Raw genomic sequence first — 72,089 nt, forward strand, 5'->3', positions numbered from 1 at the left:
CAAACAAGCTAGTGAAATGTGGGCTAGACAAGTTAACTGTTACATGGATATGTAATTGGTTGACCGGCCGAACCCAAAGGGTGCTCAACAATGGCTCCTTTTCATCCTGGAGAGAAATGACCAGTGGGGTCCCACAGGGTTCTGTCCTGGGCCCAGTGCTATTCGACATCTTTATCAATGACTTGGAGGACAGAATTGGGGGCATACTTATCAAATTTGCAGATGACACCAAATTAGGAGGAGTAGCTAATACTCCAGAGAACAGGATCAATGTTTAGAATGACCTTAATAGATTAGAAAGCTGGGCCAAAGCTAACAAAATGAATTTCAACACAGAGAAATGTAAGGTACTGCACTTAGGGCAGAAAAATGAAATGCACAGATATAGGATAGGTGACACCTGGCTGAAGAAGACTACATGTGAAAGGGATCTGGGAGTCCAAGTAGACCATAAATGGAACATGAGTCAACAGTGCAATGCGGCAACTAACAAGGCCAATGCAATTTTAGGCTGCATCAACGGAAGTATAGTATCTAGATCAAGGGAAGTAATAGTGCCACTCTATTCCTCTTTGGTCAGGCCCCACCTGGAATATTGTGTCCAGTTCTGGGCACCACAATTTAAAAAGGATGTTGAGAAACTGGAGCATGTCCAGAGGAGGGCGACCAAAATGGTGAAGGGTCTGGAAACCATGCCCTATGAGGAACGACTTAGGGAGCTGGGGATGTTTAGCCTGGACAAGAGAAGGTTAACGGGTGATATGATAACCCTGTTTAAATACTTGAAGGGATGTCATATTGAGGAGGGAGCTAGCTTGTTTTCTGCTGTTCCAGAGACTAGGACCCGGAGCAATAGATGCAAGCTACAGGAAAAGAGATTCCACCTCAACATTAGGAGGAACTTCCTGACAGTAAGGGCTGTTCAACAGTGGAACACACTTCCTCAAAGTGTAGTGGAGTCTCCTTCCTTGGAGGTCTTTAAAGAGAGGCCGGATGGCCATCTGTCAGGGATGCTTTGATTTGGATTTCCTGCATGGCAGAATGGGGTTGGACTGGATGGCCCTTGTGGTCTCATCCAACTCTATGATTCTATCTCTTACCTGAAATTCATGGGACCAGAAGTGTGTTTTTTTTTCTTTCAGATTTTGGCATATTTGGATATACATAAGCTGTAAGACTTTTTTTTTTTTACTTTGAGTAGAGTTCTCACAATGCTGCTGCATTACAGACAATGCCGTGCTACACTATTAGAGTATTATTATTCCACTTTTATTGCTATGGCTGCCTCCTGTGGAATCCTTGGATTTGCTGTTTAAGGAAGGGCATTTATTTACCCAGAATTTATAGGAGGCAGCCATAGCAGTAAAAGTGTAGTTGAGTACTGTGTTACATTTTGTAGAAGAGGAAAGATTTCTCATGGATGCTGTCACTCCAATTTTCTGAACTGATGTTAGGATTCAATAAAAGGATGGCTGAAGTCTTCTTGAGATGTTGGATAAAAGGTAACATATAGTTAAATATATTTTCTGCTCCAGAGCACAGAACAGTGAATTTTCTCATGGTACAAATGCCAAATATATTCCTTCTGCACTCTACCCTTCACAAGATCCTCCTGCAAATCCCCCCAAAAGGAAAGAGGGCAATCAATACCACAAGAGTAAATGGATCACCTGTCCCAAGCCTAAAACCTGAGAAATGACTGGGAAGAATCTCGAGTCTCTTCTTACTGCAACTGAATACTGCCTCTACAAGATTAGTCAATTTTACCTGCTCTTTATCACTGATAATACAAGCAGTTAGAATTTATAAAACTGTAATAAGAATGTGCTAACTGATAAAAAAATGCAAACTCTAGGGTGCAACAATAATTCATTTTTGAATGTTAAGAGCTTTATTATTAAAATTATTAAGGCACTGATTTATGATACAGAACTACTTTATGATACAGAAAGGGGAGAAGATAGGCATTTCAACTGCTTATTGGTATAGATGTAGGCTTCATAAGGTCTCATTTTAATATAAAAATGTTAATTTTCTATATTTCATCATACTATTCTCAGGTACAAGACCACCCTCATATATTTTCATTTTCATGCAAGCTTACAGTTGTAAATCATCAAAAATTATGTACTGATTTTTTTATATTTTTGATATGATTTATTACATCTTTAAATGCATTAAATTACTACTATGTGGGGAGGGATCCTTAGAACAAGGAAGAAACTAGACTTTAGATTTTATGCACCAAGTATCTACAGACAGTTATCTATCCCACAGCAGGCTTTGAAATCACTAAAAATACAGTATATATATTCTACTGTACAGTCAGCCCTTCTTATACACTGATTTTTTATACATGGATTCAAGCATACATGGTTTGAAAATGTTAAAAAAAGTACTGTATAAATTTCAAATATCAAACCTTGATTTTCCATTTTTTATAAGGGACACCATTTTGCTATGTCATTATATTTAATGGGACTTGAGCATACATGGATTTTGTTATCCATTGGGGATCTTGGAACCAAACCCCAGCGTATAACAAGGGTCCACTGTATTCTCTTTTCAGGGCACAGAGTTACTAACTTACACAGATAAGTGTCAGCATAGTGTAATGGTTTGAGTGTTGGGTTACAACTCTGGAGACCAGGGTTTGATTTCCCACTTGGCCTTAAATCCCACTGGTGCCCTTGGGAAAGTTACATGCTCTCCTCTGAACAAATCTTGCCAAGAAAACCCCATTATAGGTTTGCCTTAGGGTCACCATAAACTAGAAACTACTTGAAGGTGCACAACAACAACAACAACAGAACAACATTTTGACAATACTCAAACTCAAGACATTTGTTTAAAATAACCTTACCAACAATGAAAAATATCTTACTGTACTCATCTACTGAAACAATTTCACCTTCATCTTCCAGTTCTAATGCAACTAAGCTTCATCTTGACAACATAATATGCATAATTAATAATCATGTATCCTTTAAAAATGCTAAAGAGGCAGATTCAGAACATCCTTTTAATAATTTCCTCAGCATGGAATCACTTGAAGAGCTGATTTCACAGTAATGCTACAAAAAGAATGCTACAATTAAAAAGGTATGTGGGAAGCTTCACTCACTGCAATTTCATATGCAATTTTATTCCCTACACATGCTGGGAATTTAAGATTTCAACTAATCTGTTATACAGAACCCAGCTGTAGCGAACAATTAGATGAGGCAAGGTAATTCACACTAAATCCAAAGAAAAACTGTCATATGGCAACAAACCCCTGTTCAGAAGCCTACCCCAGATATAGGACTAAAAATTAAAAGTGGAAAACCACTATTTTAATACAGTACTATAAATTACTGCATATTTAATTCAGAGATATAGCCATGTTAGTCTGGAATATCAATATGGAAAAGGATCTTGTAGCACCTTTTGGACTAACTGTGTGAAAGAAGTTGCAGCATAAGCTTTTGTAGATTTCATCTACTTCCTTAAACGCATTTTTAATTGTATCCTTTACTTAACCATGCTATGATCTACTTTGGGTCACAGTACTGGAAAAGATAAATATAAAATGAATTAATAAATTTTAGAAAGCTATAAGGCAGTGGTGGTGAGCCTATGGTACGTGTGCCAGAAGTGGCAGAGCCCTCCCTGTGGGCACATGTGCCATCACCCCAACACAGAGTTTGCCAAGAGTTTGTTACTAGAAAGCACTTACCCCTTCTACTTTCTCATCCATCCAGCCTTTAATATGAGCACATATAGTTCTGCCTGCTGGAAATTTGTATGTTCTTTGCCTTGTTTTCCTTTGCTTCATGCCTCTAAGTTTTACCCTCAGTTTATCCATGGGTCATATCAAAATCCATAATTTTGGCCCCAAAACCTGTCCTCAACTTATATATGAGGTCGACTTACAGTTGAGTATACAGTTGTCCCTCCATCTTCACTAGGGTTAGGGGAACAAGACCCCCGTGAATATGGAAAAACCACAAATAACAAAAACACAGTTTTTATCTGAGAGGACACCTCTCTAGGAATCTCTAGGTCCTCCAGTGTAACTCTGTGGTCAATGTCCAACATACACTGACCATAGAATGGCACTGGAGTAGCTACAAATTGTCTTTCGGTGCAACTTTTAGTTAAAGTTGACCACAGAGTTGCACTGGAGGACCTAGATATCCCTAGAGATAACATATTATGAAATCCGTGAATAATCAAATCCACAAATATCAAAGCCGCAAATATGGAGGGATGACTGTATACAGCAGGGGCTGGCAACATTTTTGAGCTGGGGGGCCGGGTTGCTGTCCCTCAGACGACTGGGGGGCCAAAGCCAAAAAATAAATAAGTAAATAATTTTTTTTAAAAAAAAATTAAATAAATAAATAAACCAGGACAAATGTAGGACAAAAATTTCAAGTGGAGGACACGTTTTTTAAAATATGGAGGGCATGCTAAAAAATTTGCTGATTTTTAAAAAAATGTTAATATAAATGCATGTTTTGGAGGCTTCTATAGACAATTGCCCCCCTTGCCCGCCGCTTGCTCCCCTTGCCTGCCGCTTGCCCCCCCCTTGCCCGCCTCCTCCTGATAGTCCAAAGGCTCCGGTGGCAGGACCGGGCTGGGGCCGGTCCCAAGGCCTTGCCGGGCCGCGGGCCGCAGGTTGCCTACCCCTGGTATACAGTAATTATAAAAGATGTTACGACTATGCATTCTCCTACCAATTGATAGGGGAAAGTATGCTGAACATTTTTGGAGGAAGACCAGGGATTGGGCACACTGCACTCATTATAAATTAATTCTTAGTTCTTCTTCCTACACTATCATTTTGGTCAAATAAAAATACTATACTTCATCAATTCCTACTAACACACAGCATCTCATTTCTACCTTTAATTCTCTTTTACAGCCCTGTCCTTCACTTGTTTCTCCATCATTCTCCACTGATGAATTTGCAACTTTATTTAATACTAACATTGAAACTATCCATTCTGATCTTGCGGCTTCTGAACCATCTTCATTACCAGCATATCAAATGCCTGTTTTTATGTTTTCTACTTTCCCCCCATCTTGTTAGATGAACTATCCACAATGTTGATATTTTCAAATCCTTCTACCTGCTCTCTTGAGCCTGTTTTCCTCACTTAATTACTGTTGCCCCACCCATTCTCCCTTCTCTTCTCCATATTATTAATCTGTCCTTTTCTACTGGCTTGTTTCCTTCTGAGTTTAAACATGCTACTGTTTCTCCAATTCTTCGGAAACCTTCATTTGATCCACCTTCTCTTTCTTATTATTGCCCTGTCTCACTGTTGCCTTTCCTCTTGAAAGTTTTGGAACATGATATTTATATACCGTACATTGCCTCAACTTTATTTCTCATATTTCTGTAATGGATCCTTTCCAATCTAAATTTCACCCCTTGCACTCTACTGAAACCGTTCTTACAAAGATCCCTGATGATCTCTTTCAGGCCAAGTCAAAAGGCCTACATTCAGTCCTTAATTCTTCTTGACCCCTCTGCAGCCTTTGATGCAGATGATCATGATATTTTGCTGGATTCACTTATGATCAACTAGTCTGGTCCTCAGATGGTTCACATCTTATCTCTAAGTCATTCAATATGGTAGCTGGTGCTCATGTCGCTTCTTTTTCCCCTTTTTGAATGGGATTCCACAGAGTCCTGTTCTGGGCCCTTAGTTATTTTCTCTTTACAACACTATCTTTGGTTAATCTTATCAGTTTGTATAGTTTTCAATATCATTTTCATGTTAAAGATACTCAGCTGTATTTCTCCATTCCAGAATTCTCTTCTGACATTTAACATTGTACAACATGTTTTTCAGCTATCTCAATATGGATGTTTCAATGTTGCCTAAAATTTAACACGGCAAAAACAGGACTACTCAATTTTCCTCCAAAACCTCCTTTAGAAAAAATTAGAGAAGATCCTAAAATGCAAAGATATACATTTAAGCATGAAAGTTAAAACTGTACAAGACATTATTTTCCCTATTACCATGTATATATAGTACAGTGAGGAAAGCAGATAAGACAAAAATCATTTGAGATTTGATGCTGGAGAAGAATGCAGAGGCTACCATGGACAGCCAAAATGTCAAATAAATAGGTCCTAGAACAGATCGAGCCTGAAATCTCCCTGGATGCCAAGATGATAAAGTTGAGGTTGTCATTCTTTGGTTGCATCATAAGAAGTAATGACTCACTGGAAAAGACAATAATACTAGGAAAGTTGGAGGGAAGACTGCATGTCAGATGGATAGACTCTATTCAGGAGTTTATGGGCATGCATTTACATCACCAAGTAGAGCAGTGGAGGACAGGGAGTCTTTGGCCCCATACAGACTGCCAAAATAAAGCTGCTTTATTTAGGACAGGATCATGGCTTTGGCAAGGCTTCCGTACTCTTAGGACGCATGCATCATTTAAACAGCATACCTCCAAAGTGACCTGAAGCAGCTTTATTTTGGCCTGTCTGTATGAGGCCTTAGAGATGTCTCATACACAGGGTTGCCATGAGTCAGGATTGACCCAACGGCTGTTAACAACAATAATAATGTTCAGCACCATAACCCTGTGCAGTAGTTGCTGGTCTTACGATGGGTGAGCAAAAAGCAGCAATTACTGTATATACTCATACAGAAGTCTAGAAATTTTAGTCAAAAAATTGACCCAAAAAAGCCTGAGTCGACTTATCCACGGGTCGAACTCTTATTGCAAAGGGAATCATCTCCTGCAAAAGGCAAGAGTGCAGTCCGTCTTGGAACATTGACCCATCTCCCCTGTTCTTTCATCCATCCAGCCTTTAGTGTGAGCACAAACGTTATGCTTGCTGGAATTTTTACAGTTCTTTGACATTGTTTTCCTTTGCTTCATCCTTTAGATCTTTTCTTACATATCCCTAGGTTTTACTCTCAACTTATCCACGGATCATATCAAAATCTGTAATTTTGACCCCAAAACCTGCCTTCGACTTATACATGAGGTCGACTTACAGTCGAGTATATATGCTATACCACAGTCATAGCAACACAGAAGGACTGGTGGTCAGGAGCTAGGAAACACTTTTTGTACAAATGAGGATGGCACAGGCTATACACAAGCAGTGTATTTAAAATGCAAGAAGAGGCATGAAGATTAAGTCAAACACACTATACTGTTAATTTGACAAGAGTTACAGAAAAAACATATGGGCCGATAAAACTTAACATGTGGTTTTGGCAAAACATTGCTGCCATTTTACTTATAAACCAGCATCTCTAATGGTTTTATTGGAGGTTCAACATTGCCATCCTCAGGGTTTGACTCAGAGTTCAATTCCCTTCTCAAGCATAAAACCCCACTGAGTGACTTTGGGCAAGTCACATCCTCTCAGCCTCAGAAAATGGAAATGGCAAACACCCTCTGAAGAAACTTGCTGGGAAAACCCTATGATAGGGTAGCCATATGTCAAAAATGATGTGGGAGGCACACAACAAAACAACCATCACTAATATGTATGAAATTTACTTCTAATTGGAAATGTTCAGGAGTAGAATTTAGAGAGGCTACAGTTTCATGACACGCTTTGTTCTTGCTGTTTTCGGAGAGAAGTACAAGACATTTAAGTATACACTCTCCTGTTTGACACGTACCACAGACACACCCTATGATGCATGCCACCTATGTAAGAATAATAAATAAACATTTTATTTACATCCTGCCTCTCTGTCAGAGACAACCGGGGCGGCTTACCAGTTAAAACTGTACAATTGTTGTAATTATATGGGAATGAAGTAAATCCAGGTATATAATCTTAAATCAAACATAAATGCATACCTATCCAGAGGTTTTTAGGCATGTATGATTTACTAGCTTATATTCTAGATGTGAGGAAGAAGCTGAGATAATATAAGTTAGTACCAACTTAGTACCTGGAAACCACAACTTGCTCGGCAAGTCTTTTCGCCTAATCTATCCACCAATTACATGAAGAAGAGATGCTAAGCTTTCCTAAATGAAACAAAAACTTAATGAATAAAATGACAGTCATTCAAACATTTTATTCTCTGAACTAGACAGTTTAAAGACTAATGCCAAAGCATCTCATGGAATTCAATTGATCCAAGATGCCTGAATTATTGTCAATTCATATTTATTTCCTGGCTTTTTCCCATTTCAGGACTCAATGCAGTTTACAATTAAAACAGACACAGCCAAAACAATTCCTCATACAAAAACTAAACTGTATTTAAACTATCAATAAAATTAAAAGCAATTAAAAACATACACTTTTTTTTAAAAAAGCAACAAATAGACAATACAACATTGTCTATTTTAAGGGCGAGCGGGCCCTTAAAACTGGGGTCCCTCAAGGAGCCATTCTGTCTCCCATGCTATTTAACATCTACATGAAACCGCTGGGAGAGATCATCCGGAGACATGGGGCGCGGGGTTATCAGTACGCTGATGACACCCAGATTATTTTCTCTATGTCTCCGACTGATGCAGTGACTGGGGATGGCGTCTCTCCTCTCGTGGCCTGTCTGGAGTCAGTAATGGACTGGATGAGGAAAAACCGACTCAAACTGAATCCAGAGAAAACGGAGGTACTAGTGATAGGTTCCCCCGGTCCGGGAATGGCGGTGGTTCCACCTGTCCTGAACGGGGTCACGCTCCCTGTGAAGGACTCCGTGCGCAGTCTGGGAGTGCTTCTTGATTCGCCGCTTCATCTGACTGCTCAGGTGAATGCGACGGTCAGGAGCACTTGTTACCAGCTTCGGCTGATTCGCCAGCTGCGCCCATACCTGGACCGGAGGGACCTAGAAACGGTGGTACATGCTCTGGTAACTTCGAGACTGGACTTCTGCAATGTACTCTACATGGGGCAACCCTTATACCAAACTCGGAAGCTTCAAATGGTACAGAATATGGCAGCCCGGCTGGTCACTGGTGTATCCAGGACCAGCCATATAACACCTGTACTTAAAGATCTTCACTGGCTGCCTGTTCGCTTCCGAGCTCAATATAAGGCGTTGGTTATTACCTATAAAGCCCTAAATGGCTTGGGCCCAGGATACCTAAAGGACCGCCTCTCCCCGTACAATCCGCCTCGCACCCTCAGAACGTCTGGGCAGCAATTGCTGAAGGTGCCTGGGGCCAGGCTAGCTTCTACTTCTAGAAGGGCCTTTTCTACAGCTGCCCCAGCCCTTTGGAACACGCTGCCCACCGAGCTCCGCTCATCCACTACCCTGGCCCAATTTAGGAAGGAGCTCAAGACCTTCCTATTTAAGCAGGCATTCCCCGATTAAGATCCTGTGGGCCTCCCCTCCTCTTCCGTGGCCATGAGGACGGGCGATGGGGCTTTTATTGCTGCTTTTAGTTTTATTGTATTGATGTTTTGCTGTTTTTAATCTGTATTTGTGTGCACTTGTTGCACTTTTGTAAGTCGCCCTGATCTTTCTGGAAGGGCGGGATAAAAATAAAGACTTTATTATTATTTAACATGACTCAAGGGGAAAGGACCTTGCACTGTCAGTCTTCAAAGCTGTGCCAAACCAAAAAAGCCTTCATCTGCTTGTAGAAAGACAGCAAGGAGTAAAATAAACTCCACAAAGAGAGTTCCAGAGCCTGGGAGCAACCACTGAAAAGGCCCTGTTTTGTAAATACATAGCCATGACCTCCCTATTTGAGTCTATCCATCTAGTGCAGGGTCTTCTTCTCTTCCTACTTCCCTCCACCTTCCCTATCATTATTGACTTTTCCGATTATTCATGCCTTCTCATCATGTGGCCAAAGTACAACAGCTTCAGTTTCGCCATCCAGGGAGAATTCAGGTTTAATCTTCTCAAAGGCCCATTTTGTTTGTTTGGGGTTTTTTGCTGTCCACAGTATTCTAACACACATCTCAAATGAGCTGATTTTCTTTTTGTCTGCTTTCTTCACTGTCCACCTTTAACATGGTGATTGACAATACAATCGCTTGGAAGACCCTAACTTTAGTGTTCAGTTGTACAGTATATCTTTACACTTTAGGATTTTATCTAGTTCTTTCATGGCTGCACTTCCCATTTTAATTTTAATTTTGCTTGTTGCCTATTGGTGCAGTGTTCTGAGTGTTGAATTACGACTCTGGAGAGCAGGGTTCAATTCCCAGCTCAGCCATGGAATCCCACTGGGAGACATTGGGCAAGTCACACTCTCTCAGCCTCAGAGGATGGCAATGGCAAAACCTCCTCTGAAGAAACTTGCCAAGAAAACCATATGATAGGGTTGCCTTAGGTTCACCAGGGTCCAAAACACACTGCAGAAATAATCCATTTAGAGATCACTTTAACTGTTCTGGCTCAGTGCTAGAGAATTCTGGGAACTGTAGTTTTGTGAGCCATTGAGCCTTCTCTGTCAGAGAACTCTGGTGCCAAAATGAACTACAATTCCCAGGATTCCCTAGCACTAAGCCAGGGCAGTTAAAGTGGTCTCTTGATGAATTATTTCTGCAGTGTGTTTTGGACCTGTAAGTCAGAAACTACTTGGAAAGCACACAACACACACAAGGATTGTGTATGGTGTGGTACAGAAAGAGGTCAGTTGGGGAAGAGGTATAAATTTACAGTGCTATATAAATAAAGGTTAATAATAATAATAATAATAATAATAGGTGACACTATGAGCTACTACAGCTTATAGTGCCACTGTTTATTGGTTTACTTAAATCCCACCTTTCTTCCAAAAGGGGACTGTTGGGGGGAAGCGATAAACCCAACGGGCCAAAGAGCAGGTGGAAGCAGGGAGGAGGAGAGGTGGCTCTGACCACTGAGGGGCAAAGACTGTCTATCTTCACTACGTATATGTAAATACATTTAGACTGTGCGTATGATAATGCAATTTGAAGGTATACTGTAATTTCAATTTTGCTACTTGTTTATGTCACAACTATTATTAGTGTGACATTCAGTGTTATGTGGGAACTGAGATTTATGAGTAACGTTAGTGCAAAAAAAGCACTGCTAAGGATTCTGTACAGTGAGAAATGGGAAGAGGAGATGACACCAACCCTAGGGATGCCACTGTTACCACAGTGCGCGGCACCACTGTTCATTTGATCTATATCCCACCTTTCTCCCAAAAACAGGACTGTTGAGGGGGGAGCGATATACCCAAGGGGCCAAAGGGCAGAGGCATCTCTGGGGGGTGCAGACCACACCAGGTGACATCTTAAGGGGGGTGACACCACTGCTCCTCAAACACCTGCCTTTTAGCAGAAACAGGCTGTGGCACTCAAAAAAACAGACAGACAGCTTCATTTATATACCGCTTCATACTGAACTAAGCAGTCTCAAAGCGGTTTACAACTGTAAGCTAACTGCCCCCAACAAGCTGGGTACTCATTTTAGCGACCTCCTCGGAAGGATGCAAGCCTGAGTCAAGATTGAGCCCTGGCTACCCTGTTTCCCCAGAAATAAGTCATACACATCAAATAACCCGTAGCAGGATTTCAAAGCATTTGCGCAATATAAGCCATACCCTGAAGTTAGGTCATAGCGACAGACCCAGCGCAGAACAAAAGGCGGCGCAAAGCGAGCAGAAAGATTGGGGCCAATGGTTCTAAAGGGAATGGAGTCACAATAAAGTCAGGATGGAACATTTTAATTTTAAAAAATAACATCATCCCATTATAACCAAATCTTCGCTACGTTTATATAAACACATTTAGGTTGTGTGCATGATACTCTAATTTGATGATGGTAATTTTAATTTTGCTAGTTGTTTATAATGAATTAATAAATAATAATAAATTAACAATTAAATAATTAAATAACAAATTAACAATAATAATAAAAATTAAATTAATAAATGTAAAAATAACAATAAATTGATAATAATAAAATTAATTAAATAGATAAATATAAATAATAATATGAATTAAATGAATAGATATAATAACTATTAAATTTATAAATATAAATACTTATATACATAATAATTATAAAACGGATTAAATGAATAAATATCATAATTATTAAACTGATAAATACAATGAATAATCATTATTACTATTATTATTGTTTTATTTATATCCCGCCTCTTCCCATTGGGTCGAGGCGGCTTACAACCGCAATAATAAAGCAATACAATGCAAATAATACGATATACGAATAACTATGTCATCCCAACTATTAGCATGGCACTCGGTGCTATCTGGCCATTCTCATCTACGATGTTTTGACTTCATGGTGAATTACTGTATGATGTTACATGAGAGCCAGGGGGGGGGGGGCATTCCCGAAGGCCGGCTACGCACCGTGTATTCCCGCACTTGGCTGTGGAAGTTCTGCTCGCGGATGGTCACCTCGTCCGCCTCCATCCTCTCATAACCGCCTCGCAGCCCCCGCAGGCAATGGCGGCCGACGCAACGCGGCCCCCTCCTCCGTTTCCCCTCCTCGCCGCTCCTGCTTCCGAGGCCACGAGGGGCCCGGGGGGACCATGGCCTGGGGCACTCCCGACCCTTCCGCCGCTGCAGACGGAAAGGAGCGAACAACAACAACAACCACCACCACCACCGCTTCCAGGCGCTGACGAAGGCGACTCCGCCTCCCTCCGCTTCGCTCTAGTTCTGTCAGCGCGTCTCTGGAACCAAACAAGGCCTGGCCCAGCCTCTCTGAGGTAAACTCTGAGGCCCTTCTGCGCCTGCGCCGCCAACAGAAACAAGGCGTGGCCCACTCCGATTTTGACCAATGAGAGTGAGGGGGCGTGACTTAATCACTCCGGTCTCACGCCTTTCTCCCGTCTACCTCCTTTCTCTCCACCAACCAAAACAAGGCGGGGCCCATTCATTTTGACCAATGAGCGTGAGGGGCCGGTGTCTTAATATCTCCCATGTCCCTCCCTTCTTCCTGTCATGAAACAGACTTCCTGAGGCAGCGAGTCCCTTGTGCGCCTGCGCCACTCGTCGAAAGAAGGCGGGGCGTACTCCTTTTTTGACGAATGAGCGTGACGGGGCGTGGCTTAATCACTCCCACATCTCCCTTAATCACTTAGCGTCTGAGAGAGAGAGGTTGGGCCCACCCGGCTTATGACCAATGAACGTGAGGAGGCGTGGCTTAATCACACCCCCTCTCCCTCCCTTTTGCCTGATATGAGAGGAAGTGAGGCACTTTTTGCGCCTGCGTCACCACCTGAAAAGAGGCGGGGCCCACTCCGCCTTTAGCCAATGAGAGTGAGGAGGCTCAATTTACTAACTCTCAACTCCCCCTTTCTGCGTGACGTAAGAGAAACAGCGTCTCTGAGCGAAGTGCTTTTGCGCCTGAGAGGGGGCGGGGCCTACTCACAGGAGGGCCTCTTTTGACCAATAAGAGCGAGGGGGCGCAGCTTATGCAAATAGCTCCCTTTCGCCTGCCTGAAATGAGGGGAAAGTGGGCGGTAAATAAACACTGGGGGCGGGGCCACACGAGCCTGGGGGCGTAGCTACTCAGGGGCTCGGTTTAAGAAGTGGGCGTGGTAATTGGAAAAGGGGCGGGGATATCGATGTAAAGTAGGCAAGGGGCGGGGTTTAAGGGAAAGGTTGACAGAGCAGGAGGGAGCTGGGTTCAAAAGATGCGCAGTTAAGGTCTATATGGGGGGGGTTAATTAGGCTTTAATTTTTAATGCTAATTTGATATTGTTTTAATTGGATAATTTTAACTCTTTTTTTTAATTGTTTAATGTGAAGTTTTTAGAAGACGCTTTTATTCTGTGAGCCCTTTTTTGGGAGAAAGGCGTCATAAATATCACATAGATAAATGCATTTCATTTCCTCAAGGGTCCTTCCCTGGCGGTCTCCCATCCGAGCGCCAACCAGGGCTGGCCCTGCTTAGCCTCCAAGGCGAGGCATCTGCCGCCGGTGCCTTTGGGGCTTCCTCCAGTTCGGGACTCAAAGCAGCCTCCGACAAATTAAAGCAGTTCAAAAAGGAGGCTGAGGAGCTGGAGCCAAGCGCCCAGAGGAAGCCCTTGAGGAGGAGGAGGAGGAGGAGAGACTCAGGGAAGTGCTGGATGGCCATCTGCTGCGGCGGGTGCCTTGGCTGAGAGCTCCTGCCTGGCAGGAGGGGGCTGGGCTGGATCAGGGCCCTTCAGGCCTCTGTGATTCTCAATAGTACAAACCATCAGATCCTGCTGTTTGGGTGATTCGTGTCGTCCTGAAGGAAGAAGGCTCCACATTGATCTCTGTGACAATCTGTGTGTCTAAACTCTGAAGATGCCAGAGACAGACGCTGAGGAAACTGTCAGGAATGAGTTCTTCCAAAGCCCCACAAAAACCCATTCCATTAAGTATTTATTATTATTATTATTAACCTTTATTTATGAAGCGCTGTAAATTTACACAGCGCTGTACATGCAATCTTTTTAGTTAGACGGTTCCCTGCCCTCGGGCTTACAATCTAAAAAGACATGACAGAGAAGGAGAAGGGAGTGGTGACGGGAAAGGGTAAGAGGTCCAGCAGTTCCTCTCAACCTCCGAGGCCTGGACCAAGGCAGATGGACTGAAGGGAGGGCTTGGCTTCAAAATGGAAGGTTAATCATTATCCAGGGAAAATACATACTCTCAAGTAGGATAATACATATACAGTACATAGCAATACAGGAAATGGATCGATAAACAGGCAACAAAAGAACATCAGATAGTAAGCAACAATTATGCAATGCCTGGGAAGGCTTCTCTGAACAGGATGGTTTTCAACTCCGTTTTGAAGCTGGTTAAAGAAGTGATGGCTCTTGCTTGTGGGGGAAGAAGGTTCCAGGAGTGAGGGGCAGCAAGTGAAAAGGGGCGAATCCGGGATGGGGCAGAGGAAATCCTGGGCTGAGACAGGAACCCTTGACTACCAGAACGGAGGGCCCTGGTGGGAAGGTGAAGAGAAAGAAGGTCTGATAAGTAAGGAGGGGCCAGTCCATGGAGGGCTTTGAATGTCAACAGCAGGAGCTTATACTGAATGCGGAAAGGGAGAGGGAGCCAGTGAAGGGATGCCAACACAGGAGAGATGTGGTCAGAGCGGTGTGTGGAAGTGATAATGCGTGCAGCTGAATGCTGGACAGAGATTAAAGGACGGAAGTAAGAAAGAGGGAGCCCAGCCAGGAGGACGTTACAGTTATCCCTCCGTGGGACTCTTGGGATCAAGCGCTTCTGTTTTGGTAACATTCCTATCAGTCACAATTTAGCACTTTCACAAATTTACAAAGGACGGGTTCGGATTACTATGTAAAAGTGAGGTTTTCCAGGCAGACAAACTCAGATTGCCTGAGATGTCCCTTTATTCCCTTGGTTCTGGTTTTCTTTCAAGGGCCGCAGGACCATCCAGCAAGGATTACTAATTATTGAGCCCAGAATTGGTCTGTGATCATTTTTACATTGAGTAGATAGAGGACACTGATTCCTATCTCGCTGTACATTTGTAGTATCATTATTTACTCCATAAGACTACTAAGTACTGGCATTTTTTCCTTTAGCCATCACCATGATTTTGATAGATTTCACAGTCATTGTTCAGGGTCCTTTAACATATTCTGTGAAACACTTCATTTACCCAGTAATTAAAACACAATACCTTTGCAATTAATTAATGTGCTAATGAAACTTCGCAATAACATTCTCCAGAGTTGATATTCAGAAACCAGCAGCAATTCCACACGGCAAAAACAAGGCAGTTTGACGCCAGTTTGTCATGGCTCCATCCTGTGGAATCCTGGGATTTGTAGTTCGGCAAAGTATTCGGTCTGGTTTGTCAAAGAGTGATGGTGGCTCACCAGTCGGCAAATCCACGGATTCTGTCAAACAGAGTAATGGCAGTTAAAGTGGTGTCAAACTGCTTTATTTCTGCAGTGTGGGCAGACCCTGGGACATTTTGAAAGCACTAGAGAAGTGGAACAGCAGAAGATTCAATAGGACTGTCCCTACTAAAGTGGAGCTGATGGATGGTGTGAGTTCTGGCCAATAGTCTGAATTCAACGCCAGCTGAAGTTTCCAAATGCTTCCCAAAGGGAGCCCCATAAAGCACACATTACAGTAGTGTGGGGTGGGAACAATATGGCCCATAATCCACATGCCGCCCAAAGTCCCATTTCGCAGCCACTGCAGACCCCCAAACCCTGAACAAAACCCCAAATTTAAATTTTTGATTTATACTTTCTTTCTTTCTTTTTCTTTTGCTCAAACACAGTCCCGATGACTATGTTTTATAGTACTGTTAAGTATTTGACTTTCCTGGTTAGTCTTATTGAGAGCCTATCAACAGGTTTTATCCACCATCAAAAGATGCGCTACAGTAATGAATGGAATGCAAGGCAGCAGCAGGATGGACACAATGGAGTTTATCAGACAAGGGAAACTGGAGGTATAATCCAATGGCAATCCAAGCGCAATCATGGGATTTAATGTTATTGCGTGATAGACTGCCACACGCAATTTCAGGCAACGGCAAGCTATTTTCAGGCAATGGGAAGTCAGTTCGAACGCAATTCAAATTCACGTGAATTCGCTGAACTAGCAAATTCACGTGAATGCGTTCTGGCCCCACTTTCTTTTCATTCGAAATTAAGAAATTCCTCCCGTGGGATAAACTCCAGTGATGTGTGATAACTACTGGCTTCGTGTGATAAACTCCCAAAAGGAAGCGAAGTTTGAAACTAGCCCTCACTTGAAGGAGACACTACGGAGTGCTTGGCTCGATAGTCAACAATCTGAGGTATTCACAGTTTCAGTATGGCTACCACCTCCTAGATTCACAGTTACCAACTAGAGGTAATCTCCTTACTTGAAGAGTATTAGTGCAAAATGCCCAACTGATTGCTATCCACATCCTGAGTGCATAACACTGAATAGTTGTTACTCATGTTGAAATATATACAGTGGACCCTTGGTATCTGCTGGGGTTTGGTTCCAGGACCCCTGTGGATACCAAAATGCATGGATGCTCAAGTCTCATTAAATACAGTGGTGTAGTAAAATGGTGTCTCTTATATAAAATAGCAAAAACAAGGGTTGTTTTTCAGAATTTATATTTTTAAAAATATATTTTCAAGCCATGGATGGTTTGATCCGTAGATAAAGAATCAGTGGATGCAGAGGGCCAACTGTACTAGGAGCTGTGTTTCATCATTTTCTCTAGTCTAGAGGACAAGTTGAGAACCACAGACAGATTTGCTCTCAGTCATTGCCCTAGTCTGGACAAGATTCCAGTTTATCCGTGTATCTCATGTAGTAACATGTTCATATAGATACAGGCAACATTCCAACAGATGTTGAAAATAGCCCTTGGTGAAGAAATCCATATTATTTACTGTTTACATACTTATTGTGTGCTCCAGTGGGCAGAATCACATAAGTCAGAGCACTCACCCTAAGCAGACGTAGCCCTGCTTCATATAAACCTCGGTTGATATGGAAAATGGACTAGAACCTTGAAATGTTCCTAAAGCCCACTTTCGTTTTAGAATATGTGATGGCATGTTTAAGTAGTATATCACTGTATTCGTGCACTCAGTCCTTGAAGAAGAATTATCTTCCTAATTATACATAAAGATGGCCAAATAGGAAACATCTTAAATTTATATCAAATTATAATTGAGTTATTCTCCACTATCCTAATCATGTGCATTAAATATTTTTTATGGGCCAATAATTTTAAAGTCTCAGATTTTGTGGGCAGCTGCTATAGTGGTAATTGCATTTTAAGTTGAGAAAGAGAGAGGAATCAATCTTTGGTCTTGATTCAAAAAAGGGATGTTTGTATCTGTCATTTAGGTGCCCATTACTCATTCTTCTGCTTTTGTGACATTTTTAAGGGAAGTTTCCCATTAGCACACCAAAACTACTAATTTTCATTGGGTTAATAGATAGCACATCATGGCCTATGCATTCACCTGAATATGCTGCATGATAAGATGCAACTAAAAAGCTTCACCATACTTAACACTGTACCTTCTGTCAGCACTTTATCTTTTATATCTGCATTTCTGTCTTCCCTCCATATTGTTCATACTGAATGTCAGTGGAACCAAAGTGTGATTTCTTTAAAAATGCACCCCATTTTCTTCATTTGCTGCTCTTTAGGTACAACATACTATTGTCCATCCCCATTAACTTCAACTGGGAAGTGAACTGCATAAGAACATCCTTTGGTGCAAGGGTGAGCAAATATAGGTCTGTTACAGACTGCCAAAATAAAGCTGCTTTGGGTCTCTTTGGAGGTATGCTGTTTAAATGATGCATGCACCCTAAGAATCAGGAAGCTGCACCAAAACTGCACTCCAGTGCTTAGGAATGGAGTGTGGCTTTGGCGCGACCTCCGGACTCTTAGGACCCAAGCATTTAAATAGCATACCTCCAAAGAGACCCGAAGCAGCTTTATTTTGGCAGTCTGTAACAGGCCATAGTCTTCCAAATATCGCTCAACTGCAGATCCCATTATCTTTCATCATTGCCTAAATCAGTGATGGCAAACCTATGGCATGCGTGCCAGAGGGGGCACACAAAGCCCTTTCTGTTGGCACGCCCACCATTGCTCCAGTTTGTTGTGGCTCTTCTGTCCTATTACTCTTTTGCCCTTCCATTAATTGTTCGTTAATTGTTCAAAAGCATGCCAAGTGCAAACTTTGACCTTTCAATAAAAAGCTGTTTGCATTGTGTTTTTAATATAAAAGATGTTAATGTAACTAAAACCTCAGTATTCAGGTTAAATTGCCATGCTGGCACTTTGCAATAAAGAAGCGGGTTTTGGGTTGCAGTTTGGGCACTCAGGCTCTAAAAGGTTCGCCATCACTAGCCTAAATGGTCCTAAGTCTGATGGGAGCTACAGCTTCACAACAGCTGGAGAGCCAGAATTATCCAGCAAAAAGTCAAATCTGTTTTTTCCCTGAAGTGTATCAGAAAACGTTCAATGTGGCAATGAAATTTTTATATCAGGGTAAAGGTGTTGTGAGATTATCTTCTTTGCCCATCTCATCTGTTGGCTATTAAATATGACCGCACTGTTTTTTCTAATATATACTGGTACATTATGTAACCTACAACACAATTTATATCTACTCCTAAGTAATTCCCATTATGTTCAGTGGGCCTTATCTCTAGGTATTAGACCGTAGTCTTAAAAAATAACCATGCCAACAATCCCTATGTAGGTTCAGCATATGTTAAAGACTGCAGTACTAAGCACTCAAACTAGGAAGTAAATCTTATTGAATCCAGTATTAAAAATACATAATGCATAAATATAAAAAAAATATGTATTTTGTGTAAAAATACATAGGCCCAAGCTGTTAAGTTGTAATGGGAAAATACTGAGAATAGATGTTGTATATATTAAATAGTATTGGTGAGGGTGTGCTGTTCCTCTGAATGCATAATACCATAATAGAAATATAGTAGAGGCGGAAAAGATTCTAAATTTTAAATTAATAAATAAATTAAAATAATAAATAAGATTCTGTCCACTGTAGATTTCCAGCAGAGGGAAACTATTTAACCAGATCTACTCTAAAGGCTCCAGATCCCATCTGATCATGAAAGCTAACATGGTTAGTACTTGGATAGGAGACCACCAACAAATGCCAGGTGCTGTAGGCTACATTTCAGAGGAAGGAACTGGCAAAACCACTTCAGACAGGGTGACCAGATGTCATAACTGCAAAGGAGGACAAGGCACTGTTAAATGGTTTTTGGATGTTTTGTATATGCTTTGCTGTTGTGGTGTGTCTTCAAGTCATTTCTGACTCTAAGGCGACCCTATCACAGGGTTTTCTGGGGATCATAGTGTCTGACTCATCCAAGGTCACCCAGCACCATGGCTGAGCAGAGAATCGAATCCTGATCTCCAGAAACATAGTCCAATGCTCAAATCACTACACCAAGCTGGCTGTCTTTAGAGATCTTGTTTGTTGTTGTTGACCACCTGTGAGTTGACTCATGGTGACTCTGTGGACGAGACATCTCAAAGTTGCCCTATCCTCCACTGCTCTGCTTAGGTCCTGCAAATTCATACTCATGACCACCTTAATAGAGTCCATCCATCTACCGTGCAGTCTTCCTCTCTTTCTATATCTCTCCATCTTTCCTAGCATTATTGTCTTTTCCAATGAGCTGTGCCTTCTCATGATGTGGCCAAAGTAGAACTGCCTCAGCTTAATCATCTTGGCCTAAAATGCTAAGTTCTTAATTTTGGGGGCATTGCAAAATGTGTGTGTGGATGTTTAATTGCAAAACCTGCCCCAGATTTGGAGTGAATCAGACAAGGCTAGATGGGAAGGTTACATGGAAACTTTGTTTGAAAGCATTGCAAAATGCATTGGTTTGAGGGGTTTTTTTTTTTTTTTTTTTTTTTTTTGCTGCAAAACAGTTTGCAAAAGTTTGGTATAGGTTTGGTGGGGATTCCAAATTTGGGTTTTTGTTTTGTAATTGTCATGCCACAGTTGCATCCACCTGGAGCAGCAATTGCTGGGATGGCAGCATTACTAGCAAAAAGGCCCATAACATCATTTTCTTGCTAAGTGTTTATGTTTCATGTGCACCCCATCCTGCTTAACTACCTTTACCATGTGAGTAAGTGCTTCTCCAGGGACCCGTATAATAGCAATTTCAATTCCATCTTTACATACGACTCACACAACTACATTACTCAGAACTGACTTTGACACTACACACAGAACTAAAATGTACTTTCCCCAATGGGTTTACATAATATCTTTTTGCCATTTTCTTTTTGAGAATAAGCCATGCATTTTTATTAAAGCCTCCCTGCCTTAAAAAAAATGCTTGAAATCTTAAAGGCCATAAATCAATTTAATTCTTACAATTAATAGAGGCAAGATTTATTCTTAAATCAAGGGTGCTCCTTTCTAATTAAATTCAAATGAGTTTAATACCTCTCCAAAGTGCTCAGATAATAAGTAATCCCCTTTTTTGGACTTTAACATCCTTGATCCCTGTCAATAATTAGATTGGGTGTCTTATAAAGCATAATGGTTGGCATTTTTAAAAATCTTTATATTCTTCTTCTGTCTCATTAACAAAAATGAATAGGCTCACTTTTCTGGCACAGGAAACTTGGAAAATTCAATGATGCTCAAGGACATGACAAATAAATTCTAATGTTGCTGAATTAGTCCTTCTGTCCTCCTTGGAATATTCACCAATGAGAGACGGACCTGGATTTCTGGATCTGTAATTATTTTGCAGCAGGAAAACCCAAATTGGATCATGAAAAGATGCTGCAAAATATAAATCAAAGTAATTTTCAGAATGTGTTCCAGCATTCGGAAATTCTTGGCAGGATTTTGTAAGCAGGGGGAGCTAAAGACACTTGGCTACCCCAAGCAACCTTTCCAAAGTCTCAGAGAACTTTACTCTGTGTGTGTACACATTCTATCAGGAGTGATAATTGTATAGCCCACCAAATGTTGTATCATAACTCCCAGCTGCCCTGGCCATCATATTAATTGTGAAGAATGCTGGGAGTTACAATCCTACAACAAATAGAAGGTCCAATTGGCATACCAAGGGCCCACCAGATATTTTTGGGCTATAGTCTCTTACAACTTGCAGTGCTGGCTGTGACAGTCCAAAACCTCTGGACTCCAAAGATTTCCAGAAATCCCCTGTGCACAAATTTGGTCCCCACTATCCATTACTGTACTGCAGTCACTTGACTGGTCCCAAATGCCTGCCCATCTCTCTTTTATCCTCCATCTTTATACTTGATCACTCTATTGTTTCTTGCCATTGAGCTGTCTTGTTGCATTGCTCAGTAGGCCACAACAGTGCACCTGAGAGTAGCATTTAATGTCATAAAGCTTAAACACCAAAGCAAGAAGTCACCATACCTCATTAAGTGGGATTAATGGGAAGACAAGAGACAGTATGTTGGATCCAGACTTAATACCTTTAAACATTTAACAGAGGCAAACTGGGACGTGTAGCCAAGCAAAATCAGTACATGAGCAAGAAGGCAAAAGGTACAAATGAGGAAGAAAACATAAGGTAGGAGAGGCTGCAGCAGTTTGCTTTTGTGTGAGCCTGCTGGGAAGGTCAAGGTTTTGCCCCTCTTGGCTTCCCTGCAGATTGACTGAGTTGATTAAGTTCAAACTATTATTGCACTCTGAACTCAGTTTGCATCAACTGAACTAAACCAGAGGAAAAGTGAGAAAAGCAGCAGGAAACCAGAACATTTTTAAAACAGCTGAAAAAGTGAGATGACAAGGGATTAACTGGGACTGACTCTGCTAAATGTGGACAGTTGGAGGGTATGCTCTTTGCCTTTGATTCCCATTTACATCAAGAGTACATCTAAGTAAAGTCCAGAGGTTGGAAACATTACCTTTTGGACCACTAAAACCCAGATTCCCAAATTATTATGGAATTTGTAATCTCAGAAGTAAAATTTCCAATCTCTGGTCACATTATTATTATCTTTCCCCTTTGATTTCAATGTGGTCTGAGTATAGCTAATTTAAATGTGGACCCAGCTTTACAAATTAAGCAGCAGGACTTTACTGTGAGTTTTGGGGCGGGGGGGTTACTATTTTTCTTCTAATGGCATTCGTAGTGTAAAATATTTTAAGATGTGGCCTATTGAAAGAGTTATACTTCATAGTTTTAAAATCCAACCGTGCTGGAGGTGGCAATTCACAATTTAATCACTGTGCAGAAATGATACAACATAATTTAAAACTGATGAGGTTTGTTGACACATTTGCATTCTCCACATCACAAGCCCTCTGCATTTATAGCTTCATCTGGAAGGTACAACCTCCTTCACTCAGGATACATTTGTGACTTTGGCAAAGGCAAAGGACAAGCTTGTGTGCCTCTTGTCAAATCACTCTAAAAGTAGATCTCAATTAGATTGTGAGTCATTCCAAAGCACTCAAGAAGAAGGAGAAGTAATTCACTTGTTCCTATCAGGATTAGCTCAAATGTAGGCTGGGCTGTCTCAAGTATGCCCAGAAGCAGTGGGGGGGAAGAATAGGCATGACTTTATGTAAATATTACTTTAGATTTGTATAGTTTTTTTCTCTTTTCTTATTTTGTCCATTGCTATGTGAAATATATAAATTTATATGCACCAGTTCTGTTACTTTCCTGGTGTACTACAAGGATGATCTGTAGAATCCAACTTAACCAACAGCTTTAATAGATCTGCCCTTCATCAGGTCAGAAAAATATGATCCAACTTGCAGCCACAGCAGTCAGAACTGAGGATACTCAAAATATGAGAACAATGGGTTGGGTTCAGATAATGGAGTCTATCACATGGGACGGATCCCATGCAGAAATTGAATTTAAACTGGGAAAACTCCACAAAAGTGGGTAAATTTTCAAATGATGTCAGGGGTTAACCCAAACAGAAAGTGGACAAACCCCACAAAAGCAGGTTGATTTTTACATAACATAAGGGTTAATGCGACATTAACTCAAACTGAAAGTAGACAAAACCTGCTCCTTTTTACTTTCAGAAAATCCCAAAAATAAAAAGGAGCAGGCTTTGTTGACTTTCTGTTCCAGTTAATGTCATGTTATTGCTTATTAACTCAGACATGTGAAAATCAACCCACTTTTGCGGGGGTTTTCCAGATGTTTAAATCCGGTTTCTGCACAGGATCCATCCCATGTAATAAACTCCTTAGAAAGAAGGGAGAATGATTAGAATAAATGGGGCTTAAGTCAGTTGTGACACAGGCAAGTCCAACTGATTCCAGTGGGTCTACTCCAGACATCCATAACTAATTCTGCATCCAACGTTTAAATTCCAATATCCAAATTCCTTCTTCTACTGTCTAGTCAGAATACAGCTTCTCTAATAAGATTCTTCTCACCTAGAGGAGGAAGGCTGTGACTGAAACACCACTGCCTGCAAAATTCTACAAGAGATCAGCAGTCAGAAGGTTTTTTCTTGTTTTTTGTTGTTATTTTTTGGATTTGGATGTATGGGTGGGTAAACTTTTGCCTTCCAAATGTTTTTGACAACAATACCAGTAATCTCTGGCTATGCTTCCTGGGTTTATGGGGTTTGAAATGTAAAAACTCTGGAGGATGAGAGGACCTTTGATGTAGACAGGTAATCTTATCTTCTCCCCACCACACCCCATGTAGGTCTCCTTCCCCAGCTTTCCTAGCATCAACTCTGTTTCCTCCAACATAGTGCATCTCCTGAGCAACTACAGTACAGGCTTTTTTCAGCAGAGTCCCACCTCTCTGAACCTTCCAGCAGCCAGAAAAGATGAAGAAAGGATGTTAAAATAAATACAGTCGCACCCTCGATATCACAGAATCCACAGATTCTGCAGCCACAGATTCAAAAATATTCAGAAAAAAGCTTCAAAAAGCAAAACCTTGATTTTGCCATTTTATATAAAGGATGCCATTTTACTATGCATATAATTAGACTTGAGCATCCACAGATGTTGGTATCTGTAGGGCTTCTAGAACCAACAGATACTGAGGGCCCATTATAATATAAAATGAAATAATGTAGGCTATGCCCTCACTCAACTAACTGTTGCCAAAGTCATGCAACGAAATCCATAGCATGTTTACTTGGAAGTAAGCCCCAGTGTGTTCAATGGGGCTTCCTTCAAGGTACACTTCCAGAGGACTGTGGTCTTCATATTTCTTCTGATGCATCCACAGTTAAATTGCTCAGCAGAAGGGATTGCCAGCGGATACACCTCCACGCCTGTGAGCTGTGTATTTAATGTGATGATTGTTTGATTAAGCTTTAACCTTTTAATCATCAGCTTTTTAGCTGATCTTGGTTTTGGCCACTGTAAGCCACTTTGGGGGTCTCATGCCAGCAGAAAAGCAGCCTATACATAAGATAAATAAATAAAATAATTTTAAAGTTATCCTAAATTTGTAGGTTCCAGGTTCACACCATATCACCCATCAAACATAGCAAGGAAAGTCAAAGCACAGGGCTCTAGATGTTGGACTCCAACTCCCATCATCCCACACCATTGACTATACTGTCTAGAGCTGTCGGGAGCTGTAGTACAACAAAGTCTGGAGGGCAGCATTTTGCCCACCCTATTTTACATGATCTCAGTTTAATCTGCATATCTTTATTGAGAGATGAGATTTAATGGGTGAGTCTAACCTTGCTGCCTATTATATGATTGCTGCTTTCATATTTCTCTTCAGAAAGACTTTTGAAGGGAATTGGGCATCTCCCCAAAAGAGAAATGGTTGGTCTCAACCCACAGGAAACATTTGTACTGATCTCTGAAAGAAATATGAGCATGGGTAAGGAAAATTCAGTCATTAAAATTGAAAAATGAGATTTCTATGTAAATATGTAAGCCACATTAACCAAAGCATTATGTTAATTATTTCTTTGCAACAAAGCTAGCCTACTTTGCAGAATGCACATGGGTCCTAAAATGCCGTACATAATGCCAGTGTGATGAAAATGGGCACTTTGATTCAGATATCTCCCTGTCTGAATTCTTCTGATTAAAGCCCACAGCTGTGTTTAACAGAACGATATATGCCAGGTTCTTCTTTGCTGCAAAGGAGCATCACTGTGGAGTGACTTTAAGGGGAAGAAGGATGTAAAGCTTTGGATAGAGTACTTAACCCTCCCATCCCTATGTCTCCCCGTAGTTTTTCAGCCCCAGCTATATTTAATTTCAGAGCCAGTGTGGCATTGTGGTTTGAGTGTTGGACTATGACTCTGGACATCAGAGTTCGATTCTCACTTGGGCAAGAAACTCACTGGGTTACCTTGGTCAAGTGACATGCTCTCAGCCTTAGGGGAAGGCAATGGCAAACCTCCTCTGAACAAATCTTGCAAAGAAAACCCTATGATAGGGTCGTCTTAGGGTTACCATAAGTCGAAAATTACTTGAAGGCACACAACAACAACAATAACTGTACAGTATCTCATTTCATGGAAAATCTAGATCCATATTTATGTTATAAAGATGGGCCTGGAACCATAGCAGGAGGAACAGATGAAATGAGAGGTGAGGAAAGTTAAGCACCTGCTTCCCCCCTTTCCTTCTTCAGTGAAGAAATAACTACAAGGTATATTACAATTAGCTATGATGTAAACATACAGTTTATGCATACATTATATGAAATTATTTTACTATTATTTTTGCATTCAAATTTACTGTTGATCTTATTACCACCACTAGACTGGCCTCCTCTAAGTGGCATGTATTGGTTAAGTCAACCACATGCCTCATTGTTTTCTGGATCATTACAGAATCCGATATTATCTTTGAACCTCCAAATGACCAAAGCCCCCCTGGATTGTATATCACACAAAGGTTAAAATATCATTAAACTATGAATAGAATTAAAAGCAATTTAGAAGTAGAACTATTAAGAAAGAAAAACAACAAATATAGTATGGCAGGTTATTAGGGCCCTTTCCCCATGAACAATCAATTCTCAGAGGTCAGTCAAAACAAATAAAAGTTTTCATCTGCCTAAGGAAGGATTAGAAAGCCAGTGTGGTATAGTGGACTGAGCATTGGATTATAAATCTGGAGACTGGGGTTTGAAGCTTCACTCAGCCGTGATGCTGAGCAAGGCATAGTGTACTTTCTCAGAGGAAGGTAAAGGCAACCCCCTTCTGAACAAATCTTGTCAGAAAATCCCATGATAGACCTTAAGGTCACCATAAATCAAAAATAACTTGAAGGCACACAACAATAACAAAGGAAAGATAACAGGGAGGCTGCCAGTCTACCCTCACTAGGAAGACAGTTCCAGAGCCTAGGAGCAGATCCCAAGAAGGAATCTTCTAATGTTCTCACCCATTGTACCTGTAAGGGAGATGGAATGAGGAAGATCTTAAAACACAAGCAGTCTCATATGAGAGTATATATCTGGGCCTTCAGACAATCTACTGTTCTTATACATTTTGAATTCATCCCCATTCTGCTCTTTCACATTCTGGGCACATCCAAATCAGCACCAATCATCCAGTCCACTGGCAGATATGCAGAGATCTTTGCATGCAGCTGTCAGGACTGGAGTAGTACAAACCCATTTAAGGAGAAACAACATTAGAAGAAAACTGTCTCGTAGTCTCACTCATATTGCAGGGATGAGGCGACTTACTGTAGCAACTGCAATTTCTATCTTTGAGGACCTTCTGCTATGCTAGGCACCCATTTTTAGCTGCTGGAAGAAGAAAGGTTCTAGTAGCCTCAGGATCCTCTCCGTGTCTAGAATTTTATGACCTGCTTCCAATTTCCCTTCCCCCTTCACTCACTTCACAATCTGAAAATCACTGCCTTACCATGCATTTCTATGGACAATGCATAGAAATTAATCTCATTGAATTCAATCTTTGTAACAAACACAATTAATAATAAATATGATTTCAAGGTCTGTTAGTACAGCAGAAATCCCAATCCAGCATTCAGAGGACATGAGGGAGCCCCCTTCCCAAATTCTTTCTCCATCCTTGAAGCCCCATTGCCTACAACAGCAAAGATTCTCCAAGACGGGTAAAAAGTCTCCTGAGTTCCCAGTTTCCTCAGAGAAAATAGTGTGCTAGGAGCTCCCCTAGGTCCAGCAAGTACAACTGTTTCCTGGAGCCATTGTAGGTCTCTGTTTAAGAACACGACTGGACAGAACCAAAACTCAAAGTGATCAGACTTTCTTCTGTTTTGATTTTGTCGTCTCCTTACCATAATTGTCATAATACATTGTCAAATGCAAGTTACACACATGACATCACAGAAATAAGGACTGACATCAAGGACCATATAAGAAGGGTGTGATATTTTTGCATATAAAACTGAAGCAATTCATTTCACAAACATGCTGAAAATACAGGCAGAAAAACAAATGCCCCAAGTTAAATATTTACCGCCTGAGTATTGATGAAAACCACCCTATAAATGACAATATAATACAAGTAAGTGTTCCCAAGGTTAGGTCAACTTTCAGACTGAAGTTAAGTCATTCATAGAGGGAAGAATTACTTTTCTTGGCATGGGCACATTAATTATATAAATTTCGAAAAGGAAATGCAAACTCCTATAATGCATGACATTGATGAATGATCCTCTCCTGATTTATAGTTGTGTATTTTTGAACTGTGAAATTTAACAAGCAGCTAATTTAAAAGCTGGGCTTGTCACAACTTTTATGATGCTTCCAACAATCCCATGGATAAGATGAAAATTGCTCTGTTAACACTTCTAGAGCCAATCTCAAAACCTACAGATTTTTCCCATCACAAAAATAAAAATTCTGGTGGATTAGAAACTTGTGCTAAATTTATTTCTTCCAAGTATAGCTGAGATGATCCCAACTATTATTTAAGTTTTGGTGAGAGGACCTTTCTCACCGCCAAAGTACCGATTGTGACATATAAAATCCTGGATCCAGTTTATCTATAAGATCTCCCTATGTGAGCTGCTCAAGCTCTGAGGTCTTTGAGGGAATACTTTCTCTTGGTTCCACCAACTTCACAGGCATATTTGGTGAGGAAATGAAAGGGCCTTCTCTGTGCCCCAAAAGCCATTTAGGAATACACAACTAAAGCATAGAGAGATGAGCACCCAACTTCTGTTTAAAGACCTCCAAAGAGGCAATCGATTCTACTGTTGAAGTGCTCTTACAGTATAAAAAAGTTCTTCCTAGCATTTAGGCAATCTCTTTTCTTGTCATTTGAATTCATAGGTTCTAGTCTCTGGAGCAGCAGAAAACAAGGCTCCTCCATTTCTACATGACATCGCTTCAGATGTTTAAGATAGCTATCATGTCACCTCTCAGTCTTTTCTTCTCCAAATTAAACATACCCTGCTTCCTAACCTGTTCCTCACAGGGCTTGGTCTCCAAACATTTGATGATCTTGATCACCCACTTCTGGACGTGTTCCAAGTTCCAACCTGTCAATATTCTTCTTGAAATGTAGATTACAGAATTGAACATTGAGGTATGACTAATACAGAATAGAATGGTAATACTACTTCCCTTGACCTATTCCCGTTGATACTCCTGTTGATTTTAAATGTTTTAAAGCTGTTTTAGCTTAGTGCTGTTTTCAATATGATTTTTAAAAAATATGATTTATTTTGTTGTGTTCTGTTATATTTATGTCACGAGCTACCTTGGTCCTATCTTGGGAAAGGGTAGATTATCAACTAAAGAAATAACCTTAACATGTGGCTGTTGTTAAAAACAGCAAGCATGCAGCAAGTTCCTCCCTCCAGCTATATAATGTGTAGAATTACTCATGTCTTGACCCTCTGCATTTCCCTGCCATTCTTCTTGGCTGCTGAAAATGCAGTATGTTGTGCCATCACACTCAGTGAATTTTTATGATGTTATGGAAGTGAAGGTTATGATAATAAACAGATACCAGCTGAGGTGTAGTGACCGGAGTTTAGGTGGGCACTGTACACATCACAGATTGCATGCAGCCCTCAAGAGGGTCCAGTTTGATCCATAAACAACTCAAACCCTCAATAGCCTCCACAAACGCAAGAGCAAACACTTTGGGTCAACCCCCACTACACTTTTCAACCTCAAAGAACCATATGGAGTATCCTCAGAAGATGCCAGCCACAGATGCTGGTGAAATGTCAGGAAGAAATTCTTCCAGAACACAGCCACATAGCCTGAAAAACCCACAGGAAAAAAAAAAAATATGGAGTATGGTTTGGCATTCTCGTGTTGTTTCAAAGGGCATCTGAAAACAGTAGCGAACTCACCCCAGAAATGACCAGAATATCACTTCCAGTTCCCTCCAAAAAAACAAAACAATAATGCTGTATATATAGGACTGGTAGGAGCAGAAAATGGAAGGGGGTCCTCTATGCACACTCACGCTTGAATTTGTCTTGAAGTGGCACTTAGGTGATCCAGATCTGAGTCCTCACTAAGCTTTCGGCCAGTCGCCCTCTTTCAGACTGACCGACTTCATGGGGCACTTCAAGCTTGCTGGAGGAAAGGTGGGATATAGATGTAAGTGATAATTAAATAATAAATTTAGAATAACTGGATTTTGTTTTAAAGCATGAAAACTGCAACAGAGAAAGTGTTATATATCCATTCATACTCCAAATAACAATCAGGAACACAGATAATAAATCACGTCCAAATTTACATTTCACATGTTTGTTTACCATCATGTAGCTGAGTATATCCAATGCATTTGTCCATTAATACTAAGATTCAGATCTCTGAAAGCCATTTATCTTTCACAGATAAAGCATCTACTCGGGTCCTTAAAAGCCCCCTTAATTTGAAAGGTTAAGGCTATTAAAGACTTTGTTTGTACAGAAAAGCAGTGTGGAACTATATATATATTTAAAAACTGGCACAAAGCCCACTACAAAAAATTAAAGTATAGTTTTAAAAAAAACCACTGTAGTTATTAGCCTTTAAATTGCATGTGTGGTTTAATTTTTCCCTCTCTCCTGCCCCACAATACAAAAATGCTCAGACTGCCCAGCTGAAAGTAATGTTGCAGAGGCTACAAAGATGAGAATGAACTGCTACTAGTTTATCCTTATCAGATCTGCTCAAACATAAAAACTGGTAGCAAGATCATTGGCTTTCACTGGCATACCTCAGATACCAAAACCTTTAAGAAAGAAGCTTTTTACAAAGTCGTTTTATACATACCCAGGACTACTTTCTTCCTCCTTGTCCTAGCTACAAGTATTTTAGCAGCATCAACATTGGGCAGATGGTGAAGAAAGGATAAACAAAGGTCCAAAACACACTGCAGAAATAATCCAGTTTGAAACCATTTTAACTGGCCTGGCTCAGTACTAGGGAATCCTGGAAATTGTAGTTTATCGTGGCACCAGAGCTCTCTGACAGAGAAGGCTAAATGTCTATCATCCCCAGTCAATATTTACAACAATTAATGAGTGTGTTGCCTAGATGGGAATGTGCTGTAGACTTTTATCTTTTGCCTTCCCTGCCCAGGTAGATATTCTCAGTAAAATACTAATCAGATATGGATCTGAGAGAAGCATTTTTCTATACAGGATGCAAACTTAGTTTAACCTTGGAATCTCCAAGAAGAAGAAAAATAACATCCAAATACTTTGACAGATCAGCAGGACCTCTCATGCCAAGGAAGGAGAAATATTCATTAGGTATAAAGGACTTTGTCTTGGAACTGGAAAGCTGTAGTTCCGTTGCATGTGTCACCTAAGATACATGATGTAATGAGTGGAAAAAGAGAAATGTATAGAAGGTAAAAAACTATCTTTTGAAAATTAATGAGTTATTAAAGTTTTCCAGCTAGAGCTCGATACAAACGTTCAGTACTTCAGAGGACAAGAAAAGACAGCCATGGGACAAATGCCCAGGGACAACGAGTCCATGATCGGTACACAGCAGAAGATACAAAAAAGACAAAGCTGGCAATGGAGTTTCTTATTGTCAATTATTAGCAAGATAGCTGAAAGCGGGCCAGAGATGTACTCATTTTCCTCTTGAACCATATCTCTGAGGGGAAGACAAGAACATAGAGATACTGGCTGCTTTCCTTGCCCTCCAATGTGATTTCACACATATATACTTCTTTTGCTTGATTCTGGTCCAAAACACACTGCAGAAATAATCCAGTTTGAGACCGTTTTAACTGCCCTGGCTCATTGCTAGGGGATCCTGGGAGTTGTAGTTTATTGTAGCATCAGAGCTCTCTAGCAGAGAAGGCTCAATATTTCACAATACTACACTTCCCAGAATTACCTAGCATTCAGCATAGAATTGGGCAATTAAAGTGGCCTCAGGGCTCCATTGACAATACAGAGATGATCCGGGATGAATCTGGGTTGAATCCTCGGAGTTCACATACGTCCCAAATGCACTCGATCCACTTTTTGGAAGTGGGGGGGGGGGGGCTGGCAAAAAATCCATTTAACCTGGGATATTTGATACCGTTCCCCCCCTCCCGAGTTTTCCTAAAAGATCTGCATCATTGGCAGTGTGAATACACTTCTGAATTGATTCAGATCGCTCTGTATCGTTAAAGGAAGGGAAGCGGCTCAATTTTAACCTGAAACGATGGCATGTGTGAATAACATAATTTTTAAAAATTTATTTATATGTTTCCTGCCTCTTCCATGTGGATCGAGGCAGGATTACAACCTAGTATAAAAATACAGATACAAAGCACAACAATAAAATACATATGCACTTAATAGTTAAAAACAAAATATCAAAATGCGACAGTGGGATAAAGACATTCCAATCCTAATCAAAGAGGTAGATCCGTGTGTTTTATACAAGGTCAGGTGGGTATGCTTGCCGGAAGAGGTCCATCTCATCTGCCCTCTTAAAGGTCTCCAAGGAGATAGTAAGACAGATCTCTTCTGGGAGACTGTTCCACAATCCAGGAGCGACTGTAGTGAAACCTCTTTAGGCTAGTCTATTTGTTTTTAATTCCAGCAAATTCTTCCCTGACGTCCTGAGAGTGCGGGGCGGATTATGTAGGGAGAGGCATTCCCGTAAATAACTCGGGGCCAAGCCATATAGGGCTTTAAAGATAATAACCAACACCTTGTATTGTGCCTGGAAGCTAACCACCAGCCAGTGGTCAAACCTTGAAGAACTGGTGACCAACCTGGCTGCCATATTTTGAACTAACTGAAGTTTCTGAACTTGGTACAAGGGTAGCCCCATGTAAAGTGCATTACAGAAATCAAGAAGAGAGATTACCAGTGCAGGTACCACTGCTTCAAGGTCCTTTCGGTCCAGGTAGGGACACAGTTGACATATCAACTGAAATTGGTACCAAGCACTCCTGGCCATCGCATCCATTTGAGATGACAACTCTAGAGACAGATCCAGGAGTACTCCCAAACTGCATACTTCATCCTTTATGGGGAGTGTGTTGGCAAATTTCCTTCCTCAGACCTGAGGTTCCTATTGCAAGTACCGCCGTTTCCTCTGGACTCAACTTGAGTTTCTTTTCCTTCATCCAGCCCATTACCAACTCAAGGCAGGCATTCAGAGCAGCTGTCGATTAAAATGACTCAAAGAGATTTGTGAACTCAAAATGTGATTGGACCAACAAACCTGATATGCATCAGCGTGGAGATCTGCATCTCCATGGGACCAAAAAATGAGTGTGAATGCCTCCTGGATTATTTCTACAGTGTGTTTTGGGCCTCAGTTTGTTCTATAAAAGCATGTAACATTAACAAGGCTGGCCCAAGACATTTTACTTCCTGTGACAATAAAAAAGATGTCAGTCTTCCCTAGAAAAGCTGACTTGTTGGATCTTGCTTGAATGTTGTAATGGATGTAGTGGATCAGGGTTTTTTCCCAGCAGACCATGGAACGAACACTAATTAAGCAGACACAAATCCTCCTTGCATATCTTCCCACCTTGAGGCCTTGCCATTCAGCAACAGAACAACACACAGATTAACATGGAAATCACTCCATCCAACCTAGTCACACAGTATATACCTATCTTATATCTATATAAATAAAAATGTAAATGTCTGTCTGTTCAAAATCGTAAATCTCTGAAAGTTCTCCACCAATTGCTCTGAAATTTTGACAGAACGTTCCATTTGAATGCACTCATGTTTTTATATACATATACCTACTATTGCATAGATGTCACACCTGTGACAGGTAAAAGTATGCGTTTTTGGAAAAACAGCGCCATCTGTTGGACGTAACAGCAACACATGCTCTACTAAATATTTGATTGGCGTTTGCAATCGCCATCAACAAAGCTCAGGGCCAATCTTTAGAACTGTGCGGTTTAGATCTAGGCATGGGTTGCTTCTCACTTGGACAAGTATATGTTGCGTGTTGTAGAGTCGGCAAACCAGACAAGCTCTATATCTACACAGACAATGGAACAACAAAAAATTTTGTATACCCACAAGCATTGTGGAATTCATTATTTCAGAAACATGTGCTTTCTCTTTTCTTTCTTTTCCATTTAACCAGACTGAGCCACAGCAATGCGTGGCCAGGTACAACTAGCGTATGTATGTATGTATACACACACAGACATATATACATGCCCACTCTCTTCCATGCCAGCATTCTCCGAAGATGCCAGCCACAGACGCTGACAAAACGTCAAGCACAAACTGTTCTAGAAAATGCCACATGGCCTGAAAAACCATCCTTATTTTGGCAGAAACAGTCTGTGGCCTCCATGTTTCCCATTGAAATGCTTTCACTAAGAGATGGGGGTGAAGCTCAGCGGAAGAGAAAGGAGAGGCTCCAACATTTTTAATTATAATGTGAAATTTAATCATTCTAATTTTTAATTAATGTTTTTAAATGAAGAATGCTAACACTGCTGTTTGGTGTCTCTTTACAGACTCCTCCACAGAGAGAGCCACTATTTCTGCGTCCTTCCAGCAGATGGCGCTGCAGCCGCCGCCTTTCCCCTGAATCAAGGCGCCTTCTACAAAATGGCGGCGCCCACGAGGGGAGAGCTCTGAGGCGAAGCCGAGGCCGGAGACATGAAGCAGGCAGCCTCCTCCTCCTCCTCCTCGCCGCCTAAGAGTGGCCCTGGCCGCCTGGGGAGACGGGGAGGTCGGCGAAGGCCCCCACCGCAACCCGGGAAGCTGCAGAAGCTGGGGCTGGCGGTGCGAGAGTTTGTCGGAGCGGCGGCGGCGGCGTCCGAAAACAGCGGCCGCTTCTCGGCCTTCGAAGCCCCGCAGAAGCAGCGGGGGAGGAACCGCCGGGAGCTGAGGCGGGAGAAGCGCAAATGGAAGCGGGCCCAGCGCCGCCGCCGTTGTCTCCCGAAGGAAGAGGAGGCCCCAATATCGGCGGTTAAAGCCCCGCGGCCCCCTCTGGCCCCTCAGCAGCCGAAGGAGAGGCCTGCTCCGCCTGAAGGCCCGGCCCAGCGCGGGGAGAAGAAGAAGCAGCGGCCCTCCTCCTCGGCCTCGGCGGCCCTGGCTCGCAAGAGAGCCTTGCTGGCGGCCAACGAGGCCGAGGAGCGGGAGATCCGTCGCCTGGAGAGGCAGCTGGGCCTCAGCCGGCGTCGGAAGCAAGGCAAACCCCGGGAGGCCTCGGCCTTGCCTCAGAGCTTCGCCCGGGACGGTTTGGGTTACGTCTTGGGGGCTCTGGAGCCTGGGGCCTCCGCCTTTTACGGCCTGGAAGAGAGCAGCGAGGAAGAGGAAGGAGAAGAAAAAGAAATGGAGGAGGAAGAGGGAAGAGAAGGAAGGGAATGGGAAGAAAGGCTGGGCCTGACTGAGGAAGGAGAAGAAGAAACGGAGGAGGAAGAGAGGAGAGAAGGAAAGGAATGGGAAGAAGGACCGTCTGGAAAAGGAGGAGGAGAACAGGAGGATTGGAGTATGGAAGAAGGAGGGCTCAATGTGGAAGGAGAGGCTGAGGATGAAGATCCCTCCAGTGGCTTCATCACTCCAGAAGGCCTTGCCAAGGAGCCTGCCTCACCCAAAGAAGGGGAGGTCTGTGCAAAAGGGGGTTTGGGGGGGCTCTAGCCCTCAGAAAAACCAGGTCAAGATCCATTAGTTATTTACTTCATTTTTATCCCGCCTTTCTCCCAAGTTGGGGCCCAAGGCAGCTCACTATATAGATATAGATTCAAAGGCAGTTAACAACGACAAAAAGCCCGCAGGGGCGGCATCCGCACTACGGACTACTTAACACACTTTGACACAGCTTTAGCTGCCATGGCTTGGTGGCGGTTTGCCACAATGAACTACAAACCCCAGGATTCCATGGGAAGGAGCCGTGGCAATTAAAGCAGTGTCAGGCTGGATTATGTCTGCAGTGCAGGTGCAGCCCCAGTTAGTATGGGTCATTCCCATGTTCTGGAAACCTGAGTGTTTGTTTGTTGTTATTGTGTGCCTACAAGTGATTTCCAATTTATGGAGTCTCTGTCATGGGAGAAGAGGAGGCCGAAGAGGATTTAAACATGGAAGAAGAAGAAAGGGAAGGAGAAGAAGAGTCAAGAAGCTCAGAAGATGGACTACAATGCCTCATAGACTGTATTGAGCGAGACAAGTGGTTTGGTTCAGTATAGGCTGCCTCATATCAGAGACTGGAAAAATCTCCCCCTACAGTTGTCACAATTCCTCACTTACTGACTGGGAGATGTAACACAAAAAGTACAGTCAGACTTCCGCATTTATGACTTTGATTTTTGCGGATTTGATTATTCACAGATTTGATTAATATCTTCTCTGTAGGAATCTCTAGGTCCTCCAATACAACTCTATGATCAACATCAGCCCAAAGTCATGCTGGAGGACCTAGAGATTCCTAGAAAGAGCACTTGTCTAGGCATTGGTAGTCCCTGCAGCTCAATTCTGTGGTCAACCTCTAGCAGATGCTGACCATAGAGTTGTGCTGGAGGACATACAGATTCCTAGAGAAGGGTTATCTCAGGTTAAAAAAAGTTAACATTTGTGTTATTTGTGGTTTTTTCAACTTTCATGGGGTCTGTGCTCTTAACCCCATTGAATGTGGAAGGACTGTTGTAATTTGTTCAAGCTTTGTTTCATACGTTTACACTATAACCAGTGACAAATCCTGGGGAAACACAGTCTCTTTCCTGAAAGATACACTTGCCAAATATTAATTTTTGTCAAATAAGAGTTTGTTACAGTTCTTCACATACATTTTTACATATACAGTACTTCACAATGAACGATTTTTATATTAGCTATTCCATAACCAAGTGAGCCGTGTGATGTAGTCATTTAAGTTTTGGACTGGACTCTGAGAGACCAGGATTTGAATCTCTACTTGGCCACGAATACTGACAGGGTGACGCTGGGCAATTTACAGACTTTCAGCAAACCCCCTCTGAATAAATCATGTCAAGGAAAACCCAGCAGTAGGTTTCCTGTGGAGTCGGAAACAATGTGGAGGCACACAATGACAATTCAGTAATTTCAGAACAAGTGTTGCTAAAAGGATTTTATAAGTATCCCTGTGTGAAGTTCACATGGCAAATATAATGAAATATGTACAATGGTCTGCTTTTAATTTATAATCACCTAAGACCTATATTTAGTCACATTGTGAAATCTAAAATTACTTACTAAAACATCTTTGCCTTTGTTTTGTTTAGAGTCTTTCCCAGAGTGCAACAAAATATGTTCCTCCTCAGATGCGAAGGTCTGGAGAGACACTAGATGCCAAAAAGAGGGAAGAATTAGAAAGACTAAAAAAAACGTTGAAAGGTCTAATCAACAGGTAGTACTGAGTTTGTGCTAACCAACTTTGCCTTGGAAAAAATATATTGTTCTACCAAAACAGCATGAGTAGAACTCAGTTTTCACTCCTGAATGTATCCCAGCTCCAAGTCTTTTGTTCGACTTTTAGAACAAACTGAATAGCTTTCCCCTCCATCAGATCAATGTGTGATCATAGCTAGGCTTGATATTAAGCATAACAGATTATGTTCTGATATGATCAGCAGTTTTGAAAGAAGCTACTTTTTTCTCCACTATGATTCTGTTAAAATGGATGGAGCATTTCTTAAAGTTTGGAATCTCTTGTGTTAAATATATTCAGCTTATAACTATTGAGGCTGAACTTTATAGATACTGTATGTGTTTCATCTGTAAAAGAAACTAAAGTTAAATGCATATATATATATATATATATATATTAAAAGGAAAAGATTCAGATGCAAGATGCATCTAATTATTTTTATTAAGATATGTTTTAAATGAGAGTTCATGCCGGTCTTCAGAAGATTTTGGACTTCAGTCTTACCATTGGCTAATCAAGCTGGGATTGCCTTAACTTGCGTGTTTAATAGTATCTGGAGAACCACATGATTCCTGTGTCTAATTTGAGTGTATAAATATATATTTTGGAATTGAGGTGTTATTTAAATTGACTGGGTGATAATGATGAAACAAAACAGCAAGACAAACATTTTAAATGTGTTTCTTACTTGTTTCCCACTAGGTTGAGTGAACCCAATCTAGCCTCCATAAGTGGGCAATTGGAGGAGCTATATATGGCAAACAGCAGAAAAGATATGAATGAAACATTAACAGATGTTCTCATCAGTGCTTGTGTTATGCCATCAGCCATGCCATCCAGACTGGTGATGGAGCATGTTCTTTTGATCAGCATCCTTCATCAAACAGTGGGAATCGAGGTATTTATTTATTTATTTATTTATTTATTTTTATCCTGCCTTTCTCCCAAGTTGGGACCCAAGGCAGCTGTTCCTTTCTGAGCTGTTTCTCTTACTTGATTGGCACAGCAAGATAATTACATTTTCTAATGAGTGTTTCATTTTTAGGGGCTAATTAGGTACTAATTATAGTAATTAGGGACTTTTTGCTGCTTTTAATATCTGATTTAAGCAGTACCATCCTGGGTACTGTTTAGCAGAACAGCAGAATATACATTCAAATACAATAAACTCCCCTTGCAAATTGATTGAAATATGTGGAAGATTTTTATTTTTTTCAATATTTCATTATTCAAACATTGAGAGAATTTACAGTAGTGAAATAAAGTAAAAAAGTGAATATATTAGTGGTGTGAGTCAGAGAGCCGGGATAGTTTAGTGGTTGGTAGTGAGCTAGGAGTGGGTACATCTCAGTTCACGTTCCAGCCCAGTCATGAACCCAGTCTCTCAGCCCAAACTACCACCAGAATTATTTTGAAGATAAAATGAAAGAGAATGAAACCATGCATGTCACTCTGTATTATTTGAAAGAAGGGCAGGATATAAATACAATAATTAAATACAGAGACACAGACCCTTTGGTCTTCTGCAGGTTTGCCATGATCAATTTCCATAGCTGTCACTTTATTTTAATAACTGGCCTCCTTGTGCTCCATGGCAATTTAAAGCTGCTTCCCCAAGTGCTGCATAATTGGGTTTCTGAGTTATCTCACAGCTACCTGTGAAATATTAAGAAGTAACATTTATTGTAAATGAGAATGTCCCATTCTAAAGTTACCATTTCCAAGTTTGCTTATTAAAAGGGGTTAAAATGACACTCATGAGAACTGTGGAATTGACAGAGAGAACATGCTGTGCACTGCTAGCCTGATGCAGTGGTTGGTAATCTTATGGTAGTGCCCTATCCAATATGCACTCTTCTGTGCCTTCTAAATAGCTGGTCAGCAAGTTTTAAGACTTCAAAATTAGTTATAGATTGCTTTATTTCATTTTTAAAACATTAAATGCTCAGCAGTTTGTTGATCGTGTGTGTGTTAACTCTTGCAGGTTGGTGCTCATTTTTTGGAAACTGTGGTGAGGAAATTTGATGAAGTCTACAAAAGTGAAACTGAAGGGAAGGAATGTGAGAACCTGATTACCTTAACTGCTCATTTGTATAACTTTTATGTAGTGCATTCAGTGCTGATCTTTGACATCTTAAAGAAGCTTGTTAGCACTTTTTCTGAAAAGGATATTGAACTAATTCTGCTGCTGCTGAAAAATGTGGGCTTTTCCTTGAGGAAGGATGATGCTTTGGCACTGAAAGAACTTATCACTGAAGCCCAGAAAAAAGCAAACGTCGTAGGGAAGCAGTTCCAGGACCAGTCACGGGTATGAATGATTTTTAAAAACACCTTTTGTGATGATTTATTATTTGGCAGGAACTTTAATCTGTGCATGTTTTCGCAGTACAGTGTGTATGATAACATGATTGGAAGGGTTTTGTTACCTGAACTAGAACCTAAAACTGTCCTTACACTGTCAGGCTGTTATACATGAGGAATATAGTAGCATAACAGAGTGTTCCTGTTTAATTAGGCAAATTAAAAACGCCAGGGATATTTTATTCCTATATTGCAGAAATAGATCTGGAATTAGGGGAGAATGTCTTGAAGCACTGGGACTCTTCTTCTTTTTTGCATCTCTTAGCCACTGAATTTCCTCAACGCAATACCAACAGGCACTGCTTTGTCTACAGAGACCTTCCATACAAACCTACTCCATTCTAAGACTTTGTTTTTAAAACATTTTTACAAGTAACCACGTTTACCCACAGAACCAGAATGTTTAGGACTCTGCCTAGAAGCATTTGGCGACAGTACGGAAGTATATTGTTTATACGGGGTAAGGAAGGCAGAGTCCTAAACATTCTGGTCCTGTGAGTAAAAGTGGTTACTTGTAAAAACGTTTTAAAAACAACACCTTCAGGTGTTGTTGATGTGACTCCCATCATCCCTCATCATTGGCTGTGCTAGCTGGGGTACAGTTGTGATTTATCAATATTTGGAGGGTTACATGTTCCCAGCCCTGATTCTGTCACTCATTAAGATATCAGAAGTATTCAGATATGTGTGACAGTGTAGGTTTTTAACCTACAAATCTGATCACTCTCTGGAAAGCCAGTAAATTGAACCTTTTTAGTATTTCTGAAGAAGGAACAAGACAAAAGTTTTATTTAGTTTGCAAGTTTTTAACAACCAAGACTTGTATAAAATAATGTTTTGGGTTCAGTCCAGTTTTCATCTTTATACTAGAAATCTTTGTCATTTTAGGTTCTGGAATAATAATGCAGACATGTTGTCTATTTCAAAAGGTTCGGTTTATGTTGGAGATTATGCTGGCACTAAAAAATAATGACATGAGGAAAATCCCTGGCTATGATCCTGAGCCTGTTGAGAAACTACGAAAGCTTCAGAGAACATTGGTAAAGTAGAAAGAAAAATAAAATACATCTTTATTCCTGATGAATTATAACTGAAATCTTTACGTTAGTTTAAAAAAAAAAACCTGATACTAATTTTTTTGGACCTCTAGAGGGTATTAATGAGATCAGTTGACTGTCCTAGTAAAAGGAGGTTTGGTTTTCAGGATTGATTGCTAATTTTGTCATTTTTTTCAGAAAGAGTTTCCCTATAGTAACTTAAGTAAACTACAATTAAAATCTTCTTGTTACATTGGTGGTATAAATGATGGTCTTACTTTGTTGCCCAGTATTTGGTTACAAAACTCTATATTTAAGACTTTTCTCTCCGATCACAACTTCTCACTAGATTCACAACATGTCTGGAAAAGAAGCACAGCTCCGTGTATCCCTGGAATGTCTTCTCAGTGCTGATCAGGTTGGTCGCTGGTGGATTGTTGGATCATCTTGGAGTGGAGCACCAATGATTGACAGCCCCAGTGACAAAGTTCAGCAAATGCTTCCTATAGGAAAGGTAATTGTAATGAGAATTAATCAATGCTTGTGGCCTTTCTAGTACTGTGTTCTCCAACTAACATTTTTATTGCCAGGCTTGTTTGGGTTTTTTTGCATCAACACAAGTGAGGGTGGAATTCAGAGACATAGCTGTGTTAGTTTAGAATATCAGTATGTTACAACTTCTTTCACACGGTTAGTCTCAAAGGTGCTACAAGATCCCTGTACATGCACATGAGGGTGGTTGTGGTTTTATCACTTAGGGATGTAGTCCTTTCACAGTGTAGAGTTGGCCCGCCATATCCATGGATTCTTTATCCATGGATTCAAGCATGGATTCAAGCTTAATTTAAGCTTAAAAATATTCAAAAGATGTATAAATTCCAAAAAGCAAACCTTGATTTTGCCATTTTATATAAGGGGCACTATTTTGCTACACCATTGTATTTAAGTGAACTTGAGCATCCATGGATTTTGGTATCCATGGGGGGCCCTGGAACCAAACCACATTGGACACCACTATATTTGCAAATAAGTTCAAGCCACCTTAGTCTTCTAATATGTAAGGCATGTTTACATCTTGTTTTTTCTCCCCTGTACATCTCTCTGCCTTATTTCCAAATATTTTTCTCCAAGCAGTTGGGCTCATGTCCCAACTCATACATTAGTCAGCAGTAAATCTGCTGTCTGAGCATGCCATTAGTGATGTGCTTAAGGATCAAATTACACTTTGTGTTCATGCTTCTAGAAAAAAAAAGAGTGTGCTTACACTGGCCATTTTCCTTCTGCAGAAAATGTAGCTGCAGGGTTCCAAATCTGGATTGGGGGTTGTACGAGTTTCATGCTGAATATCACACCCCACAGTTATTTGTCCCTGGAGGTTCTGTTCATTGAAAACAGTTACTTAGGGAGCAAATAACAACATTTTTTTTAATTTTTTGCTAGGAAGCCAGCATGGAATCTGGCAAGCTTAGGCACAGTTTTTTAACACTGGTCCTAAGAATTGCCATTTTGAAAATACCCTGAGCCACTTGCTTACTTCCCTTACATAACAACCCAGTCTGTGACTTTACTTGGTTTTCAGCAGTGAAGTTACTATTTGAATTTATTTTGTTCACCCAATGGATGCATATTTTTTAAAAAAACGTCATTTTTTAAATCTACCCTTTTCCTCATCTAGGTGAGTTCAAAGATTCTGGAACTTGCTCGTAAGCAAAGAATGAACACTGACATCAGGAGAAATATATTTTGCATCTTGATGACCAGTGAGGATTTTTTGGATGCCTTTGAAAAACTTCTGAAGTAAGTAGTCACAGAATGGTATTATCCCAAAAACTAAGACACTATTTGGGTGTGAAAAAAAAACTTATCCTGGAATAACTATCTACAAAGTCAGAAAACTGTCTATTAGTGATAGCAGATATATACATTGCCTGGTGCAACCAGAAGCAGAAGAAAATAATCCAGCAAGCAAATTTATACCTGTTCATTAAGAAGTAAAATACTCGCATGTTGCTTATAACTATTACAGGAATGCAGATTATAGCCCCATTGTAAGATAGGAGCTTGCAGCACTAAAAAGAAAAAACAAACAGCTCCTTTTTGTTCTTTTAATGCAGAGTTGGGTTGCCTGCAGCACAACAACTGTAAGCAGGCTTCCCCATTGTTTCAGGTAGCTCTTGACTTAAATTCAGAAGCCTTCTGCAAGCGACCATTTCAGGCTTCTGAGAACAGCTGTATTTTCTTTTCCTCAGAACCCACTGAAAGGGAGGGGTGGACAAAAAGAGAGAAAATGGGGTCTTTTGGAGAAGATGGTGTAAAGCTATAGTTCTGTCCCATTCCATGACTGGCTTTGATTCCTGCCAGGTCCCCCACTCGTCCAGAAATGTAGCACTCAACAAAAGAAAAACGTAGATATCTCAGCTTTTATGAGTTTGGGCTTTCTTTAAATGGGTAGTTACTTTTAGAGTGTTGCATCTGAGTCCAAAACTCTGTGGTGACATTGGAGAAGAAAGTCCCCCCCCCTTTTTTTTTTTTTTTTGGTTGGAGTTGGCTGAAGTTGTGTGAAGTAGACAAGGGGTCTGCCATGTCATCAGATTTTTTGCCCAGTGAGGTTCCTACTAGTTTCCAGTGTATATTTACAACATATAAGGTTATTACACTTGATCTTAGCCAAAAGGCCGAGAAGTGATATAGCGAGGGCTATAATAACTACTACAGCAAGAATCAATAACTGGTGTTAGTAATAGTAAACATCCCTTTTTGACCCAGTTCATTTTTATAGTGTACTGAACAACGAGAAAGAATAGTATCTGTTTTGCATAACAAGGTCTGGATATGCTCTTAACTGAACACTGTTATTTTTAATTGTACAGACTTTGCATATTTATGCTTAATATGTCATTGCTGCATTAAAACTGGTTGTGGTTGTTTTGCTCTGTTCTTAATTTTTTTATTGCCTGGAGGTCTGTTGACTGTAATAAAGGCTTTGATTGATTGATTGAATATAAGGCTATTTAATAAGAAACTGAATGCAAACGAGGATTAATGTCTGCTAATTGGTGATCATTATCTGCTGGGAAAGCCCCTGACTCTGAACGGTTTCCCATTTGCATTTGCTGAGTCCTAATTTTGCTATTCCTCGGGACTGGTAGCCAAATTTTGTTCACTTTAAGGGTTTCTTCTTTCCAGTTGAAATTGTCCAGGTGTTTGTGGATTTCAATGGCTTCCCTGTGCATCCTGACATAGTTATGGTTGGCATGGTCCAGAACTTCGGTGTTTTCAAACAGTATTTTATGCCCAGGATGGTTTGTGTTTCTGCTACTGCTGCTTTTTCTGGCAGACTGGGCCAGCCAGAAAAATCAGCAGTAACAAACATGCCACAGACCATCCTGGGCATAAAATACTGTTTGAAAACACTGAAATCCTGGACCATTCCAACAACTACCATGTCAGGATGCACAGGGAAGCCATTGAAATCCACAAACACCTGGAAATTCAACCGGAAAGAAGAAGCCCTTAAAGTGAACAAAATTTGGCTGCCAGTCCTGAGGAATAGCAAAATAATGACTCAGCAAATGCAAATGGGAAACCACTCAGAGTCAGGGGCTTTTCTTAGCAGATAATGATCACCAATTAGCAGACATTAATCCTCTTTGCATTAGCCTCCCAGCCTAGGATCAGCCATCAGCACAGAAACAATCACATGCAAATCACTCCTGCATTCCCAGGCTCACACAGTAATATACACCCAGTTTCCCACAAAGCATTCTCTGAAGATGCCAGCCAGATGCTGGCGAAACGTCAGAAAGAAACTCTGCTAGAACATGGCCAATAGCCAGAAAAACCCATAAAAAACTATAAATAGTAGAACTAAGTGTAACAGGCAATCCTCTAAATTCAGATAAGAAGCACTGCTAAATGCATTTATATCTAGAAACTGTAAAATATTTGCTTGGTGGAAAGTTAGGTCTTATGCAGCCACATAAGGGTATAAGCCACTGCTAGACAGGCCTTACCAATCCATCTGCCATGTATTTGGTTTAACAGCCAGTATTGGACATTGCCACTATGTGCCTGTTCATACCCAGCACCTGGATCTAGAAATTAGCTGCATTACCTTGCCCCTCTTAGCTAATGACATCTGGAGCCATCAGTGGCATTGTTTATTACAAATTGCACATTGTTGTTCCATTGAGTGCACTGAGCCTGAGTATAAAGTTAAACATTTATCTACATTTTAGTAAAATCAGGCCACCAAAGGCAGGCAGGTAGTTCATCTCGGACTCAGAATTCATAGATGAAAGCCTTGTCTTGAAAGGATGCAAATTTTGTTCTTGACACTCTCTGCATTATAATATTAAGCATTTGTCACTTTAATTGGCTTTAGTACTGCCAAGCATATGACAGCTCTGGAAGCTAAATCAGACTTATTTGACAGAACAGGTACAGCACAAATTAGGGCTATTCCTTGCCAACATTTCTTAATCTTCTCCTATGTGGTCCAGTTCTATGAGCAAGGAGATCATTTAGTCTGCCAGATTTTCTGCTGAGACAGATAGTAGAAACTCATTAATGCTGATTATATTTTTGTAATTAGGTTGGTTGAGATTCCCAACACTCTCAATTAGGAATTAGAAAAACATGCAGGGTAGTTTCTGTTCAGTCATCCCCCTCTGGTAACTTCCTAATTCATTTTGGATAACAGTAACTCAGAGGCCAAAGGTTTTTTTCCTCCATAGTTTTTCTGCATACCATAGCACTTGAATATGGGTGGCACATAAACTGCTTTCTCTACCAGCCCTTATACCCTTTATAAAATGAGTAATTGTTCCATAGTTACTGTACATGCTATGTAATGCACAGAGTTCATACTTTTTTGCTTTTCTTGAAACACAATTGGGTACTTACGGTGATGGAAGGTAAATTCTGGACAAAAGGAATTTTACCAAATACTCAGCCTCCATGTATCTTCGATATCTGCTCCAAAGAGCTGCAAAAAAGACCAGAACAGAGCTTTGGATACTGCAGAGAGTGGGGGAAGTGGAGAAGGAGAACATTGTTTTATGAGCACAGCAGTGAAAGGGAAATTGCCTCTTCATCTCAAACAGCTTCTATCACTGTAAGGATCCCAATTGTATCATGGCCATTATTTGAGCCAATCCCTCCTGTACATTTTTATATACCATTACACAATAATACAGCACAGGTAAGATACTTGTTTAACATAAGCTGTTTGGATTTGATTTTTTTAAACTTGGTACCTAATGGACTGAACTTAGGTCAAGAAGGAATTAACTATGCGTGGTTCTTGAGTTGGCAGTGATTCTTTATTTTACAGTACTGTAGTTCATGCTACAAGGTCAAGAAATAGATTTCTACATAATGGCAATTGATGTTTTAGGTTTAGGCTTAAAGATCAGCAGGAGAGAGAGATTGTCCATGTCCTCATAGATTGTTGCCTCCAAGAGAAGACATATAATCCCTTCTATGCATATTTGTCTGCCAAGTTCTGTGAATATGAAAGACGATTCCAGGTAGGCTAAGAATTTGTCTTTCTTTTTACTGGTTGCACTATTTGAATAAAGATATTTCTGGGAATAAGTGGCATTATCAAATGCAAATACAATGTATATAAATATGTAGCTTCTAAAGATTATAGCAAAGTTTTTATGGAGAATGTATTCAGGGGGATAAGGCTTTAACTCTTCTGTAGTGTTGGTACAGCCAAAAGAGAATGAGAAAGAAGCTATAGATTAGTAGTGGAACAAATCTGTGGAGATCTCAACAAGGTCAGCATCTCTATATCTAGAGGCCTCAAGACTGACTCCTTACCCATGTGGACTGCTAGCTGCCCTCTTCCTTAGATATCAGTGTTTTGTTTTTCCTTTTCCACTCCGCTCTCACTCCCATTTCAGGCAGTGGATATTGCTGGGCTGTCACTTAGGACTGGGAGACTTGATCATCATTCCAGGTGGCTTGCACTTAATAGCTGCCAACGAGAGTCATAGGATATTGTCCTTTGGCATCTCATCAAATCACACTATACAGCATCTTGCATATAATGGTGGAATAGTTATTTAACATTTTCATGAAGACACAAATGATTGCTTTTGAGAACGTGCTTTAACATTCTTTTCTGATTTTATTTTGGTGTTTTAGATGACATTTCAGTTCAGTATGTGGGACAAAATCAGAGATCTGGGAAATCTGTCACCTACCACTTTCTTCAATTTAGTTAATCTCCTGGTTCACCTGTTGAAGACTAAGTCTCTCTCCCTTACCATTTTCAAGGTGAGCAAGATTACTCAGTTTTCAAAAATATTTGTGCTTTTTGTGTGTGGAGTTCATGAGTGCTTTGCTGTGTAACTTTATGTACCAACCAAGGCTGTTCATATCTAGAGGAAAAAAATGCAGATTTGTCCCTTGTTTGCATCAGTACCCATTATAGTGTAAAGTCTATAAGAGGTATGGAGATCACTCTTGATTATTTCATATTTAATCAAATAATTGCCACCCTATTAATTGCAGAATATTTGAGATAGATGCCTTTTTCAGTTATGCTTTAGGGGCTTGATTAAAATATAGCTCTTAGTATATAATGAAGCAGGTGAAGTTAGCTTTTGGAATTAATGCTAACCTTTCATTTAAGTGATATTTATAATATTAGCCTTTTAGAGTTTTTTTAAATCGCTTAACATTGTCTTGGGTTTTTGCTTTATGTCTTAACATTGCATTATTTTAACTAGGTAATTGAATTCAGTGAATTAGACAAGCCAAAAGTCCACTTCTTACGACATGTATTGTCTGCACTGTTGCTAAAAACAGATCCAGAAGATCTTAACCACATCTTTGGAAAGTAAGTTATCACGATGATTCTGGTGTCAAATGGCCACTCAGTGATCAAAAACAGATTTTGCATTATTTGTTTGTTTTCTTTGACAAGCCAGTTCTGGCTTCAAGCTACAACCAAGATTAGTGGCATATCTGTTCTGATGGATATAAGAGTATAATACAGTACATAAGAGTATAATGCAGGGATAGGGTCCCTGTAACTGTTAAATTTCTTTTTACTCTATTTCTCATCTGCCCCAAATAAAATGTTCACTAGATGATGAAAGTTGTAGCGTTAACATCTGTAGGGCCATAGGTTCCCTACCTTGAGTCTAACAACCTAACCAGCCCAATCCATGTGTTCTTTAGAGCCTTTTGTAATCCTGAGTATCCTTGTAAATAATGATGTGACTGTCCTTAAGAAACATTGGGTAGAATAAATTCTTGATTTTGTGTATTTTTACAGATTATCTGACAATCCCAAAATGGGGATGCTACATGAAAGTCTGAAGCTTTTCCTCACGCACTTCTTATTGAAGAACATACACGCTCATAAAAGTCCTGAAGAAGCCTCCTTATTAAAAGAAAGAATTGAAATAGTAACTAAAGCTTTGAAAGCAAAAGAATCAAGATTGAAATTATAGCATCAGAAGTTATCAGATTCGCTTTTGTGGGAAGATGGGAGTTTAATTGCCAAGAAGGGAAGGATAAAGCTTCAAAATTGTTAATATATTGGGGACTTCATGTTCTGAACATGGAGCTGCATTAGGTTTGGTATTCAAACCCATCTTGTATGTATTTTAAAAATATGTGCATATATAAATGGTGATGGTTTCACATCATTATTTTACCTTCTGTTAATACAACACAAGGTCACCAATGAAAGCTGAATAACCCAAGCAGTGTATTTTTAAAAATGAAATTTCATTTAGTTTCCACCCTGAACATATCATATACTGTAGAAAGTTTTATATACTTTTTAAAGATAACTATATTGAGACAGATTGATTATCAATGTAACTTAATTTTTTTACTCCATTCTGTTACCTTTTAATATATTTTTATATTTTTTATGTTTGCTAATTCATTCTGCTCATGTTTTGGTAGTAATCACTAATACTGCCTCTCTCAAACATTTCCCAATTGTTACCTGTTATGGTAGTTAATTCATTAATAATCTAGCTATAGAATTACTGAAGGTTATTGAATTCTGTGAAAAATCTTAAGTTAGAAGAAGAATCTTTATTACAGTCATAGACCAGCACACGTAAAAAGGGCATACTGTACAGACTAAAAAGGCAAAAACACAGGTTAAAAACAGTATTTAAAATATTTCAGATTACACAGCTTCAATATAGCAAGACAAGTTTGGTACTAGTCTACTGCAGAGGCCATTGCCTGGTGAATTCTAACTTCACCTGCACAAAATCTGGCAGCATTATATGTTATATCAGGCTGATGTCTGAAAGCAACAGAGTAGTGTAAAATTGACTGGTGTGTCCTTGGTATTTATGCAATAGAGGTGAAATAAGGCTGAGGTGGATGTCCCTGTGTTATGAGCACTGGAGTAGTACATGCTCTGCTTTCTCTATTTGGCGAGTCACAGGGGCATAGTCTCTCTGCAAAGGGTGTTGTTTTATATCTGCCTTCATGGACAGTTGAGAAGAGGATATGACATCATACCAAAGTAAAGGCTCTCCAGTGTTTAGATTCTTCAAGTTTTCCTAACTATGCCTTGGTGATGCCAAATATCTATTGTAGTCACTAGCAATAAAAACTGGGGTGCTAGTTAGATCCACTTGTTGTTCTGTATCCACCACCAGTTGTCCCAGTTTTTATCTGAACTATTGGAAGGTATGGTGATGTGACCACTTAATTTTGAGACAGTTTAGAATCTTGGGCCTGGAAGAGTCAGGCCAAATGGAGCAGCTTCTGGACACTTCAGAGGTGTAGCATTTACATGACGCATGACCCTGAGGCCATTCCAATGCCACAATCCACTTCTTTTGACTGGAGCAAAAAGGAGCTGGGATAATCCACCTCCTGGGAGTGCAGCTTGGGTCCTGCAGTGGTGACCCGCTTTGGAAGCAGGCAATGTTTATTTATTTATTTAGGTATTTGTATCCCGCCCTTCAGCCCTAATGGCTCTCAGGGCGGCTTACAATTATTATTTTTAATCAGACAGTTCCCTGCCCTCAGGCTTACAATCTAAAAGACACAATACAAAAGGAGAAGGGAATGGTGAAGGGAAAGGGGATGAGGTCCAGTGGTTCTTCTCTCCCTCTAAGGCCTGGACCAAGGCAGATGGATCCACACCTTCCCACCCTTCTGCTCCAGCCATCAGTTTGTCTTAATTTGCCCCTGCAGGGGGAGGGAGGTGGCAGCAACACTGAATTCCTCCCATCTTAAGTGATTGTGTATTCCTGCATAGCAGAGGGTTGGACTGAATGGCCGTTGTGGGCCTTTTCCAACTCTGTGGTTCTTCTGCCCAGCCCTCAGACATTTGGGAAATCCTGGCCTATCCTGTATGCACAAATGCTTGGTGAATGATACTGCATGTCAGCTGTATATCCTGCGTAGAGCTATTATCATGGATTTTCGCTTTTAAAAAAAACTGGCCAATGAGACATTTAAACCCCTATTCTGGTTTTTGGATTAGCATTAACAGGAGAACACAAAGAAATCTGTTTTGTAGCTTGGGAGAAAGTGTGACATGGATAAATCACACACACAATCCCCCTTTGGCGGAGCACCTGAGAGGCCTGAGTTTCCGCAGGCCTCTTGTGGTATTATATGCTTCCTCCCCCCCATTGTGCTGCGCATGAAGGGAAAAGATGAGTTTGATAGCTTCATTTCTTCTGAATACACAAATGTGTCAGTGTGGCTGTCTTGCTTGTGCTTAGGCAGCTAAATATTGTTCTTCAGACATCTGGAATAGTTTGAAGGGTATTGTTCAAGAGAACCTGATACATTAAGCTGTCAAAGGCTGGGGGTCCAAGCTGCGCCAGGTACACTTCCCTGGGGTTGATATGTACATAAAGTTTTAATACTTCAGACACGATCTCTTAATCCTACACAAGATTCCCGTATACCTTTGGGGCAAGGCCTCATTTGTGACATAGAACTGATGTCACAAATCTGCAACTGTTTTCTATTGAGAAATAAAGCTGAAAGTTGAAAATATCTAAGTTTTTTGCAAATGGTACCAAAATCCCTTTTCACCTGAGGATACAAAATTCATGAGCTAGAGATATACTTCCTCCCCTAGTCTGATTCGAAAAGTCAGCCATCCGATAACTCCAGCAGTACATCCAAGTGCTATGCACATTAAAGGGTTGGACTGGGACTTGGGAGATCCAGGTTCAAGTCCCCAATGAACCATGAACTCATACTAGGACCTTAGACTTCCCACTGTCTCTCACCTGACTTAGTTTATGGGGGTTCTTGGGAGGATAAATTCTGGAGCAAAAAGCCATGCATGCTGTCTTAAGGAAAATCAGAACATAAATGCAACAAAGATCAGAAATAATATGGCTAGGATGAGACAATGAAGGGGAATAATATGGAAATCAGTGGACAAGAGGCCTGATGATAGAATTCCCTCCAGATGTACCCATTTGGTAGTGAGTTGTCATCGTGTACCTTCAAGTGATTTCTGACATGGCAACTCTTAAGGCATATCACAGGGTTTTCTTGGCATGTTTCTTCAAAAGGGATTTGCCATTGCCATCCCTGAGACAGAGAGTACAACTTGCCCGAGGTCACCCACTGGCTCATGGCCAAGTCAAGATTTGAACCCTGATCTCCAGAGTTAGTCCAGCACTACACCACCATAGCTCTCGGGTGATTAATTGTTCCACTTTCTCAGCAACTCTTAAAATGGCCTGGTTTCTTTCTCTTCCTCCCACATTCCCCCTTCATCTTCAGCAAAGCAAAATACCTTTTCAGGAGGAGTACAACCCAATCTAGAACAGCCTGAATTCCATTTTTTTTTATAATTCCAGTGTCATATAATCACTTCAGCCAAAGAATGTGACCTTTCTTCAGTTAGGCCACTGCTCATCCTCCTAAATGGGGCCCTGGACATCAGGCCCAAAGCCTTGCCCTGAGCCATTGCTGTCTCAAGGATTCCCAGATCTCAGACCCTGGCCTTGAGTCTCCATTGCTTAGGATATGGATAAGGAATCTCAGGGCAAGAGCAATGTCTTGAAATGTGTGGATGTATATTTTCTTTACTTGTTGGACTAGTTTTTATTTGAAAGGTACAGTGTACAGCTCTGATTGATACTTAAACGTATCATGCTTAATGACATGAATGTGTCAATTGTTGTTCCCCGCCTCGATCCCTGGGGAGAGATAGGTAAGGAATCATCATCATCATCACACACACACACACCCCAGGGGAGCCCCTTGGTAAAATCACCAGGGTCTACCTCCTTTAACATCAGAAGAGGTTCTTCCTAGGTTTCAGACTTTGGCTCTGAAATCTCAAAGGTCTGGGATAGTCCTGATCTGACCATCCTAGTTGGAGAAACTGAGAGGTAGGGGTGAATCTGTTAAATCCTTTTTGTTCTGTTCTTCATCTTTGAAGGTTTTCAGTGGAACTCCAGAGAGCCAGACCCTAAAGTCTCCATTCCTCAGGAGAGGGAAGAATCTCAGAGCAAGAGCACTGCCTTGAATGTTCATCCCCTAGTCTCTTGGTGTGTATTTTCATTCTTTGGCCTCAGTCACTTTGCCCACCTTTGGCCTTCTGTATGGGATTTATGTAAGTGTTGACTTACCATTCAGCAATAGATTATGTGGGTCTACTCTAGCTGGGAGGGTCAATTGGATTTTGACCTGTATTTGTACGGTACTTTTTCCAAGATAGTGATCTCATGTGAGTACGCACACATATGAAATAGGTTATAAAATATATGAATGATGTGTATGCATCATATATGTATCCCAAGCACAATTTGGCAGTAAGAAGGATAAAGCCTAAATCAAAGGAAGATTTGTTGAACTTCAGATATGTTTAAAGGTTTCAAATACAAATGTAATCATCTTTTTGCTCTGATAGCACTGAATATAACTGGCTGACTCTTTTTGCAGCTGTCACTTTCCACAATTTCAGATCTCCTAAAAGTACAGACCCTTCTTTCCAATAAAGCTTAATTTACCTTGAGAGCCAGAGCCATATGAATCACACCTGCTCCTATAAAACTGCTGCTCTGCCACCAAAACTTGCTAAAATCTGCAGTCTCACTTAAGTTGAAAGCCAAGTGAGCTGTGGTAGACATATCCATCTGCCTAAGAATTGCCAACTTTTCAACCAGCTCCTGCTGCCATGGCTTAAATCAGTGCTACTCAAAATGGTGGTCTGTAGACCAGTGCCAGTCCACAAACCATCAGCTGCTGGGCTATTGTCTGTCTCCTGGATACTGTAAATACGATAATATGGCACAAATATTTTCCTGGTCCCCAGCATATTTGGGAGGGAGAAAAATTCAGCCCACCATATCAGATAGCTTGAGAGGCACTGCCTTTAACAATATTTACTGTAGGCTGCATCTGCACTGCAGAAATAATGCCATGGCTCAATGCCATGGAACTCTAGGATTTGTAGTTTTGTGAGATATTTAGCCTTCTGTCAGAGAGCTTTGGTGTCACAACGAATAACAAATCCCAAGAATCCATAGCATGGAGCCATGGCAGTCAAAGAGCTGTCAAACTGCATTATTTCTGCAGTGCAGATGCAGCCTTAGATGGATTACAAACATTTTCAGGTGCCGATGTTTTTATCTGTTTCGTGAAAAGCTTCATCTCTTTATTGCTACAAGACAAGCTACATAAAGGCATAGTAGCAGTGGCTGACTGAAACGCTGGTGAACCCTAGTTAAGATTTGGTAAACCTGCAGCCCTCTGGAGGTTGTTGAACTATAGTTCCCATCAAGCTTCACTATCAACCAGGCTAGTTGGGGCTCTTGGGAGAGGGAGTTCAATGAAATCCTGAGGGCCACAGCTTCCCAGCTCTGTCCTTGTCTGTCTCCAGGTAGTAACTTTGGGCCATACAAAAGGAAAAGTTTTTAACCATAGTGGAAATTGTAATGAGTAATGAAAAATAAATATAGTGCATATGGCTCATAACTCAATGGAGTTGCTATGTCAGCAAAACAGCTGCTAGGAGAACACACAGAATTGGTTGTTTCCACTGTGATGGTTTGGTACAGCAAACAGTGCCTGTGATCATTTTTTTAAAATTATGTATTTTCCAGTTTTTCTCCTATAATTTAAAACCAGCATTTTTTATACAGAGAGAGACACACAAGCACAAACACACTACACCGTCCCCCACTTATACCACCTCTCTTTCCAATACTCATATAACATTATAAAACCTTCCATTGTGAGGATAAATTATACCAAAAAGACATGTAAGAAAGAAGCCCAAGGCTATCTAAACCAATCAATAGGCCTGGTATTGGAAGATGGGTGGGTGTAGAATAATGTCAGTGGCACGTATTTCAAAAATAATCATTCCCGTAACCATGTTACACACCATACCATCACAGATCATGTATAGCTATAACAACACTGCACATGTCATTGGGGACTGGAGCCAAAGGAGATACCAGTAGAGTTGTCCCTGGTTTTATTATATGACCAAGGGCAAAGCATCAGAGAATGGCAAGGACCATGCCAGAAAGAACAATGTATTCACTTGCATCTTGGATGATCCCAGAGTCTGATTCCTCTGTGGTAAGACAGCTTGTAAAGCATTGCTCAGGAGATGGAGAGGTACCTGTACAGTTGGGCACCTAGTCCCCCTGGTGCAAATACTATGAAGCTTTGCCAGTGAGCAGGCTAGAAAGCTTAACATGACCAATTGCTTGGTAGAAAGGAAGACTGGGTTCTGTAAGGTGGATGTTTCCCTTCCTTGATGTCAGGGAACTGAATAATAGAATCACAGAGCTGGAAGAAATCTTATCAGGTCCAACTCTGCCATGCAGGAATATAAAGTCAAAGAACTCCTGACAGACAGATGGCCATACAGCCTCTGTTTAAAAACCTGCAAAGAAGGAGACTCTATCACACTCCAAGGGAATGCGTTCCACTGTTGAACAGCTCTTACTGTCAGGAAGTTCTTCCTAATGTTGAGGTGGAATCTCTTTCCCTGTAGTTTGAATCCATTGCTCTAGGATCCTATTCTTTGGAGCTGCGGAAAACAAAGAATCTTCAGTATGACATTCCCTCAAATATTTAAACAGGGCTATCATTTCACCTTTTAACCTTCTCTTCTTTAGGCTAAACATACCCAGCTCCCTCAGTCTTTCCTCATAGGGCATAGTTTCCAGACCCTTGACCATTTTGGTCACCCTCCTCTGGACCCATTCCAGCTTGTCAACATCCTTTTTGAATTGTGATGGACACAGTATTCCAGGTGAGGCCTGACAAAAGCAGAATAGAGTGGCACTATTGCTTCCCTTGATCTATACTTGTATTGATTACTACTGATTATTAGCTATGGTGCCACTGCTGTTGTCCCTGAGAGATCCTTCACCACTGCTGCTGCTGCTGCCCAGGAGCTGTTTGGCCCATTTAGTCTATCTTCTCTGCAAAAGCTTGTCTGACATAAGAAACCCTCTCAGCAACACTGCTGCCCTCGGCATAGCTTCTTACCTCAGAGGAGCACACAATACTGTCAGGATTTGAAGGGTTAAAACACAGCACACAGGGAAATGCTTGATGTGTGTGTGTGTGTGTTTGGCCATGAGCATTCAGCAGAGTGGCAAGGCTGATCAGCACAGCTGAAGCTCATTGAGCCAAGGACACTTCAATGTCCAAGTGCACGTAGCCATGGATGATGAAACATGTGTCTGGATTGCTGAGGAGACACATGGCATGGCTACACACCTGAACTCACTGGGTTTGGGAGACCACATGGTCTGGAGATTATATAAACCCAGGGGTTGCAAGGGTGTGGTGTGGGTTTGAAGTAGGAGTTGGATTGGTATGTTGTGGAGTTTGAGAGATCTGGTTTTGTATTATAGCACTGTGAATAAAGAGCACTTTGGGGACTTTTGTTTCTCTGGTGGTTTATCAGAAGAAGCTACAGCATCGGTGTGCTGTGTGTCCCTGGAGGTTCCTGCATTGCTGCAGTTCCTGGAAGACATCCAGTTGCTTTTATCCCAACTTGGACTTTGGAGCCACGCTTCGGCTTCTGGAAATTTGCCAGCTCTGCTCCAAGGGTCTGGCTTAACCCCAGGACTCGTTTGAGTTGCTGACAAGGGTTGTTGGACCCCAGCAGTTGCACTGAATCTCTGCTTTTAATCAAATGTTTTATATGTATTTAAAACTACAGACAATTTTATTATTTTAATCTTAACTTTTTGTATGCTTTAGCTATATATAGTTTACTTGTTTTCCTTTTTATTCTTGAGTCTGTTATATATATATATATATATAGAGAGAGAGAGAGAGAGAGAGACTGATTGATTGATTGAGGTGACTGCCTCACGCCTAATGGCAAGGTCAGCAGCTACTCAGAATGGAATTTGCCCACCATCTTGATTTGACATGACACCATTGGTAACGGACTCTGCTGGAACTATCAACCTCTAGGTGAGAGGTCCTGTATGTATCCCATTACTAGTGATGTGAAGAATCTGGCTCCAAAGGTCATCATGAGTCAAGAGGGAAACTTCATCCTTTATATTGCCTCATGATATAGCCCTGAAGGAATTCAAATGCTGGTCAAGAGAGATACCAGATGTTTAGCAACTCTGCAAAGGCTACAGAGAAAATATGGAGACTGGGATGGGGCTTAGGCTGTAGGGGACAAGCAGGTGGAAGAGTAGATGAAGTACACCGCACACAGGACAATGTCGGCTTTGGTTGAGTGACAATGGTAACATGTATGCTTTAATTTATGTTCTACTTTTATTCCAAGTTCTATCCTAAAGCTCAAGGTGAAACAGATGGGGCTCTCAACAGTCACACATCCACCCACAAGCCAGACCAGTGTTGGTTAGTGTCTTCCAGATTTGTTGGGTAGTGGATTCACTCTGAGTCTTAAATGTTCCAACTTTAAAAGAGCTATCCAAAGGGCTGATCTCAACTTGCTGACTAAATTAAACACCTTGAATAGCTCAAGATTTGCTGCTCAACTATAAGTGAGACACACCTGCTGCCACTGGACTAGGTACAAACTTGCTTAGCTTCAACAAGATATTTGCTTCATATGCCTTCGGATCACATCATAGGACTAAACAAAGTTAGGATTACAGTACAACCCCTGTATCCGCGGAACCTATAACCACCATTTCACTTACTTGTGTCTGGGGGGGTGTCTTTCTAGGCATCTGGAGGTCCTCCAGTATAACTCTATGGTCAGCCTCTAGTGCAAATGTACTTAGTGGAGAGTGGAGGAAGAAGACGGAAGAAATGTATGCTTTGCTCCTGTTTATTGTTTTGTGTGCCATCAACTCATTACCGACTTACGTTGACACTAAGGCAACTCTGTCATGGAATTTTCTTGGCAAGAGTTGTTCAGACGAAGTTTGACATTGCCTTCCCCTGAGGCTGAGAGCATGTGACTGGTCCAAAGTTACCCAGTGGGTTTATGGCCAAGCTAGGAATCAAACCCAGGTCTCCAAAGCTGTAGTCCAACACTCAAATCACTACGCAGCACTGACTATCTATGCTCCTGTAGCCAGATGCAAAATGATTACATCTTCCTCACGGGTCTACTGGGATCTTCCAGAGATTAATAGATGGTATAATCATTTTGCCTCTGGCTTTGGGGACATAGCCAGATGCTTCCCTGAATCATGTGGCCCTTCAGGTATTTTTGGACTACAGCTCCCAGCATTCCTTGCCATTGGCTATCAGCTTGAGTGTTGGACTACAGCTGTTGGAACTCCCCACCACCAGCCCCTGGAATAGCCATAGGGAATCTGTAGCAGCTCAACAATAAGTCAGGGTGTGGACCTTTGGCCATTGCAAAGAACAGAAGGGAATTCCAACCTCTGCAACAATAATATTAATAATAACAAAAAATGATATTTGCCAGGTGTAAGGTGGAGCTACACCTGTATATCCCACTAACACAATTCAAGCCAATATTTGTAAGAATGGAAAATTTAATTTAAAATACGGGGAGGGTGGAAGATTCAGGACAAGTAATTGGACCAAGGCCATGTCATTTTAATCACTAATCTAAATGATTAGTGGACATAACGTTTCAATCCCAATTAAGAACATGAAATTTACAAGGGAATCAAAGAGAAGGAAGGTGTAACAAAGAGGATGAAAACACACAATTGTAAAGAGGTGTGCAGAGGAGGGGGGAGAGATCTTGTAAGCTAGATGCAGAATCAAATACTTCTTAAACCCAGTCTCTGTTCTTCATAATGGCTGTTGCTTCACACGGTTGGCAGGGCAGGAGGAAACAGCCTGGCAGGGCAGCTTTTGCGCTAGGGCTCCCCATCAGCCAAGTTTTTAACAGCTTTCTTTGGAACACATGGATCTGATTTGAGCTTTTTTGTTATAACCCTAAATCTCTACAAAATTGTTTGTTAATGGCATCCATCTGGTGACTTTTCCACTAAGAGTAGCACCTCTTTGCTGCCTCTTGAGCAGAGCAATGCAAAATGTTTCAAAACTAGGTGACTCAGAGGGTGTTTTGATTTGATAATGAAAAATTAAGAACAGAAAAATGAGATCAAAGGTGTGCATGTGCCTGTGAATATCACAAAATCAAGCAAGATGTAAATGGTGTTGCTTAACTTTTTAATGCAGTGCTGATAAAGAATCCCAATTAAAGCAGCCAGCAATCCACCAAGTGACTGCTCGCAATCACTCTTGGTGGGCCAACATCCAGCTGTTAGTCCCAAATACAGCTGAGCCATAGAATCAACTGATCAATTGTAATTCAACACTAAGGTAAATCCCATTGGTTGAATGGGTCTACTCAGAACTTGCTATTGGGTTTAAGATGAGACAGGAATCATATAATCCTCAAGTGGACTGCGATTCCCATCATATGCAGGTATTTGAGTTACATAGGATGTTTTCTCAGGCACAGCTCTGTAGATTATTATTATTACCCACTTCTCCCCATGGATTGAGGCATGGAACATCAACAATTAACAAACAACATCAGTTAAAATGCATCAGTTAAAATACACATCAATTTAAAAGGATAAATAAAATACAGGGCACCCACACCATACGAGGGCTCACCATTCATGGCTTTCAGCTCACGCTGAAACTGCATAGTGGGAAAAACAATGGTGCGTGCACCTGTGGCACACACGTTACGCCACATGCATGCACCCCATTGTTTTCAACGGGGCTCGAGCATACGTATTTTCCCTTACGCGGGTGTGTGTGTGTGTGTGTGTCCTGGAACAGATCCCACATGTAAGGGAAGGGCCCGCTGTATACACGTATTAAAAGTCACATTTAAAATTCATCATTCAAAATTCACAATTTAAAAATCATCTTGTTAAGCTGGCTGGAAGAGCCTGCCTTTAATGCTCATTTAAATCAGAACAGCATATTCAGATGTCAAATCTCTTCCGGCAGGTCTTTCCACAGTCTAGGGGTGGCTGAAGAAAAAGTCCTCTGGCTGACTGTTGCCAACCAAGGCCTCATTCCCACTACAAAATAAATTGTGGTTTTTTTAGTCAAATCAATGAAGCGATATAGCACTGAATAGACATTCACACTATTCGAACCATGATTGAACCTACCTATTTCAGTTTAATCCACGTTCACTTTCAGCAATGGATTGATTCAACATGGAATTGCCTCACAGGCTGACCGCACCACAGGGACCGAATCAAATCACATTTGCACTGAATCAATTCATTTCAAAAGAAGCAGAGAATGCCATGGATCCAGATGAACTGGTTTAAATGGGTTTAGTGCTGCGCCCCTTTCAGCAAACCACACTAGAAATTCAGTGCATGTGCGAACAAGAGCCATTTAAACCAGTTCAGACTGGTTTTAAAACCAGTTTATTTTGCAGTGAAAATGAGACCCTAGTCCTGGTTGACTGGAGTAAATGGTTGGATGTCTCAAATCTAAGGCTACAATTTGCTAGCCATTTCAGGCCCTCATATTTAGGCAAGTTCATCATGTCTAATGAAGCAACCTGTTGCAGTCAGAAAGCTTACACACACTGACAAGGAAAAAAAATTACATCAATGGGTAGCTGTTAGTATCTTGACTCAGCTTGTCCCCTGGGAACATCGGTGCCCCTATGACCCCTGTGAGCCGGGCTCTTTCCCTGACCCAGCTGTTTTCCCTGGGTCTGGAAGGATCTTGTTTGCCTTGGTGTTGACTCTGCTCCACTGGCCTGCAGAAAGCATCCTGTAGATGTGGCTGGTGCAAGATAAGGATCTTTGTTCCTCACCAGCTGAGCAAACCCAAATGATTGGTGCCCCAATGCTAAATCTCATATAAATCAAAGCCTGTGTTTTTGGTTGGATGGCCGCTGTTGAATGACCCCAGCCCAAAAGAGAAAACGGAGCCCTCCCCCCCCCTTTAATTTTTTCTTTTGGCTGCAGGGCAACTAGAGGCTGCTATGGGATTTGAGAAAGGGAAATAAATGGATGCAGGTACTTGGGCAGGTCTGTGTCATGTAGTAACCTTTGATGTGATCTGAGAATGATAAACAGTAGGACTCCGATCACATGCTCCCAACTGTTGTAGGCCTAAGGACTATTTCGGAGTAGGTAATTTGATGTTTGCAAATGTAGGAACTCATTCAATGGTCTTTTTGTCAGGAATGTTGTTGATATTGTGTGTTGATTCCAGTTTAAGGTGACACTAAAGCAAACCTATCACAAGGGTATTTAGGGCAAGATTTGTTCAGAGGAGGTTTGCTATTGCCTTCCTTGGAGGCTGAGAGAGTGTCACTTGCCCAAGGCCACCCAATGGATTTTCAGGCCTGAGGATTGAACCCTGATTTCCAGAGTCCTAGTGCAAAAGATCACTTCATACACTGGCTCTTTTTGTCAAGGTTAGCCCTTGTTTTCCAGTTTATTCATTCACTTGTCCATCTGTCCGTCTGTCTGTCTGTCCATTCACCTCTCTCTCTCTCTCTCTCTCTCTCTCTCTCTCTCTGGCACACATACGCACATTCCTTTCTGCCTATATCTGATATCCTTTTGGTTAGTTCCAGCTAGAGTAGACCTTTTCAACCAATTCTTAAATGGTGAGTGGACATCTAGGTAAATCTGATTCAATGAGTGTACTATAGTCAAGACTAGCAACAAGATTTAGGTGTAAGAGAGCAAACATGTTATAGTGGTTTGGGTGTTGGACTAAGACCCTGGGAAACTAGGGCTTGCATCCCTGATCAGCCATGGAAACTCACTTTGTGACTTGAGGTGAGTCACACATTCTCAGCCTCAGAGGAAGGCAATGGCAAATGCCCTAGGAACATTTTGCCAAGAAAACTCTGTGACAGGGTCACCATAAGTCAAAAATGACTTGAAGGCACACAATAACAACAACAACAACAACAACAACAATCCACTCTATAGAGAGTTGTTTTGGAAAGCAAATGGACTGGAAAGAATGAAGGTATCCTTTCACAGGAATACGTGTGCTAACCCTTTGACTCTGTGTCAGCCTGTTGTCCTTCACTGTTGTTCTCCATTCAGGCTTTGTGTTCCTAGCACTGTTTTGATCAGCCTGAGTATAGTGCACTAGAACTCAAAGCATCAAGGAAGGGAGGCAAACATCAGGTTGAAATACTGTTTGAGACCAGTGTCATCCTTGTGTTAAGTTTATCACACAAAGGACATCAAGAGTTTATCCCATGAATATCTTCGGAAAAGCATATAATTAAGTGAAACAATTTCACACGATGTCTCACACAACCTGCCATTACAGTAGTCACAAAGAAGCATTAACGTGCATCTTTTTACTTTCAGGATTTCAGCAACAATGCATTTCTGATATCACTTTATTAGTGCAATTGCATGTGATTATCATTCATGCATTTACTCACCATTTTCACTTTATTTGAAGGATGCTTTAAATGCACAAAATATGCATTTTAGTGTGATAAACTCTATTTGCCTAGCCAAATGGGCAGCTGGAGAAGCAGGTGCCATTGATTTCAGCTTGTGCTTGATGGGATTAAACTCTCTTAAACTACTTATCATCAAGTGTGCAGTAATAATGTATAGAGCAAGGGTAATTTTTCTGGATGTTTGCCACTGGAACCTCATTTTAGTAACTTAAGGCAAGGAAAGGTTTACCCTTCCATCTGACTCCAAGCAGCTGTGTGCAGCACAGAAGCAGTGCCAAGAAAACACACACACAAACATAAATACACAATGTGGCCAGCTGTACAGGTGGTCAACTCATGAACCAACCAAAGGGGTTACATGGGCATCTGTTGGAGTGCTTTGATTGGGTGTTCCTGCATGGCAGGGGGTTGGACTGCATGGCTTTTGGGGGTATCTTCCAATTCTATCATTCTTTTTCCCCATCACTTGGAGGGAAACACTCCTTCCCCAGCTGTTGTCTGTGTGTTTAGGAAGAGTCATGGGTCTTGATACAGACTTTGTTCAACCTGCAAGGCCTCTTCAAGGTTCCATTTGTTAATAAGGTCCATTGCCATCGCTCTGCCCCTTTTGATTTTAAATTTTGGGAGGGACAAGAATGCCCCATGGGTTCCTTTGAAAAGATTTATTCAGAGAAAAACCTGCACAAGCACTCCTATCAGCATAGCCCCTTTGATGACCTCCCCCCCTCCGCCCCACATAGTTCACACACCCACAAACCAAATAAACCTCCTGTTCCATCTTTCTCCATCAGCTTTGGCATTTCTGGGCGTTTGTTTACTTCCCACTTTCTGGAAACACCTGGCCAGCCCAGGCAGTGATTTACGAAGTGAAAGTGTTAAAGGAGGCCGCCAGCTGCTAAGAGAGAGAGGGCTTGATGCCATTTTATGAGGTGCCCTATTATGGAAAATAAACATTAATCCGCCCATAAAATGTGGGAGCTGAAAACCATATTGACCTTCATAGTTTGGCAGACTGAAAGCATTCTTGGGACACGTTCAGCGGGCTTTAAAAAGCATCAGGGCGACTGCAAAGGCACAATGCACCAGCCGAGCTTTGCTCCGGCCTGCTAAGCCTCTCATTTACAGCCCCAAATCATAACTGAGCACCCACAATTGTGCCTTAACCTGAGAGAAGTTACCCTTTCCTGGAACCTGGTTTGAAATAAAAATCATATTATGGGAAACCTAGAGACTCCAGTCTGTAGGGAACATGAAATCGAAGGCTTTCATGGCCAGCATCCACAGTTTTTTTGTGGGTTTTTCGGGCTATGTGGCCATGTTCTCGAAGATTTTCTTCCTGACATTTTGCCAGCATCTGTGGCTGGCATCGAACATTATCTGAAGATGCCAGCCACAGATGCTGGTGAAACGTCAGGAAGAAAATCTTCTAGAATATGGCCACATAGCCCGAAAAACCCACAAAAAAACTATAGTCTCTAGGCAGCTTGTACATCAGGTTGCCAACTGACAAGCCTGCCTGATCTGCTCTTGTGTCTTTGTTTTTGTGTGCCTTCAAGTCATTTTCCAACTTATGGCGACCCAAAGGCAAACCTATCACATGGTTTTCTTTGCAAGATTTGTTCAGCAGGGTTTTGCCATAGCCTCCTTCTGAGGCTGAGAGAATGTCACTTGCCTAAGGGCACTCAGTGGATTTCCATGGCCAAGCAGGGATTTAAACCCTAGTCTCCACAGGCATGGCATAGTGGTTTGAGCATAGGACTAGGAGCCTGGAGATCGGGGTTTGATTCCTCGCTTGGCCATGGAAACTCTCTGGGTGATCTTGAGCAGGTCATATACTCTCAGCCCAGGAAAACCCAGTAAAAGGTTTGCCTTAGTGGCCCCATAACTCAGAAATGACTTTAAGGCACACAACAACAACTTCACTGAAAGGAAATTCTACAGATGAAGTTTATCACCTGCTAACAGGTTGGGTCTATATTAAGTCACACTTAGAATACAAAGACAAAGCAGTGTTTGTTTGCACACTTAGAATAGTCCCATTGAAATGGTTAAGATGTAAGCTAGTTATTCAGTAGAATCCCTTTTGTTTCAGTGGATAAGTGCATGCAATAATAATAATAATAATAATAATAATAATAATAGATCCAACCCCATGCCTGCAAACCACCTTGCTCTTAGAGGCACAGGAGCATCTGGAAACTTCAAAACGAAAGAAAGAGAAACAGGCAGAAAGTCAAGACTTACTGCAAAATAACCACCTGTTGATTCCGATGTAAGGTTACCAACATTTTCAATTCATTCTACTCCCTGTGCCTGAGACCCTTAAGTTAAAAACACTTAAGTTTTCTCCTTTTCTTTCCATTCCAGGGCAGAAATTTTGTCTTTCTGAGTGCTATTAAACATACAGGAACATGGTCCTTTAAAGAACATGGCAACTCTATTTATCCAGAGTTTGCTTAGGGAGCGGATACATTTGCTAAAATACAGTATTTAGAGAGGGGTTTTAAGAATTCAACAGTGTGGTCTTTGAAGTCTTGTTTACTCTTAGGAACTCTTCTAGGGGAAGAGAGCGGGTGAATAATAATAGTCAGTAGCATCATTACCATCCTACTTCTGAAAGCTTCAACTCTTAGCTGTCTTACACTCCAACCACGTTTCCTGAGAAGTAGATCCCATTGACACTGCAGAAATAAAGCAGTTTGACACCATATTAATTTCCAAGGCTCAATGCTATGGTATTCTGGGTGAGGCATCGGTGCTTTCTGACCAGAAAGGCTAAATATCTCACAAATCTACTGATCCCAAAATTCCATAGCACTGAGCCATGGCAACTAAAGTGGTGTCAGACTGGATTATTTCTGCACTGCGGATGCAGTCTTTGTGAAAGCCTTCTCCTAGTTTCTTCTGACATGGAAGCCCCAAAGCCCAGTTGCCAGCCCTTGGTGGTAATTCATGGCTCTGGTGGCCAAGGAGGGTGAGCTTCAACCCACTTTGGCCACAATGAATCGGTGATTATGTATATTTAAATTTGCAATAATTGATTTGGGAGAAGTGCTACACTGGCAGGAATGAATTGATCATTAAATTTATTAGCCGGATAAATTCTATTGCTGCTAAAGGGTTGGAGTGGCAACAATGTTTTGTTGAAGGAGCTGTTTGAAATAAAACATTAAAAACTCAGATTAGGTTCAGTATCTTAGTCACCTCCTTCAAAGTTTGAACTAAAATCTGGAGTGGCTTGACTGTCTCTTTTAAAAATCCAGTGTCATGGTCCAAGAGCCAGCATAATGTAGTGGTTCAAGCATTGGACTAAGACTCTAGAGACCAGGGTTCAAATCCTGTTTCGGTCATGTAAACCCACAGGGTGACCTTGGGCAAGTCACACTCTCTCAGCCTCAGATGGCACTGGCAAACCCCCTTTGAAGGAACTTGCCAAGAAAACACTATGATAGCCTTAGAGTTACTGTAAGTTGGAAATGACCTGAAGGGACACAACAACAAGTCCAAGGTGCTGTCAATGTCTACATGGTGCCTTCCAAATATGGTTGCACTGCAACACCCAGCATTCCTCCCCACCATTGTCCATCCTGTCTGGGAGATTTGAAAGGTTGTTCAAAAAAGCAGTCTTTCCATGTTGTGGAACTGTTTTCCATCTGAAAACCTAGGGGCCAATGGCATGCCCAAAATGTCATTGCAGGTATGCTGGATAGCACATCAGACCTAGAGTAGGGGTGGGAATCATGTAGCCCTCAAAATTTTGTTGGCCTGCAACTCCCAGCATTTCTTACTATCAGCTATGCCGGCTAAGACTGTAAGAACTTATAATACAACAACATCTGACCTTGAGCCAGGACGGTGTAGTGGTTTGAGTGTTGGACTAAGACTCTTTGCATCCCCACTCAGCCGTGGAAACCCACTCAGTGTCCTTTAGTAAGTCACACTGTCTCAGCCACAAAGGAAGGCAATAGCAGACTCCTTCTGAACAAATCTTGCCAAGAAAACCCAGTGATAGCATCACAGTGTCACCAAAAGGAACAACTTAAAGGTACACAAGCCCACCAAAAACGTCTGCCCTTGGCACTCTTGGCACCAGCTTTCTAGCTGGTTTCTCTCCCACCTCTACCCTGACAAACTTACCTAATAGCCAATACTTTGAAGCCAACAAATAAGCAAGGCCTATTCATTTCCACATGAAACCTAAACCCAGTGGGCTAGGGAAAGGTCATGTTCGAAAGACCATATCTCCCTGTATAGACCCAACAGGTTTGAAGATCACCTGGAAAGGCTCCCCTCTCTGTCCCACCAACTTTTGAGGCTTGTTTAGTGGGAACAAGGGAAATGACCTTCTTGGTGGCTGCTCCCAGAATTCAGAAGTCCTTCCCCAGAAAGGCCAAGATGGCCCCCTCCTTGATGTCCTCCTGGTGGCAAGTTAAAATACTGTATCTTTGTGCTGCCAGCCCTTCACAAACGGTTGAGGTTGGGCTCTTAATGCTGTGTGGTGCTGAGTTTTGAAGTTTTAAGTATGTAATTTTTATTTGTTATTGTTTTAATAGGATTACGGTCCATATTTAAACAGTTAAAAAGTGTTTTAATTGCCTTTTATTCTATTAATGAGTGATGGTTGAGTATTAAATTATACTTTAGTGTGCACTTCTGTATGTTTTTAATTGTACTGTTTTTATTTGTAAGCTACTTTGTGTACTATTGGGGGGAAACGGGAAATTAATAAACAAATAAACAGACAGACAAATAAAAGCTCAGTGGTAGAATGTATGCTTTGGATGCAAAAGGTCCCAGGTTCAAGCCCTACCATCTCCACATGGCTGCCTAATAGCCTGGCAAGCAGCTGCCTGATAGTATTGACAGTAATGCACCAGATCAGGTGTGGAAATCATTCTTCCCTGTGTGCCACACTGACACAACACACACACTATTGTGTTTCAGCATGCTGGAATTTAAATAATGTCACTTCTGGCTGCCATTTTGCACAATATTTGTTGTTTTTTCCCCCTTTGTTTAGGGTTTGGGGCCTCCGGGCAAGCTGGGAAGTAAATACCATTTGCAGCTTGGTTGAGATGTGTTTGGCTGGGTTTCAAGAGGGGGGATAACCTGAAAACTAATGTTTGTTTGCTTTTCAAAAGGTGGGTCTATGGGCTTTGCAGAGCTTCCAGACCCACACCTTGGCATCCCAAGGGCCACATGTGCATGAATACTTTCCCCATTTGTGAACTAGATGGATCAGTGGTTTGGCTCAGTGCAAATCTTCCTATATTCTTCACTGCAGTTACAGGTAATGTTTATTTTGATTCATGGGTATCCGTGCTTGCTTATTTTGGCTGTAAAGCCCATTGACGTGGGTGGAACTTGCCCAGGCAGATTAGCTAGGGGATTCTGGGAGCTGTAGCTCTGAACAATAAGATTTCCAAGCTGTTTTTCTGTAAGAAACATGCAGATCTGGTTTCATAGAACAGCCAGCACTACCTTCCTACCCAGTGTGCTTTTCCGCTGGCTTTAATGGGGATGCTTTATATTCCCAAGGCCCTAGCAAACTAACCTGTCAAGGAGCCCTGCACTCTCATTTCCTGCAAGCTGCCTTTCAAAGGACTTGCCTTTAATTTCTCCCACTTGCCCACTAATAGAGGCTCAATTGCTTCCTCTGAGCAAGGGCAGTTCAGGTTTTCTCCAGGGAAGGACATTTCAAAAATTAATGCAGGGATGCGGAGGAGCTCAACTTTATCCCACCAGTTAGTCACCAAGGCTTAGTTCCAGCACATGTTTCCAACATAAGGACAAGAATCTTGTGTGATGATCAGGGGCTTCTCCATCACCATTTAGCTGTGGTTAAAGGACGTCTAATTTCAGACTGCATGTTTAGAGGTCGGGTGAAGAGGCTTGTTATGACACTGAAAGTATTTCCCTGCATTACAGAGAGTATTTCTATTTCCACGGAGTTTGTTGCTTGTCTTCAAGTCATTTCTGTCTTATGCTATCTTATGATTTATAGTCATATAGCAAACCTATTATGGGGTTTTCTTGGCAAGTTTCTTCAGAAGAGGCTTGCCATTGCCATCTGGGGCTGAGCATGTGCGACTTGCCCTAGGTCACTCAGTGGGGTTTTAAGGCCAAGCTGGGATTCGAACCACAACACCACACTGGTTCTTATCACAACCAATATCTGCACATTTAAGATTTATGCTACAATGTTCAATGGAAGAATGATCTTCCTGATAATATGATGACCTCTTCAAGAAACTATGGCGCATTACAGACCGCCCCTTTGGGGCGGCCTGTAGGTGCTGCTTCCCCGCAGCCTGGAAAGGGGTGTCCTTGGGACTTGAAGCCCCAAGGACACCCCGCGGCGGCGGGGAGGAGGAGAAAGGGGCCACTTGGCCCCTTTCTCCCTTGCGTTGCTGGGCGCAGCCGTTTAAAGGCTGCGCCCAGCGACGCAAACCAGGAAGGAGCTCCGAAACAGAGCTCCTTCCTGCTTCGTGGAAAGGGCGTACTAAGCGCCCTGGTGCGGAGCAATGACGTCACGTCTGCACCGCCCCGTATAGAGGCGGCGCAGTCGTGACGTCTTCATGGCGGCCCCCATGTGGAAGGGGCGCCGCCATTTTGTATGGACTCAGTCCGTACTAGGGTTAAGGGCGTCCAGAAGTGATGCCCCTTTTTAACTCTAGTACAGACTGAGTCCGTACTTAAAGGCCCGTCTGTAACGGGCCAAAAGTACTTAAATATGAATGTTTTGTGTAGGCTCCAGGAATTATGTTTCGGTGGTGAAGTGAGTATACAGGCATACTTCATTTAACAAAGCCTCTGACAATGAAGCTCCTTTTTGCAAAGTCTTTTTATTCCTACTCTCACCCACCCTTTTATCTTCCTCTTCTGTCTAGCTGGAAGTTTTTTAGCAGCTTTAGCACTAGGAGGATAGTGGTAGAGGGCTGCTTCCAGTTTTCCTTACTGATCATGTGCATGAAAACATTGCTGGTTTTCAATAAAATTGCTGGTTTTCAATAAAACATGTTAAACTGCTCTTCTTCTTTTTTGTGGTGGAGGATTTCCCTAGTTTTTCCATGTTGGCTCTCAGTATTCCATGGTTACTCAACTCAGCATGCTCAGTTTTCATTGTTTTTTTAACCAACACAGTGTAGTATTTTAAGTCTTGGACTACAACTCTGTAAGACCTGGTTTCCAATCCTCACTCAGCCTTGTAAACCCACGGGTTGACTTTAGGCAAGCCATACTTTCAACACCTCGAAGGAAGGCCATGGCAAATCTCCTCTGAAGAAAACCTGCCAAGAAAACCTTATAATATGGTGACTCTAAGTCAGAAACAACTTGAAGGCAGACAACATGAACCAACTGTAGGTTTTGAGCACACTTTAGATAGCTGTTTCTTGCCACCTGGGGATTCTCATATCAACATGGCAGTGAATCTGCTCAGAGTTTTAGAATGAACTTTTAAAAGGCTATCCCAGTTGCTGAACCCCAGCCCCCAAAATAGATTCAGCATCTTGGACAGCTTTTTAAATCTCAGACTATGAACCAGAGCCACAGACATGGGTAGCTGCCAACCATCATAGCCAACAGTAAGGAATCAGGATAGTTTGACATGTGTCTTCAAGTGGCATCCTACTCATGGCAACCATAACTTATCGCAGGGTTATCATGGCAAGATTTATTCAGAGCAGTTTTGCCTTTGCTTTCCTCTGAGGCTGAGAGAGTTTGACTTGCCGAGGGTCACGCTGGGTTTCTGTGGCTGAGCAGAGAGTCAAAACCTAGTCTCCAGAGTCAAAATCCAATGATCAAGCCACTATGCCACGTTGACTCTTCAGAATAGCTGCAGTACAATATATGGAGGGTCCACATTCCCATTTCCTGAGCCATGCCAGGCAGTAGGGACCCTATGGCGTTCCATAAGTTTTAGGACTACAGATTCCCCATATCCCCAACCAGCATGGCCAGTGGTAACAAACATGTTGAACGTATGGTGACAAAGGTGTGTGTATGCCTTCAAGTCACCTGTTGACTTATGGTGAGCCCATGAATTTCATAGGGTTTTCTTAAGCAACGAATACTCAGAGGTGGTTTTGCCAGTTCCTCCCTCTGAAATATAGTCTGCATAACTTGGTATTCATTAGTAGTCTCCTATCCAAATATTAACCAAGGCCAACCGTGCTTAGTTTTCAAGATCAGACAGAATCTGGTGACTTTAGAGTATTTAGGCAGGTGCCAAAGGTACCTGACCTCAAAACTATGCAACAATGAGTTGCACACACCCTCTCCTTATTTCTCCCATGAATCCACAGCTCTTCATAAGAACACTCCCCCCATATGTGTTTGTGCTTCCAAATCACCTGTTGACTTAAGACGACCCCCCATTTCATAGGTTTTACTTAGACAAGAAGTACTCAGAGGTGATTTTGCATTCATTGGCAGTCTCCCATCCAAGTACTAACCAGGAATGGCCCTGCTTAGCTTGCCATGGCCACTTTCCATTGCTAGATGTAGAACAGGCATGAAGGTAACAACAGATTAAATCTCTTCCTTGCTTGGCTACACTTTTCCACATGAGAGGTCTATCATGTAGTTGTTTTAGAACCAAGCTAAGGAAGGAAGGAAGGAGAGGAAGGGAGGACAGCAAGGAAATTATATTTGATCAAGCCAATGAGGCACAACGCACCAGGCTTCCTTTACAACCCACAGTGTTGTTACTGTCTGCTAAGCACTCCAATTACATGCTTTTCCCAAGAGCCAGTGAGAGCAATGTGACAGAGGTCCAAGAAATTGTTCAGGGTGGGTTGCATGGAATTGTGGCAAGACACAATTCTGCCATGGATTTGTACAATCAGCACTGAAGTTGATGCCACCCCTTCAATACTGACGACATTATAAGAGTCAGTCTAAGGCTGAGAATATGGGAAGAACTTGTGGATTGCCTGTGGGCATGTGCAAAACATTTTCCCTTTAAAACTGCAGCTCTCTCATATGATGAGATGCTGTACAATGCAATGCAATGCAATGCAATTGCTGCAGTGACAAGGGGGAAGCATTCTGCACATCCTCTGAGGCATTACACAACTCTCCCCTATGTTTTTAGCCTAAGAGAACAGGTTGCAATCTTTTACTGTCAGCTACCTTGGGTCCCATTAACAGGGAATAGTGTGAAAATAAATAAATAAATAAATAGGTTAATATGCAGAGGGATCTTGCAGCACCTTTGAGACTAACTGAAAGATATAAGTTGGTAGCATGAGCTTTCGTAGACTTACAAACGTTCATGCTCCCAACTTCTGTTTTTCAGTTAGTCTCAAAGGTTCTGCAAGATCCCTTTGCATACTGATTTACCAGACTAATTTTGAGTATGTTAGTTGGCCACTTACATTTCTATCATATAAAGAGCAGCATTTAACTCATTCTGGTGGAATAGAATGGGATCTGACCACATGTAATTCATAGGAGTTTGGGCTTTTAGTCCCCCTCCCCCCTGAAAACTTCTTAAACTCCACAGAAAAAGCTTCACAGTTTTTACTGGCGTAACTACAGAAATCCACAGAAATGTACATTATTGCACATGTGGGCTGTGTCCATATGCTTTGTATGGATTCACATGGATTTGAATCCATGGAATCCACATGGATTTTCAGCAGAGGGAGTGTGAACAGATATGAAAAGATGCAAATTTCTGTAGGAAAATGAAGACAATTAACCCTCGAAGTGAATGTACAAAACTCCAATTTGCATAATACTCTTATGTGCGAACTAGCCCAGGAATAGATGTGATAGTGGGAGAGCAATTTATCAAAGGCCAGTTTGGATCCCATCTTGGAAGGAATTACAAGTTATAAATTAATTAAATAAATGCAATATGTATCAAATGTCAAGGAGCATTAGCTGAAAATCAAATCTGATTTTCCCATGTCCAGTCTCAGTCTAATAGTCCGCATTTTACACCATCAGTCAGACTGTGCACAGATCAATTAGAAGGAGAAAGAACACCTATATCAAAATTTGCATTTTAGCCAATGAATACCTCTGTTAGCATAGGATTCACCACTAGTCATTCAGATAACACTCCCATACAATTAATACTACATCTTTGTGGAATGTGTATTGCGTTTCTAATAGAAATCTGAAAAATTCAAGTCATTTTTCAAGTCATGATCTACTCAGGAAAAGAAAAAGAAAAGTGGTGATTAGAAGGCTTTACCTTGTAAATTCCTCCCTACAACCTACCTGGTTTGTGCACAGGAGCTTTCCTCCCAATAATTTTGCAGCTTAAAGTCTGCTTTGGCCTAAAGTCAATAAAGATGAGTGTTGACAACCTTCTTCTAGCCTGGGGTCCCATGCTTTTAACAATTATGAAGTAGACAGAAATATAACCGATTCAGCACAAAAGCTGCCACTCCCCCATTTGAAATCCTAATTTTTCTGATTCCTTTGAATTTCCATGTGAAATGACCATTTGCAACAGGTCATTTCAGAGACATCACTAGGGGGTGTGGGGAGTGCGGACTGCACTGAGTGACACCCCAGAGGAGTGTCATCTGATAGTGTGGTATTCCCAGTGGGACTGGCACAGCTGCTGGGTGAGCGAGAAAGGGTGCTTCCTCCATTTCTCAGTCACCCAGCAGCCACACCAGACCCTGAATAGACCCTC

At 41.4% G+C, this 72,089-nt stretch overlaps 2 protein-coding genes across 3 annotated transcripts in view; one reads left to right on the top strand and one right to left on the bottom strand.

Annotated features, from left to right (window-relative positions):
• Positions 1-12,679, bottom strand: part of LMBR1 (limb development membrane protein 1) — a 79,350-nt gene extending 66,671 nt beyond the window's left edge. Inside the window, exon 1 of one of the 2 annotated variants that reach the window (XM_042473372.1) lies at positions 12,302-12,679. In XM_042473372.1, coding sequence (XP_042329306.1) covers positions 12,302-12,364 — 63 coding nt within the window. In that variant the 5' untranslated portion in view covers positions 12,365-12,679. The remainder of the gene's footprint in view (positions 1-12,301) is intronic. The other variant, XM_042473373.1, reaches the window with a different exon arrangement.
• A 21,658-nt stretch (positions 12,680-34,337) lies between these two features.
• NOM1 (nucleolar protein with MIF4G domain 1) lies at positions 34,338-49,192 on the top strand. Its single transcript, XM_042475837.1, has 11 exons — positions 34,338-35,397; positions 37,029-37,153; positions 37,877-38,072; positions 39,159-39,482; positions 40,465-40,575; positions 40,922-41,086; positions 42,248-42,369; positions 45,971-46,103; positions 46,729-46,860; positions 47,316-47,425; positions 47,867-49,192. Exons 1-11 carry the CDS (start codon positions 34,447-34,449, stop codon positions 48,042-48,044), a joined length of 2,547 nt encoding a protein of 848 aa, XP_042331771.1. The 5' UTR covers positions 34,338-34,446; the 3' UTR covers positions 48,045-49,192.
• The last annotated feature ends 22,897 nt before the right edge of the window (positions 49,193-72,089 follow it).

This window comes from Sceloporus undulatus, chromosome 6 (assembly GCF_019175285.1).
Source record: "Sceloporus undulatus isolate JIND9_A2432 ecotype Alabama chromosome 6, SceUnd_v1.1, whole genome shotgun sequence".
Taxonomy (NCBI): Eukaryota; Metazoa; Chordata; class Lepidosauria; order Squamata; family Phrynosomatidae; genus Sceloporus; species Sceloporus undulatus.

Excerpts from the sequence above, each read along its gene's own strand:
- NOM1 (XM_042475837.1), top strand. The coding sequence starts at position 34,447 with ATGAAGCAGGCAGCCTCCTCCTCCTCCTCCTCGCCGCCTAAGAGTGGC. Across the intron at positions 38,073-39,158 it reads ATCAAACAGTGGGAATCGAG|GTTGGTGCTCATTTTTTGGA; the intron begins GTATTTATTTAT and ends TAACTCTTGCAG. Across the intron at positions 39,483-40,464 it reads AGTTCCAGGACCAGTCACGG|GTTCGGTTTATGTTGGAGAT; the intron begins GTATGAATGATT and ends CTATTTCAAAAG.